Genomic DNA, 71,808 nt, shown 5'->3' with positions numbered 1-71,808 from the left:
GTGGTCATATATATATATATAAAGTATCTCCTAATGAATTAGTAGGTATTTGAAATAATACTGATAAATGGAAAGAAAAAGTACTGTCTTTATTTCTTTCACAAATAACTACAACTCACAGGATGTGTGAGCCAGTTGGGCACTGTGCACCTTCTCAGATCTTGGAATCTGATGGGCCACTACCACTTTCACCGCCCGTTCCACATTGGTTTTCACACTGCACGTGCCTGTTATCCCTGCAAACACCTCAAACTCAGCTTTGCAAGGATATGATGTCCTTGAAAGGGATGCAGCACAATCTAATGCTGAAACGGTGAGCAGCCTGGAGCTCAGAGCTGTAAGTTGCCCTGTGGGTGTTGGGTATGGCTTCTACATTTAAAATACTCTTCAGGTTGGGCATGGTGGCTCATGCCTGTAATCCCAGCACTTTGGGAGTCTGAGGTGAGTGGATCACCTGAGGTCGGGAGTTCAAGACCAGCCTGGCCAACATGGTGAACCCCATCTCTACTAAAAATACAAAATTAGCTGGGCATGGTGGTCCATGCCTGTATCCCAGCTACTTGGGAGGCTGAGGCAGGAGAATCGCTTGAACCCAGGAGGTAGGGGTTGCAGTGGGCTGAGATCGCACCACTGCACTCCAGCCTGGGCAACAAGGGCGAAACTCTGTTTCAACAAAACAAAACAAAATGGAAAAAAACCCAGCTCTTTAGTGCTCTTGTGAGTTTGCTGTGGGCCTCAGGGTACCTCATCACACAGTTTGAGAAGTGTGGGTTTAAACATAGTAGATCCAGAATGAGGGACTATTTAATGTGCCAAAGTGATAGTTTCCTAACACATACCAAACTTCCTAACAAGGTTATTCAGATTTCACATTTCTAGGATATATTGAACTTGGATAATTCAGAGTCGAGGGCAGTGAAGCTGATTTGTCCAAATTGATGAATTTTAAGGAACTGCCTTGGCTTTCACATATAACAGGTAAGAGACAACAATCTCCTCCCCTTATCTCAGGGAAGGTGAGCTATGAGTTATATACTGTCTTTAAGAAATTGACAATTGCCCTGAAAAATGTCACACATAGAGACTGAGGGAAAGATAGGAGGGGAAATGCGAAGCATATATAGGTTGAGAAAATTGCCCAAGCCAGGTAACATGAGTAGAAAAAAACAGAGCAATGTTTCATTCCCAGCTTACCTCAAGAACCTTCCCACTATCGCTGGGCATGGTGGCTCACGCCTGTAATCCCAACACGTAGGGAGGTAGACGCAGGTAGATCACCTGAGGTCAAGAGTTCGAGACCAGCCTGGCCAACATGGTGAAACCCCGTCTCTACTAAAAATACAAAAATTAGCTGGGCATGGTGGTGCACACCTGTAATCCCAGCTACTTGGGAGGCTAAGGCAGGAGAATCACTTGAACCTGGGAGGTGGATGTTGCAGTGAGCCGAGATTGCGCCATTGCACTCCAGCCTGGGTGACAGAGTAAGACTCTGTCTCAAAAAAAAAAAAAAAAAAAAAACCTTCCTAGTATCCTAGAGTGCTACCCAATATAAGATGAAATTTTACATGAACTGGAAACAATTAGGATAAACCCACCCAACCTCCACACCAAAGTAGTTTCTGCAACTCCCAAAGTTAAATGAACCTAGAACATTGACATATTTTCCAAAGCAATTTCTTATTTAGCTCAGAACTTTATATGTGACCTCAATAAGGTCATTTTATGGCTCTTAGTTTCTTTAAATAGAGCACCAAAGTTGTAAAAAGGTGCATTTTTTCTCTAAGGTTACTTAGCAAATTGCAAATGAAAGAGGAAATATACATGCGACTAGAGAGTTCATCACCTTACTGCACTAGAAAATATGGCCCAATTTCTCTCTCTCTTTCTTGTTCATAATTCTCAGACAAGACAATAGGAGTCATGTGATGTGACTGAGAAATTGGGCCAGTTAAAAATAGAAGGTGCACTTCACCAAGTTCATTAGAAAGTGGAAGTTTCATTGTTGATTCCTGTTCATTTATCTCTGCCTGCCACATCTGTGAGGGAGTGGGGCAAGAGACAATTGCAGATTCTGAGGGCTGGAGCCCCCACACCCCCCTCTTTCTATTTCCTGGCCTGGCTAAGCAGCAATGCCCAGGAGCTCACCTGAGCCCCGTGCACTCTCTCTTGGTCCTCAGGGAACTCTCTTCTCTGGTTGGCAGCAGTTTTAGTTGGGAGAAAGCTCTAGCTGGCTCCTCGTTCCTCCCAATGGGAGTGCTCAACGTCAGCTTTTCTAAATGGGAAATGAAGGTCTCCAGCCTCACGTATGCAACATAGTGTCTGTACTTTTGCCCTTGCAGAGTTCTGAAAGTCTTAACAAGCCTTGCCTGCATAGCAGCTGGCAGGTGGGAGAGGAGAGAGGCCACACTGAGACCTGCCAGTTTCATAAATGGAACTGAGTCCTCCCCTCTCCAGCTCAGAGTGAGCACCCGCCATGGGTCCAGCAATGCCTGGGGCCCCAGATCTAGAAAGCATGATGATATACACTTGCAGGCCTTGCAGGGTTCCCAGGACAGAGGGTTCGAGGAAGGCCAGGCCAGGCCCAGAACTCCCAGACCTGATTCCCTCTGATGGTGGTCAATATTCTTCACATTAGGGTTTGCAAATTGTTTCATTTAACCAGGTATTCTCGCCTCCTCCCCACTTTTTTTTTTCCACTTTCAATTTTTATTTTAGAATCAGGTGGTACATGTGCAGATTTGTTGCAAAGGTATATTGTGTGAGGCTGAAGTTTGGAGTACAAATGAATCCGTCACTCTGGTAGTTTTTTTTTTTTTTTGAGATGGAGGCTTGCTCTGTCACCCAGGCTGGAGTGCAGTGGCACGATGTCGGCTCACTGCAAGCTCCGCCTCCCGGGTTCACGCCATTCTCCTGCCTCAGCCTCCCGAGTAGCTGGGACTACAGGGGCCCGCCACCATACCCGGCTAATTTTTTGTATTTTTAGTAGAGATGGGGTTTCACCGCTTTAGCCAGGATGGTCTCGATCTCCTGACCTCGTGATCCTCCCGTCTTGGCCTCCCAAAGTGCTGGGATTACAGGCGTGAGCCACCACACCCGGCCTCTAATAGTTTTTTTTCAACCCTTGCCCTCCTCCCTCCCTCTCACCCCTTGTATCCTCCAGTGTCTACTGTTCCTATTTTTATGTCCATGTGTACTCAATGTTTAGCTCCCACTTATAAGTGAGAATATGGGGTACTTGGTTTTCTGTTCCCGTACTAATTCTCTTAGGATAATGGCCTCCAGCTGTATCCATATTGCTGCAAAGGACATGATTTCATTCCTTTTTACAGATGCATACTATTCCATGGTGTATGTGGAATAGTATTTTTCTTTATCCAATTTACTGTTGATGGGCACCTGGGTTGACTCCATGTCTTTGCTGTTGTCTCATCCTTGTTTTACAGATAAACAAGGCCCTGAGAGGAGAAGTGGTCAGACTGCACTAGGACCCTTTCCTGTCAGGGTGGGTGATCTGTCCTTTGTACCAGATCCCTTCCTTCGATGGTATAGGAAGAGGATGTGTGTCCTAAGCCCGGGCTCCCCCTGCAGAGAGTGCTGAGTTTGGGATGGGCAGGCACATCTGGGCCAGGCTTTTCTCCCTGACATTATCACAGAAGCCATGGTTCTTCTTATACCCTATGATTCCCTCTGAGTTGAGGCCAACTGAACAGCAGACACAGAAGCCAGCAGACGGAGGTTCGGTCTCAGCTTTGCTGCTGATGACGGTGGCGTTGCTGGAGCCTGGCTTCCTCATCCCCCACCTTCCAAGTTTATACTTTGAGACAACCTGCCCGACGAAGTGCCTGGGGTCACCGAGCTGTACTGTTTTCCCTTGGTTTCTGCCTCACCCTGTCTAGCCCATTTGTTGGAAGCATGAGGGATGAAGCTCCCGTTCTATGTGCAGCAGGTGGGCCAGGCCCTGACCTTTGAATGCTCATCCTATAGGTGCGTGGGTAGATAGACCACCCCAGCTGGCCAGGCAGGCCCCCGGAGGGCCGAGCCACTCAGCCTGCCTCACAGTCAGGTAAGCCTGGCTCCTTCCTTAGCATGAGTGGCGAGTGGCAGAGGGCCCCAGTGTCTCACCTCCTCATTTTTCCCTTTTGGGAGAGAATGCACAGGTTCCCCCAACGGCCACCAAGTAGGGGGCAGCCTCTCATTTTGCCTTTAGTTTACCCTAAGCTGAGGGGCCTTATGCCATGTGACCTGTGCACACGGGGTGCCCCAGCAGTGTAGACTGCATGGCCCATGGTGCTGACTTGAGCTGTGGTGGAAGAAGCCCAAACCACAAGTCAACTCACAAAGAACTGATTCTTCACTGCTGTCCAGGGTTGTGGCACTGGGGAGCCCGCCCAGCAGGTGCAGCAGTTTGTCCCGAGAGCAGCTGGCCCCACCTGCTCTCCAGGTGGACTTTCAAGCCTCAACTCTTGCAAAATGGCTTGTCAATGGGACACTCCCACTGGGTCCCCACCTGGTGTTCTTTTGGACAATTAATCTTAGGGCAGCTGGCGAAGGAGCCTTGGAGAGCGGGAGCACGGGGTGGGGTGAGGTGAGGGTGGGAGGAGAGTGTTAGAATCGCTCATTTGAGAGGTTTTTTTGTTTTGTTCTGTTTTGTTTGACATGGAGTTTCGCTCTTGTTGCCCAGGCTGGAGTGCAATGGTGCGATCTTGGCTCACTGCAACCTCTGCCTCCTGGGTTCAAGCGATTCTCCTGCCTCAGTCTCCCTAGTAGCTGGGATTACAGGCAGATGCCAAGATGCCTGGGTAATTTTTGTATTTTTAGTAGAAACAGGGTTTCACCATGTTGGTCAGGCTGGTTTCAAACTCCTCACCTCAGGCAATCTGCCTGCCTTGGCCTTCCAAAATGCTGGGATTACAGGCACGAGCCATGGCGCCCAGCCCATTTGAGGGATTTAAAGATATATATGTCTGCACCAGCCCCTTCCACTGCCTGAAAATGAAGCTAGGCCAGGTTACTATTAGAATATCTAAGAAGGGTGATGTTCTACAGAGTATTTTTTACCTTCTAAGTTAGAAACAGAAAACAGAGTCTTGAGGACATCACTAGGAGACTGGTAGCTTTCTCTTGGTTTTGCTTTTGCTGCTCTTTCTAGGTTCTCCTCATTTGGCCCATTTCTAAAATACAGGATCCTGCTGCTGAATGACTCCCCTGGGAAGCGATGACCTCCATCCTCTTCCTCCTCTTGCTCCCCTTCTTCCCTCCTCCTCTTCCCTAGACCTCAGCTAAAAATTCAACGCTATGCCAGGGTAAGAGAGGATCTTTGTGTTTTATAGTTGAGGAAACTGAGGCCCAGAGTGGGGAAAGAGGCAAGAGGCCTCTTGGGCATTCTAGGTATGTACCGATAGATCCAAAACGAATTTGTAGAAATTGAATTTCGGCATAGAGAGAAATAAGCATTTTCTGAGTCACAGCATCCTTATGCAGGAGGCAATGTCCTTGGTGCTATCCTGGTCCAGTTATGGTACATGGAGCCTGTACCATGTGAGGGATGTGGTGTGTGACTTATCTCCCAGGTTGGTCTTCTGTAAAATGGGGGTATTCACTTGTCTATGTCACAGGACTCTCCCCAGTGGTAAGTGAGCTGGTGTATGGAAAAGGGCTATGATTGGACCTGGTGCATTAAGACACACCATTCATTCATTTCCAAAGGGTAGCAGACATGGTAGTTAGGATGTGGGTTCTGGAGCTACACCATCTGAATTCTGATCCTAGCTCTGCACTTTACTAGCTGTGTGACCTTAGGTGAGTTATTTTACCTCTCTGGTCCTCAAATGTCTTGTCTATAAAATGAGGATAATAATCGTATCACCTCAGAGGGTCAATATGAGGATCAAATAAGTAAACCACCAAGAACAGTGCCTGGCACATAAGTTCTCAATAAATGTTAGCTGCTATGATAAACATTATTATGGACAAACCATGAGTGTTATTATTATAGTTGTTGTTCCATCTTCCAGAGTCTCAGGGGCTCTAAGTGATGATGAAGGCAGATTCCTAAAGAAAGTTAGGATTGATGAAAAATCCCCCCAGCTCACCATTAATGGGGATGTCCAGGGAGATACTGAACAATTATTTTTTCTGAGATGTTAACAAGAGGACTCTTGCATGAAAGGATAACTTAGACCTAATTTCCCCTTCAAAGACTCTATGTTTCAAAAATAACACTGAATTTTTCGGGTACTTAAACAAATGGGTAAGGGGCTGGGCACAGTGGCTCACGCCTATAATCCCAATGCTTGGGGCCAGGAGTTTGAGACCAGCTTGGGCAACATAGCAAGACCCTCATCTCTACAAAAAGTTAAAAAAAAATTAGCTGGGCATGGTGTTATGTGCATGTAGTCCTAGCTACTCAGGAGGCTGGGGTGTGAGGATCACTTGAGCCTAGGAATTTGAGGTTACTGTGAGCTATGATTGTATCACTGCACTCCAGCCTAGGCTATAGAGTGAGACCCTAGCTCTAATATATATATATAATAAAAAGGGCAAGAAGGCATTGCATCTTCTTTTAAAGAAGTTGATCTTTATCTTCTCCCACTTGGTCATTCAATGCTTTCAGAATACCTTCTATGTGACAGACACTATATAGGCACTTGGGACCAGAGTTAGATGAGATGCAACTTTTGCCCTCAAGAGAGACAGACATACAAGCCTATGTTTTTAGGATATGATATATATATAATAAAAAGGGCAAGAAGGCATTGCATCTTCTTTTAAAGAAGTTGATCTTTATCTTCTCCCACTTGGTCATTCAATGCTTTCAGAATACCTTCTATGTGACAGACACTATATAGGCACTTGGGACCAGAGTTAGATGAGATGCAACTTTTGCCCTCAAGAGAGACAGACATACAAGCCTATGTTTTTAGGATATGATATTGGGTACAATGAACCTATCAGGTGCAGTGTGGGCAAAGGGGGTTCTGTGACTACTTCTGGGGAATTCTGACTGAGAAGTCTTCCAAGAAAGAAAACCACTAGTCCTGGATTCCAAAAGAGAAGTGGGAGTGCCTCAGGCAGGTAAGAGGAGAAGGACATTCCCAGAGGAGGAAACACCATCTTCTCTCTTCCTCCCTGATGGCATTGTGAGACTGAGACCATGATGGCAGTTTAAGTGCTTTGCAAAATAGCAGATGAGAAGGGTTATCGACAAGCCAACAAGTGTGCCTCTGACTTTGCAAGAAGCTGCTGGCCCTGGTTTTGGGAGCAACCAGCATGTCTGAGGTCTGCTGTTAATGATCTCAAAGCTGAGGGTTTATGCCTAATATCAGACATCCCCTCCCTGAGGGGATACCAGCCAAGATGATCCCTGTGTTTCTGAAATGTAGAGGAAATAAACCTCATTTCCATCTTTACCTCGTTTTTTATAAATGTCAAGAAAGGCCCAACATTTCTCACATCCCCACCGCCAACTCAGATCCATTCAAATCAAAAGAGGAGATCAAATCCCCCACCTTGAAAAGCTTCTGGAATCCAATAGCCTCTGCCCTCCTTGCATCATTACATCCATCCCCACATCATAGTCAGTCAGGTGTGAGTTTCAGTTAACCTGGGACAAGGTATTGAAGGCTGAGTGCCTGCCAATTACCTCCATAGAGGCAGAGCCCAGGACCAGAGAAAAGAAACAGCCATCATGTCAGGCATGTGTGATTATAGGAGAAAGGAGGAATTCAGGTGGGAGAATTATGGGGAGGGGAGGAGAAAGCAGAGCCTTAGGGATTATGTGTCCCAGTGGCCTTTGTAGGAGGCTGGCTGATCCTGCTTCCTCTGATCTGGTGACCACAGGAGCTGTGCCAGCAAGGCTCAGGACCACAGATGGCTCCAGCCTGGTGCAGTAGAAAAAGCAGAGTATTTGAAATCACCAAGACCTAAGCTACAGTCACAGCAGGGGCTCTAGTCAGCTGCATGACTGTTCACAGATGACTTATATAAATCTTAATTTCTTTACTGGTAAAATGAGGCTAATAAAATTTACCTCCAAAGGTAGTGGGGGTTAAACAATATAATGAAAGTAAAGATGCAGGCACAGTATTAGCTACAGAGACATAGCAGGTGGTAATCAGTAGATGTTCAGGCATCAAGAGACAGACATTTATTGAACACCTAGCAAGTGTCTTACCTGTTGGACTGACTGTCCCTGATCATCATTGTCCAAACTTATGTCATTCACTCACTTGATAAACATTTATTGAGATAAACTATATGTCAAGCACTGAAATATGCTCTGAGGCTGCAGACTTGTAGATAATAGGTGTCTTTGTGGAGCTCACACACTATATCCATGAAGATTCTTTTTGCAGCCTCGTCTATAAAATTGAAATGTTGGAAATAACCTGGAGGCCCAACAATAAGGGAATAGTAAAGTAGATGATGGCTTGTCCACTCAAAGGAGTATTCATGTATGGCAACACTGACAATTGCTTATCATATATTAACTGAAATAAGCAGGAAAATAAATTCTAAGTACAATTAAGCTTCGTTATTCACAATAGTTATGTTTTATAAGTTTATTAGTCTGTTCTTACATTACTAACAAAGACATACCTGAGACTAAGTAACTTATAAAGGAAAGAGGTTTAATTGACTCACAGTTCTGCAGGACTGGGAATGCCTCAGGAAACTTACAATCATGGCAGAAGGAGAAGCAAACACATCCTTCTTCACATGGCAGCAGGAAGGAGAAGAATGAGTGCCCAGCAAAGGGGGAAGCCCCTTATAAAAACATCAGCTTTTGTGAGAACTAACTCACTATCACAAGAACAAGATGGGGGAAACTGCCCCTATGATTTAATTATCTCCACCTGGTCCCTCCCAGGACATGTGGGGATTATGGGAACTGTAATTAAGGTGAGATTGGGTGGGGAAACAGCCAAACCCTATCATTTTGCCCCTGGTCCCTCCCAAATCTCTTGTCCTCATGATTCAAAACACAATTATCCCCTTCCAACCATCCCCCAAAGCTTAACTCATTCCAGCATTAACTCAAAAGTCCAAGCCCAAAGTCTCATCTGGGCCCTTCTTCCTGTGAGCCTGTAAAATCAAAAGCAAGTTAGTTACTTACTAGATACAACGGGAGTACAGGAATTGGATAAATACACCCATTTCAAGTGGGAGAAATTGGCCCAAACAAAGGAGTTACAGGCCCCTTGCAAGTATGAAATCCAATAGTGCAGTCATTAAACTTAAAGTTCCAAAATGATCTCCTGGATGTCTCACATCCAGGTTATTCTGATGCAAGGGGTGAGCTCCCATGGCTTTGGGCAGCTCTGCCCCTTTGGCTTTGCAGGGTACATCCCCCTTCCCAGCTGCTTTCATGGGCTGGTGTTCAGTGCCTGTGGCTTTTTCAGGAGCATAGTGAAAGTTGTTGGTGGATCTACCATTCTGGGGTCTGGAGGACTGTAGCTGTCTTCTCACAGCTCCATTAGGCAGTTGCTCTAGTGGGGACTCTGTGGGGGCTATGACCCCACATTTTCCTTCTGCACTGCCCTACTAGCAGAGGTTCTACATGAGGGCTCCGCCCTTGCAACAAACTTCTGCCCAGACATGAAAGGCAGTTCCATGCATCTTCTGAAATCTAGGTGGAGGTTCTGAAACCTCCATTCTTGACTTCTGTGTACCCACAGGCTCTACACCACATGTAAGCTACCAATGCTTGGGGCCTGCACCCTCTGAGTCAATGGCCTGTGCTGTATGTTGGCTCCTTTTAGCCATGGCTGGAGCTGAAGCAGCTGGGACTTAGGGCATCATGTCCCGAGGCTGCATAGAGCAGTGGGGCCCTGGGCCTAGCCCAGAAAACCATTTTTTCCTCCTAGGCCTCCAGGCTTGTGATGGGAGGGGCTGCAGTGAAGATCTCTGACATGTCCTGGAGACATTTTCCGCATTGTCTTAGTGATTAACATTTGGCTTCTCATTACTTATGCAAATTTCTGCAGCCAGCTTGAATTTATCCCCAGAAAATGGATTTTTCTTTTCTGTCACATCATCAGGCTGCAAATTTTCCAAACTTCTATGCTCTGCTTCTTGAACACTTTTCCACTTAGAAATTTCTTCTGCCACATAGTCTAAATTCAAGTTCAAAGTTCCACAGATCTCTAGGGCAGGGGCAAAATGCAGCCAGTCCCTTTGTATAGCAAAAGTGACCTTTACTCCGCTTCCCAACAAGTTCCTCATCTCCGTCTGAGACCACCTCAGCCTGGACGTCATTGTTCATATCACTATCAGCATTTTGGTCAAAGCCATTCAAGTCTCTAGGAAGTTCTAAACTTTCCCACATCTTCCTGTCTTCTGAGCCCTCCAAGTCTCTAGAGAGTTCCAGACTTTCCCACATTTTCCTGTCTTCTGAGCCCTCCAAATTGTTCCAACTTCAGTCCGTTATCCACATTTTTGAGTATCTTTACAGCAGTGCCCCATTCTGAGTACCAATTTACTGTATTAGTCTGTTTTCATTCTGCTAATAAAGACATACCCTAGACTGGGTAATTTATAAAGAAAAGAGGTTTAATTGACTTACAGTTCTGCAGGGCTGGGGAGGCCTCAAGAAAGGTACAATTATGGCAGAAGGGGAAGCAAACATGTTCTTCTTCACATGGCAGCAGGAAGGAGAAGAATGAGTGCCCAGTGAAGGAGGAAGCTCCTTATTAAACCATCAGATCTCATGAGAACTAACACACTATCACAAGAACAGGATGGGATAAACTGCACCCATGATTCAATTATCTTCACCTTGTCCCTCCCACAACACATGGGGATTATGGGACCTACAATTGAAGATGAGATTCAGTGGGGACACAGCCAAACCATATCACCATGAACACTGAATTAGTGAATGCTGAACCATTGCCTCTAGGAGGAACACAGAGTCCTGAGAGCCTCTGGTTATAATGTTTTGTTAGTTGATTAATTCATGACTTTATTTTATGCAGGCTTCTATCCAAAGACAGAATCTTGTTGATTCACTAAAATGAAACTCATGGCCAATAGCCCTTGAAGTCATGTTGAAATGAAGCTCATCTAACACATATTCTCTCTGTAAGGCACATCCCAGCCTCCTTGCACTCAGAAACACTAGACAACACTTCAGCACTATGCTTAGGAGCCATTTAAAACAGACAGATTTCCAAAAGAAAGCACTAAAATGCAAAAAACGTGGGCACTAAATAGTCTGTGAAAGGGATGCTCATTTACAGTATGTGAGCTGAAACAAGGAGGCAGAACTTGTCCTGTTCAAACTCTGCTGGGAACATGTGTGTGGAACTACTCAAAATTTCCGCCACTTTGTGCATGTCTGTGGACGACCAAGAAGTGCCACAAGTATTGATTTTGGAGTTACAAATACATTTTAGCAAGTAGGTGAATTCACAAGTATGGAATCCACAGATAGTGAGGATGTACATGTGGATAAAGCTTGGAGACATTGTAGAAGAAAATTAAAATGTTGGTCACAGGATTACTATTGATGCTTCTCTGTTTTAAAATTTTCATTAATGTCAAATTTTTTCCTTTGTTTAACAATAAATAACACTTTAGGGAAAACAAACAAAGCCTCCATCTGGCTCTTACACCCTCCTTCTCTGCCACCTTGTTCTTATGACATGGGCAGTGGGCTTAGAAATGGAGGCGATGAAGCTTCAGGGTTAGGGGTTCCCAGCCTGGGCTCCTCCATGCCAAGGCTTCTGGAATGATCATTGACAGTTAAACATTTTGCCCCAAGGTAGCTAAAATCATGCCTTAGGCTGGGCGCAGTGGCTCACACCTATAATCCTAGCACTTTGGGAGGCTGAGATGGGCAGATTGCCTGAGCTCAGGAGTTTGAGACCAGCCTGGGCAACATGTTGAAACCCTGTCTCTACTAAAACACAAAAAATTAGCTGGGTGTGGTGGTGTGCACCTGTAGTCCCAGCTACTCAGGAGGCTGAGGCAGGAGAATTGCTTGAACTTAGGAGGCAGAAGTTGCAGTGAGCCAACATTGTGCCACTGCACTCCAGCCTGGGAGACAGAGAGAGACTTCATCTAAAAAAAAAAAAAAAAAAAAAAAAAAAGCCTTTACTCAGCCTCACCGGGGCACAAAGCACTGACCAGTTTTTCTCTGGTTGTAATCATGTCCTCACCATGTGGCAGCTCCAGTGACCTCAACTCCATCAGAAGCTTTCATGCAATTTCCTGTGTTTTGATGACAGAAAATTTGGAAAACAAGTTAGTGTAGTTTGTTTAATAGAGTCTCCCCAAAACTGGGCTCTTTGGAGAAAAGATTTTTTTTTAAAGGAGTGCTTGTGATGGAAATATTAAGAGTTGTTGCTCTAAATTATGTGAAAGGCACCCCTTTGGGTTCCTTTTCAAAGGTATTTGGCAGGAAACCAGCTCAGCCATTGACGGGACCTAGATGCCCTATTGGATCATTCTACGGGGCTATTTGAAGAAGATATAGAAACTTCTTCATCAATACTTGCCGAAGCTAGGAGTATTGTCCTAATTTCTAACTATGGGGACAGGAAATTCCAGGCCACAAAGGTTGCTCACATTTTTACCTGATTTGCCTCCAGATTTGAAGTTATGTGAATGGCTTGTTTGTCTAACTCAGCTCTGCTCAAATCAATCTTTCATGGGTCCCCCCAGTAAAGATCACCTTGGGTCAAAGGTCATAGGTCATCATGGTTCTTAAATACCTACCCACTTTGTAGGAGTTCCAAAGTGGACAATTACTCAGAAATTAGGAATAAAAGCATATATTTCAAAAGACTAATTGGGAAAAATGGGTATGGCATGTGCAGTAATGTTTCAAATGTTGTCTTTATGGCTATCCCAATTAATTTCCAGTGTTTCTCCAACCTGACTTTTAAAATGATAGAATATAATAGAAAGCAACCTGCTATTGATGTGCAGAGTTGCCTATGTCACATCTGCTGTACAATGACTTGACCATTAGGATATTCATCCTTTTTATGTGCCTGGGTGCGCTCATGCACAGCACATTCTTAAATGTATGTGAGTCCAGACACATACAGGCAAAGTTGTGATCAAAAGATTTCCCTAAAGTAATTAATTCAGGGCTACTGCTGAGAAACAAGGCAAAACTTAGAGGGGCTTTCCAAAAATATAGTTTTGCTGTTCAGTAGTGCTGACTTCTTGTAGTGCAAATCTATTAATTTTGATGTAATAAAAAAAGTGTTCATAGAAACAAGCAAGAAATAAATAGGGACATTAAGATTATATGGAAAGGTGGAAACTGAAAGGTGAGCTAAGGATTGTCCAGATGACAGGCAAAGGCAGTGGAGACAACGTGGATGGAGCAGGTTGGTTAAATTCATGTGTATTTTAAAAGGGTGACTGTCCATTATGCGCACAACTCACAGGCTGTGCTTCCTGGAGAGCCAGGCAGTTGCTTTTTTGATGAAAGAAAATCATTTCAACATGCGGAAGGAGAGGGCTTTTTGACTATAGCTTCTTCGAAGTGTGACCTCCAAATGGTCACATATCAAGGTGCCTCGTATTTACCTTCATGCCGGGCTTTCAAATCAACAGTTGGAGACTTTCAACATTTCTATTGTGCAGTTTTAGCGCACGGATTAAAAAGAAATCCATCTGTTAATATTTGTTTTTCTTGTCCTTTGTTAACCAAAGATTCTTAGGAACTTTCCAATTTAAAGGAACAACTTTTATTCATCATCTTGGTTAGAAGCAGCTTCTGCAACTGGGGCCTTCCTCTTAGAGGGGAGCACATCTTAAATAAGGAAGGACTTGGTGAGTGATACTAGCCCTTCTCTAGTCAGCAAAGCAAGATGCCAAAAGGTACAGGCCTGGTTCTAAGGTGCTGAATGAATTAACTGCAAATGGCTGTTGATTCTGTTTGCTTGTTGGAGCGCCTACTGTGCGCTGGACAGGGAGCTGGACACCTGGTAAATCTTCTATAGTCTTTATAACAATGTTGCAAAGTGAGCATTATCAATATCCCTGCTTAAATGAGACAGCATGGAGAGGTTAAGGAACTTACCTAGAGCCACTCAGCTAAGTAGTTGAGCTGGGATTCAAGCCACATGTGTCTGTCTTTGTGGCCTCTATTGGGTCACACTTCCCAGAAGCCCTGAAATCACCAGGGAAAGGATGGCGTCTCCGAGAGCCCACCGAGGGGGATGGGGGACTTAGGCTCATCTCGCCAGGGTGGGGGAGGTAGAGGGAGCAGCCAGATGCTCCAGCCATCTCAGGTCAAATGAAGCCTGATCCTTTCTCAGCTTGATTTGACCTAGAACTGGGAAACAGATGGGTCCAAGCAGCCCCAGGGTCTGAGGACGGCTGGGCAGACACATGCGTCCTGGCTGCAATCGCTCTCGTTCTGAGGGCCCAGGGCTGGGGGCTGCCCTGGGACCCAAGCTCCAGTGTGAGTCTTTTGACTTATAAAACCTTAGCTAGGAATTCCTCTGTCAGGCTAGAGGGCTCGTCCTTTCTGAGGGCAGTAGACCCAGGGAGGCCCAGAGCAAATCCAGGGAGATAAGGCAGATGTCAACAGATGCATTGTAAACAACGTGGTGTGGATACTGGAAGAGATAGCGGAGGAGATAAACAGGGATCTAGGAAAGGTGCCCCATGGACTTAAGGCTAACTCAACCCCAAAGAGCTGTCCTTTTGCAATGCTGGGCCGTGAAGCTGTTTAGAAACACCCTCTAACTGTATGGGCATGGGACCTGGCTCACAGATTTTTACTACATGTGTGTTAAGTGAATGAACAAATGAATAGAGACCTAGGCATTTATTCATTTACTACTCATTTACTGATATGAGGACAAACAGTTCCAGTTTGTCTAGGACTAAGGGGTGTCCCGGGATATGGGACTTTCAGTGCTAAGACAAGGAATGTCCTGGGCAAACCAGGACTAGTTGGTCTCTGTAGTTACTGAGGATCTATGATGGACTGGACCCTGGGCCCCCACTGGGCATATGGAGGTAAGTCAGACTCAGTTCTCACTCTCAAGAAGTGCACAGCATGGTTGCAACAGGAAGATAGAAGGCAGAGTGGCAAGTGTCACGATAGGGCCATGAACAAGAGTGAGGCTGTGGAGCCTGACACTTTGGCGATGGCTTTTATTTTTTTTTTGAGATGGAGTCTCGCTCTGTCCCCCAGGCTGGAGTGGAGTGGCTCGATCTCAGCTCACTGCAAGCTCCGCCTCCCGGGTTCACGCCATTCTCCTGACTCAGCCTCCTGAGTAGCTGAGACTACAGGCGCTCCCCACCACGCCCAGCTAATTTTTTGTATTTGGCGATGGCTTTTAAGAGGAGGAGTAAACACTGGCTTGAGTCTCATGGGAGAGGAACTCACCAGATCCCTACAAGAAGCTTGGAAAGGGCCTTGAGGTTAAGAGACAGCTGGGACTAAGGCCTAGAGGCTCACACAACAATGGTTTGGTTCAAGAAACAGTAGGCAGCATATGTGCGTGTTGGAGGGGTGGGATTGGGAGCATGTGGAGGTTGTAGGGTTGGAGAGGTATTTGAGGGTCCAGTTACAAGTGGTAAACTATGCTAAGAGAGATTAAATTGATAATATAGGCAACAGGGAGCTGTTGAAGGTTTTCTGAGCATGGAGAGATAGAATCAGATATTACAAAACATTTCATTCATTCAACACATGTTTACTAAGCATCTATTATGTGCCATACATTGTGCTGGAGGAATGAATGCATAAATGCATGCATGCATGGCTATCACTTAATTTTCCAATCACAGTGAGGATCCTTGAAATCCAGGGACCAGCTGATGTGACTTGTGGGCCTATGATCTCTGTCAGAAAATCATTCTGCAATGAGCAAATCTAAGACAGCCAGCATTGGCTCCCGCCACCGCCTCCTTATCTGTTTTTCTTTTTGCAAAAGACCTTGAGGCCTGTAGTCGGTTCCACTACAAAACGGTTACACAATTTCCCTGGGAGAAGGCGAGTTTCCACCTCTGGGGATGAATAAGCCCTTTCTTTTCTGGAGAGCTGGCCAATGAGGCACAGGCTGGGTACTGCAGGAGGGGCGGCTGAAGGAACAGCAGGCCTCGGTCTAATTTGGAGGTAACTATTTGTTTTTTCATTAAACAAAGTCTGCATGGTAGGAATTGTGGTTGCAGGAGCCTCGGGAGGCCGATAAAGCAGGCAGGGCGAGTCTGCCGGGAGCAGCGGGCGAGGGAGCTGCTCTCTGATTCCGCTGCTGCCCAAAGCTTCCACTTTTCTGGGGCTGCAGGTCCTATAAATGGTGCCTTTGAGGAGGCTGCCCTGGGGACAGCAGGACCCTCCCTGCAGCACCCACTTGGCCACTGACTTCTGAAAGCGGGATTGTCCCTCCCCAAGCCCTGCCCTCCTGCGACATTCCTCATGCTGACCATTGTCTGCAGAAAGAGGCCATTGTCTGGGGCTGACATATCTGCTGACCAGGCACACGAAACAAGCAGAGCTTTGGGGAGGAAGAAATCCACCCAAACCAACAAAAAACCTGAGCCTAGCCTGAGGGCAGGGCTTAGACCCAGCTTGCTGAATTTCCTGATTCACTGGTGTTCTTCCCGAGAGGAAGTGCCCACCATTGTGGGAGGATCCGAGTTTTATCTCTGGGCTGGAATGACACCATCCCTGCCTTTGTGTCAACAGCACTGAGAGGCCTTGTTTAGGATGATGTGGCCAGTGCTGAGAAGGGCTTGTTTGAAGAGAAAAAAGAAAAAAACAGAACAATGTTTATCCAGCAGGCAGCTCCTGCCAAGACGGCCTCCTCGCTCTCCGTAGGATGCTGCTCGCCAGGCCTTCTTGGCTGTTCCTCGGCCTTGGGTGCAGGCCGTGGGTGGGGGGACAGCCAGCTGGTAGACACCGGTATTCGATGCCAGCTCTTACAACAGGGAGGTGGGTAAACAGGCTGCTGTCCCCACCTCTCCCAGGCACCCCCTGTGGCCTTGACTGCCCAGCCCTCCCCCTAACATCTTCCCCACCCACAACTAAGTTAACTCACACCAGGGGCAGCAGAGCCTTCAGACCTGTGGCCGCTACATCCATTCTGAGCACTTGGTGCCCCCACACGTACCCTTCCCTTCGGATCTGGAATATCACCACTGCATGCAGGCACATTGCTGAGGCCAGCTGAATTGCCTTTGGGCATTAAGCCTCAGAGAGCCTCGCTACTCAAATGGTGGTCCCAGGACCAGCAGCAGCGGTGTTACCAGGGGCTAGTTAGAAATGAAGATTCTCAGGCCCATCTTGCTGTGTCAGAATCTGCATTTTAACAAGATTGCCTGCATCTATTTGCACATTAAGTTTGAGAAGCACTGGTCTAAATCAGTGGTTCTCAAACAAGGCAGCCTATTGGAATCACCTGGGGAGCTTTTAAGAGTCTCAAAGACCAGGCAGCCTCTCCGGCCAATTATATGAGGATCTCTGGGGTCGGGGCGGTGGGGAGTGACACTGGAACATCAGTGTTTTCTCACACTTTCCAAATGACTTCAGTGTGTCTCCAGGTTTGAGGCAGAGGAGCCCATCCTAGGCCCTCTTTCCCCAGTCCTTGGACTGGGTTTCCGTCAGTCACGATATTCTCACTTAGTGCAACTCAGCAACTTTTCCTGAGCATTTTCTATGTGCCAGGAACCACAACAATTGCTGAGGTTTTATCAATGATGTTGGTACGTGTTCACTTTGCAATGTCTTTCTGGCCCAAAGAACTCCTAGTCATCCTTCAAAGCCCAGTTTAGAAACCTCCTTCTCTGTGATGTGTTTTTCGACCTCCTGAAATGGGGAAAATGCTTCTTCCTTTTAACTCACATTGTCCTCTGCATTTTTCTATTATTGAATTTGTCATGCTGAGTCATAAACATCTATTTACCAATCACTGGACTGGGAGCCTCAAGGACAGGGACAGTATATTATTTATCTGTCGCCACGCTGGAGTGTGGTGGCGCGATCTTGGTTCACTGCAACCTCCGCCTCCTGGCTTCAAGTGATTTTCCTGCCTCAGCCTCCCGAGTAGCTGGGACTACAGGTGCGCACCACCACGCCCAGCTAATTTTTGTATTTTTAGTAGAGATGGATTTCACCATATTGTCCAGGATGGTCTCAATCTCTTGACCTTGTGATCCACCCGCCTCAGCCTCCCAAAGTGCTGGGATTACAGGCATGAGCCTGGGCTATATCTTATTTGTCTTTGCATCCCGGGGTCTAGGGCAGGGCCTGGGCATAAAGCAGGTGCTCAGTAAATGCTGTTGACTGATAACATGAATGCCTGAAGGAATACAAGAATGGGTGAAGATACATTCCCTACCCTTAAAAAACTTAAATTCTAGAAGGAGAGACCATCATGTGCAAAATTAATGTGACATTAATGTCTGATGGGTGTTTGACAGAGGTTTACCCAACTTCTGTGGGAGTGCAGGGCTGGGAGAGGGCCATCGACAGTGAGATCTGGAGTGGTCCACGCTCTGCTTATTATCGCTTTTCCAGTGTATACACCAGGGATGTCTCTCGAGTGGTCCTCTTTGGCTCCTTTCCTTGTTGTAGTTGGAGACAAGAAAATAGTCCAATAAATGGAAGGTAAAGATATTTTTACATTTCTAGAAGGTGCTTGTTCTGCTACATGCAGAACAGATGACTGTGGTTAGACTCTCAGGCCCTGGACACAAGTCTGGAGAGCCTCAGATAGAGGGAGGAGTCTAATGGGCCCAGACAACTGCTAAGCAGCTGCTGCAGTCCACGCTGGCCACTATGTGTCTACAATGGTGTAGGTTGTGGGGTGGCTGGTCACAGCTAAGATCAGGGCCCTGGCAGAGTGAAGGCCTGGCCCATCAGAGGCAGGACGCACTGCCCAGGCAGGTGTGCATCTGGCTCATGTGGGCTCCTTCCCCGCGGAGGCTTCGCAAAGCTAAGCCATCCTGTCCTGCAGGAAGGGCAGAGGCCAGTCAATCAGCTAAATGGGTACAAAAAAGCAATAGAGACAGAGCAAGTATAGGGCAGGTGCTGGAAGCTGGCGAGCACAGCAGAGGTCAGTGGGCACAAAGGTTTGAGCCAAAGGACAGCAGGCTGGAACAGGCAATGGGGAGGGGCTCTGAGACACGCAGAAGGGGATTCTGACTCTTATAGCAGAGATTTTAAGCCCCTAGGGTGGCATGATAAGGAAGAAAAGGGTTCAGTGAAGGGTAGTAGAGATGATGGGTGATTCCTTTACCTGCACAAAAGAAGAGAAAGCTGGGAGGGCTGACACTAATGCTATTATTGGCAGCTTGGCTGGAATCTCTCCCCTAGAGCAGCCCTGAGGGTCTCTCCTAGAGCTCAGTGGAGACACAGGCCGCATGGCTGCTTGGCTGCTAGCAGATACTCAGGGGTCCTGGGATATTTGGGAGGAAGGTTTCCATTTCCCGGTCTTTTCTCATTTTCCTGCACAGGCCAGGGATTCATTTTCTGCGTCAAAGATATCCGTTCTACTCTTTAGCAAGGCATCTCTCTCTTCCCTTTGCACCACACACAGCCAGCTCCTGTGTAAGGAAGTCAAGATTTTCTCAAGGGAAAAATCACCCTAGAAACCATCAACTCATGACAAACGTGATCTCCAACGTTCATTTTGGAAAATAGCCTCAAGGATGAGATGATGAGGATTTTGAAGATGGGTGAGTAGGTCGTCTACTTCCCAGAGGAGAAGGAAGGCCAGGACTCTCTGGGGCATGTCCTAAATGTCCTTCTCTTCAGTTCTGACTTTTCAAATCTTTCTCTTGCTGGGGCCAGCGAGGAGGGCTGGGCAGGATGGGCACCCGAAGAGGCTGGGAGGGAAGATGTTGAATTCCAGGGGGCCCTGCATCATCCTGAAGGTCAAATTGAGTGAGCCTAGTTCAGAAAGGCCCAAGGCAGATCACAGGGCTGGAAAAGGGATGGAGCTGCTAGGTGGACACTCTGTGTAGACTCTGGGATGAACTGGGAATGGGAGCCAACGTCAAGCCCAAGCCAGGGAGCCTGGTGAATGGCCTCCTTCGATAGCTGAGGAAGCCCAAACCATTCTTTTGTTGGCCACTGGGTGAGGGACACACATGGGACTGTCAGACTTGGTTCAGGAAGTTGGCAGGTACATTACCCTCCAGGAAGTCTCTCTGATAACCCCAGAGGGTGATGATCTTGCCCTCCTGGGATTCACTCTGCACTTGTACTTTCCCCTATGAGGACAGGCATGTGTCTCTCTGCCCCACCACACACAGGCCTAGTACGTTCCTCAGGGCTGGCCTGGTCTTGTCCCTTCTGTGGTCCTCTGGGTGTCCAGCTGAGGACCTGACCTGCCCTGGAGCACAGTGGGCATTTCCTAAATCAAATGGACAAATGGATTGACTTGTCTCTTGCTAAGAGCGCCTACTTTCGGGGTGTGGAAGTAGAGACAGGAGAGAAGCTCAGGATGCTGCTCAGAACAACCCATGGCTCAGACTTCCCACCTGCAAGATGGGCAGACGGGCAGAAGAGTCCTCTCCTTGTCTGCCACCCGCATGGCGTGCTGTGAGGAGCCTGTGAGAACCTGCCCAACACCATGAGAAGTGCAACACCAACCTCAGGTGGAAGGTAGGGTCGAGGGATGGTCGGGGCTTTACCCTGTCACCAGGCTGCCAGGAGTGAGGCTGGCTCTGCTGCCGATTGTTGTCCAATCTGAGGCCAGTGACTGAGTCCTCATGCCCCAGACTCCTTATCCGCCACGGGGGCTCTTGTGAGGATTAAACGAATAAACTTACTTACATAAAACCACTCAGGCAGGGAAGTGTGCTGTGCTCCAAAGTTTGGGACCCTTACCCTGATTCCAGATTTCTCACGTTACCAGTCTTCAAAACATAATACTGATGGCCGGGCGCGGTGGCTCACGCCTGTAATCCCAGCACTTTGGGAGGCCGAGGCAGGTGGATCACGAGGTCAGGAGATCGAGACCATCCTGGCTAACATGGTGAAACCCTGTCTCTACTAAAAATACAAAAAATTAGCCGGGCGAGGTGGTGGGCGCCTGTAGTCCCAGCTACTCAGGAGGTTGAGGCAGGAGAGTGGAGTGAACCCCGGGGGGCGGAGCCTGCAGTGAACGGAGAGCACGCCACTGCACTCCAGCCTGGACGACAGCGAGACTCCGTCTCAAAAAACAAAACAAAACAAAGCAAAACATAATATTGACTTCTTAAAAAAAATTAACTTTTATTTTAGATCCAGAGGTTACATGTGCAGGTTCGTTACATGGGTATATTGTATGATGCTGAGGTTGGAGGTACAAATGGCCCCAGCACCCAGGTAGTGAGCACAGTGCCCAATAGGTAATTTTTCAGCCTTTGCCCCCGCCCTTCTCTAGTAGTGCCCATTGTTGATTGTTGCCATCTTTATGTCCATGAGTACCCAATGTTTAGCTCCCACTTATAAGTGAGAATATATGGTATTTGGTTTTTTTTCCTGTGTTAATTCTCTCAGGATTATGACCTTCAGCTGCATCCGTGTTGCTACAAAGGACATGATTTTATTCTTTTTTTGTGACTGTGTAGTATTCCATGGCGTATATAGACCACATTTTCTGCATCCAATCCATTGTTGATGGGTACCTAGGTTGATTCCATGTCTTTGCTATTGGAAACTGTGCTGTGATGAACATATGAAAGCATATGTCTTTTTGGTAGAATGATCTATATTCCTTTGCGAATATATCCAGTAATGGGATTGCTGGGTTAAATGGTAGCTCTTTTTTAAGTTATTTGAGAAATCGTCAGACTGCTTTCCACAGTGGCTGCACTAATTTACATTCCCACCAAGAATGCGTGGCCTTTTCTCCGCAGCCTCTCCAGCATCTGCTATTTTTTGATTCTTCAATTATAGCCATTCTGACTGGTGTGAGATGGTTTTGATTTTCATTTCTCTGATGATTAATGATGTTGAATATTTTTTCATATAAAACGTAATACTGACTTTGAAGGGCAGTCCTGCCCCATCCCACCAATGGCATTCCTTGTGGGACACAGGAATGGGACATGCTGTGGTCTATTTGCAGAAACTTTACAAATAAGTCTGGTTAGTTAGTAGGATTTGCCCATCATCAGAGTAAGGTCACTCAGGAGCTTAAGGCAAAATAAACACACAAACAAACAAAGACAAAACAACACACACAAAAAATCCCAAGCTCTAATTTATTTTTTATTTGTTTGTTTTGTTTTTTTTTCTTTTGAGACGGAGTCTCCCTCTGTCACCCAGGCTGGAGTGCAGTGGTGTGATCTCGGCCCACTGCAAGCTCTGCCTCTTGGGTTCACGCCATTCTCCTGCCTCAGCCTCCCAAGTAGCTGGGACTACAGGCGCCTGCCACCATGCCTGGCTAATTTTTTTGTATTTTTAGTAGACACAGGGTTTCACCGTGTTAGCCAGGATGGTCTTGATCTCCTGACCTAGTGATCCATCCGCCTCGGCCTCCCAAAGTGCTGGGATTACAGGCGTAAGCCACCATGCCAGGCCTAATTTATTTTTTAAAACATTTTATTTAGGTCAAAAATTCCATTTCAGGGCCGGGCACAGTGGCTCATGCCTGTAATCCCAGCACTTTGGGAGGCCAAGGCAGGCAGATCACCTGAGGTCAGGAGTCCGAGACCAGCGTGGACAACATAGTGAAACCCCGTCTCTACTAAAAATACAAAAGTTAGCCAGGCATAAAAGTAGGTGCCTGTAATCCCAGCTACTCGGGAGGCTGAGGCAGGATAATTGCTTGAACCCGGGAGGCAGAGGTTGCAGTGAGCCGAGATCGCACCACTGTACTCCAGCCTGGACGACAAGAGTGAAACCCCATCTCAAAAAAAAAAAAAAAAAAAAAAAAAATGTGCGTTTCAGAATAATGGCACTTTTCCCTCAACATCTTTGCAGATTTCAGACTATGGTACAGTCCTCCAGGTAGGTGGGTTGTTGCTGAGTTGTCGTCATGTAGTTTTATCAGTCAGTCCACAACTGTATGCTGCCCAAGAACCTACTGTGTACTTAGCATTGTGTTCAGGCTATGGAACACCAGGGGGTGGACACGTGCTCACACCCTTCAGAGACACATAGTGTGACTCTCACTCCTGAAATGAAACTGGGCGTGCTTGGTGCCAAGTGTATGACACAGTTGGGCATTTAGGCCAAATGAGAACTGAGGGGGCCCAGAGTTCATCAGGCACCTCTGTAGTAGGAATGCTGCTCACAGGAGGGGTCCTGCAGGCTTTGTCAATAGATGGAGCAGGAGAACGTTCCACAACCGTGAAACATCGTAATCGTGGCTAACAGACATGTAGTGCTTACTTTGTGCTTTGCCCTGTTGGAAGAGCTTCTCATATCTAAGCTCAGTTAAATGTCACTACAGCCCCATGAGAGAGCTACTTTTATGATTCTCACGTTACAGAGGAGGACACTTGAGCGTTTCAATGATTTGCCTAGGTTCACACAGCATGTAAGTAGCAGAGCCAGGATCAAACCAAGACTTTGATAAACTCTTTCTTCTCTTTTGTTCAATTTTTTTCCCCTATTCCTTTTATACTTGCTCTAGACTAGAGAATTTGACAAACTCTTAACCATCCCGCCAGACAGTCCCTCCTTGGATGGGGTCATCTGACTATATTCATGATTAATAAATGTAGATGATTTTAGCAAGAAAAATGTCCAAAACAATGTGAGCTGAGATGCTAAAGTGAGATGTTTGGGTGAATTGGGAAAGAACAAATGTAACACATGATATGACCCTTTGGCATGTAGCTGTGGTTCGTACAGATGGAGTTAATGGAGAATGACCAGGAGCTGGAATATGTGACAGCCAGAGTCCAGGAACAGTGTTCATAATAAACGCCATTTACCAGGTACCCAGGACTGCACTGGGTGCAGGCATGTGTCTTATCTCACTCCATCCTCAGAGGTGCCCCCAAGGGAGAAATAATCCCCTCATTTTGTTGATGAGGAAACTGAGGCTCAGTGAGGTGAGGGGCTAGGATTTGAGCTCCTTTCCATCTGGCCTCCATGCCAAGCCCTTTCCAGCTGTCACGGGCTGATTTGTATCTCCTCTCCCCAGCTCATGTGTTGCAGTCCTAACCACCCCTGGTGCCTCAGAATGTAACTGTATTTGGAGATAGGGTTTTAAAAGAGGTAATTAAGTTAAAGTGAGGTTATTAGAGTGGACCCTAATCCAATAGACTGATATTCTTATAAGAAGAAGAGATTAGGACACAGACACGCACAGAGGAAAGAACAGGTGAAGGCAGGGAGAAGACGGCCATCTATGGGACAAGAAGAGAGGCCTCAAAAGAAACTGATTCTGCAGATACCTTGATCTTGGACTTATTGCTGGCAGAACTGCAAAGAAATAAAGTTTTGCTATTTCAGTCATTCTGTCCGTGGGTCTTTGTGATGGAGGCCCTGGAAAGCCAACATGCCACCCTATTACATTGCCTCCCAGCAATTCCAGGTCTTAGATAGTAAGTGTCACGCTGCACTGGTACTTCAAGGCCTGGATCTACCATCTCAGATTTAAGATGACACAGGGCTCCCCTGCATTGGAAGCTTAGCACATCTGGGCCACGCACCACCTTCTGCCTTGCCTTGGGAATGAAACTTCTAGTACACACAGAATGGGTGAGTGTGTGAGAAAGTCCCATAGAAAGCCTTCCCAGGTGGGCACAGGGACCGAGGGGACTGGAGGCAGTGAGAGGAGCTGCGATGTGAGGGTCAGTGCTCTGTGGGGGTCTTCAGGACTCTGTGATGCCATCTACTCTTACAGCCCACAGCAAAGGGGAAAGGTGCTTGGTTTATTATATGCTCACAAGCCAGAAGGCCATGGGCTCAGAGGACTGCAGAGAATAGAGCCTAAAGACTCCATCTGACACTCCTGTCCTCCAGGACCAGGGAGAAGCTGAACATGCTCTGTCTTGGCAAAGCCAGGGCAGACTCCAGTATGGGGCTCCATTCTGAGCCCTCACTGTGTGTGGAATAGGTCATGCCTGCATCCACCAGAGGATGAATAGAGGTTGGAAGCAAGCAGGTGAGCTGAGGAACCAGGCTGGAAATGGGGCTGCACCATCTCCATGGGGGACTAGGGGATGACCTGGATTCTGACTCCTTCCAGCTCCAAGTCAGTTATTCATGCAGTAGACAGTCTTTGTGTTGGGAAGTCAGGCTTCAGCACATGCCCTTTGGAAGAAAGCATCTACTTCTTGGCGTTTCAGGCCTTTTATCATTTCCCCCAATCTTTCCTAATCTTACTCTTTCCCCTTTCCCTGCATGTCCTCTGCTCCTGCCACATTGTCCTGCTTACCATCCCTGCATCACACCTTTTCATTTACTCATTCTTGAATTCATTGATTTATTTTTAAAAAAATTTTTATTGAGCACCTACTATGTGCTGTGCTAGAGGAGCTGGGAACTCAGAATCGAGCAGGACTTGGTCCATACCCTTGATAGGTTTTGGTCTAGAAAGGAAGGCAGACCTGTGTGTTCACCCTGTTGAGCACACAATACTAGGGTGCTGTGTTTTATCAGAAAGTGCTGAGGCTATGAAAGGGTCTAAATGACTTCCCAGGCTAGGGGCAGGGCACCAGAGAAGGCTCCTGGAAGACATATGGTAGAGTTGGTCAGACGAAGAATTAGAGAGAGAACATTCCACAGAGAAGATCAGCACACACAAAGGCCTAGGGTCAGAGGGCCCTTGGTGCAGTTGAAGAACTGAGTGGCCACCACTTGCAGTCTGAGTCATACCCTAGAGCTGTGGGAAGCCCGTGGGCTGGTTTGTGTTCGGCCACTGTTGATACATCACTATTCATGGAGCTCTCTCTTTTCTCTTTACCTATGGCCCTTACCATCATGGAGCTTTTAGTCTGGAGCAGGGGTTGGCAACCCTTTTTTGTAAAGGGCCAGGTCATAACTGTCTTAAGCTTCGCAGACCATATAGTCTCTGTTGCAACTCCTCAACTCTCCCATTGTCCTGTAAAAACAGCCATAGGCAATATGTGAATGAATGAGTGTGGCTGTGTGCCAGTAAAACTTTATTTACAGAACCTGGTGGTGTGTTGGATTTGGCTCCTGGGCTATGACTTCTGATCTAGAAGAAAAGATAGACCTTGAACAAATCTTGATAACCTGGTGGCAGCTCTCAGTAATGATTTTTCTTCCACTTTCTGGACCACAGTGCAGAGGGTTGAGTTACTCTGCAGTTCATGAAACATTACCTCATTGATTCATGCCAGGCTCCTCTTCTCATTTATCCACTTAGTTTAAATTCCCATCCCATCCCATCCCCCTCTTCTCATAGGCAACTGCTCCAATGCATCTGCTTTGTATCCTTGAAATTACATGCATCTCTCTAAAGCACGTTGCCTTGTGTGATGTATTCTAAACTTATATAAATGATATTGTGCTATCAACTGTTCTGTTTCTTACTTTTTCCCCGTTCAGCATTGTGTTTTTAAAATCTAAGCTGTGTGTACATCTAGTTAATTGTTTCCAAATGCTGCAAAAAATTTCACATCGTACATCACTAAGTTTTCCTTACTCATTCCTCTGGTGATGGCCACTGAGTTTGCTGCTAGTTGCCCCCAACTCCTGCTCACTACAAGCATCCTCCTGAGTTTCCTGTGTGGATGCTGCACACCCCTGGCTTTCCCCCTTGGCATGCCCCCTTGTTGTAACATTTGTCCACTGGATGGGATCTGGTAAGCCTGGTGCTCAGTAGAGCCAATAGTATTGGGTGAATGAATTAGTTTTCCTGGAAAGGACTCTGCCAGCTTCCTTTTTGTCTGTCAAACAGTCTAGTAGAACACTTGGTATGTCCTGGTTGTCCCCAAACAGCAGATTTAGCCCCCACCCTGGCAGCACCTGTTCTGTGGGGCGTCTTTTCCCTGGCAAAGCGCTTTCCCATTATTGCTTCTTATGTAGTGACTGACTGTTAGGTGGGCTGATTCTTTTTCATATTGCAAACTTGGGGAGCATGATGGCTAATTTTATGTGTCAGTGTGGCTAGGCTAAGGTGCCCATTTGTTTGGTCAAATGCCAGTCTAGATGTCACTGTAAAGGCTTTTTTTTTTTTTTTTTTTTTTTTTAGATTAACATTGAAGTCAGTAGATTCTGAATAAACATATTATCCTCCAGGTCTTAAGAGAAAAGACTGAGGTCCCTCGAAGATGAAGAAATCCTCATGAAGATGAATCCAAAGGTGGATTCAATTCCAGCTGTCTTTGGACTCAAGACTGCAACATCAACACTTCCCAGGGTCTCCAGCCTGCCTGCCTCTCCCGCAAATTTCAGATTTGCAAGTATCCACAGTCATGAGCAATTCCTTAAAGTAAATATTTCTCTGTTTCTTTCTGGATATGTATAGGTTGTTTCTTTGGAGAATCCTGATTAATACATGAAGGGTCAAGATAAGTCTACTCCAGGGTAAGATCTTTCACATGATATTTAAGACTTGAAAGGGACTTCAGGAGACTCTGTCTGTGACAGCATCTAGGAGTGACTCCCAGCAGGTGCTACCCTACACAGAAGTGGGAAGTGCCAGCTGATGTTCCTCAAATCTGAGTTGAATCAGCGGGCTTTAAACTCAATGAAGACCCACATCATTTCTTTCCTCCATCTGACTTTAGAATGTAAAATCCCTCAAATGGATTCAGGCACCAAGCCTCACTTAAGCCTTGATCATTATGAACCACTTGTTAGACTAAGCTTAGCCACCCTACAAGGATCACAGCAGCAAGCCACATAGTGCTTTATTGCATGGCCTCTCAGAGCACACAGCACCATACAATGGTTCCAAGGGGAAAGGCAGTCTGCCATCTGATCCCTGTTATTTTTTCAATTTATGCAACACCTATTACCAGGTGCCAGGCACACTCAGTAAACTGCTTTTAATTTTCACAACAACCTTGCAAAGGCAGCCCCCTTAGTTCCATTTTATAGATGAGGAGATGGAGCTGGTGTTGTTAAGTCACTTGTTTGGAGCATTCAGAGGTGGGTAGTGAAGGCGGATTCAAGCCCAGGTTTGGGTTGTGAGGCCTGTGATCAGCCCATTGTGCCTCGACTTTTATTCATTCATCTATCCATCTATCCACCCACCCACCCCACCCACCCCTCCATCCATCCATCCATCCATCCATCCATCCATCCATCCATCCATCCAGCCATCCTCTCTTCAGTGCCAGGGTATGTTCTAGGAGTGGGAGGATCTGGAATAAGGTATTTCCTTTTTCTTCAAGAGGCTCACAGGCACATTGAACAATAATGGGATGGTGAGACAGTCCTGACTTGGGGGTGTGGGCAAAATGAGCGTAGAAGTGAAGACACTATTCTTTCCTGGGGTTGTTGTGGGAGGCTGGTAGTTTCAGCGGGAGAGTGTGGCAGAGCTCCCAGCCCTATATGTATACAGGGGGCCATTGGTGGCATTGGAGGAGGGGCTGCCCAGGTGGAGTGGGGACCCCAGAGGCAGCAAGGACATTGCAAGAAGAGGGAAGAGTATGTGCAGAGGCTGTTTGGAGAGCTGGTCACTGGGCTGGGGTGGGTGTGCAGAGCCTGTGCTCAGGGATGAGGTGGATGAGGCTGGAAATGCAGGCAAAGGAAAGAGCTGGAAGGCTGTGCTGAGTGTCCTGGACTCAGCCATCATCCTGGGGATCACCTGGGGCTTTTGTTGTGGGCCAAGACAAGGGTGAGGCAAGTGAGACACTCATTTGAGGTGCAAATTTTAAGGAGAAGCCAAAAAAACTCAGTTATCAAGATAAATGATAACAAAAATCAGTGCAAAAATGTCCATGATGAGCAATGGAGCGAAGAAACTTTGAAATGAGGACAGGAGTTGACCCTGCACTTGGATGGCTCACCTTGCTCATCTCAACCAAAACCTGGCCCTGCTTTTGTTAAAGACCCAGATTCCTGGTTCTCCCCATGGACCTGCTGGCTCAGGCTCTGCAGAGGAGAGGCCCTGTTATTTCCTAGTGCCCCGGGTGATCCTCACAGTGGTGTTTCTTCTTTCTAAACTGGTTCGTGGTTAACAACACCTATGGACACTCAGTAAAAACAGAGATTCTTGAGTCACTCCCAGACCTTTTGCATCCGAATCTGCCATAAAGCAGCCCAGAAGGCTGGAGATTGAGCACAGGCCTAGAGAGCTTCACACTGTCTGGGCAAGAGGGCAGGCAGTGGGGATGAAGAGGAGGCTTTTAGGCCAATGGGTCTTGCTTTGGTTGGCCCAGATATGGGTGCCATTCTGGCTGAGTTTTCCCACTTTTCAATTTCCAAATGGGAAAATGTCCTTGTTGTTAAAGACTGCACACTACACCCCTACAGTAGTTATTCTAAGAGACTGCTTACACAGAAAGCCCCAACTCCTGGCTCAACTTTCAAGGCCTTGCACGTGTGGCCCCCCTCTCTCTCCAACAGGCTGTCGGCCCAGGAGCCTCATCATTGTCTCCATCAGGGCTTCCTGCTTGAAGCCTCTTCCCAGGCAGGTCCCCCTGCTAAAGCACCTCGCCATCTCCCCTCTACTACTCTCAATGCTGCTCCATCCTTAAGGCTCAGCTGGGCCCTTTCTCCCCAGGAAGCCCCTCCACCCCCCAGAATGCCACTGCCATGGCGACTGTTCTGTCTTCTGAAGTCTCCACCTCTCCCTCTGGCAAGAACGGTTCTGGCTCTGCTTTCACATGTTCTTGTGTCTTTGTCCTACCCTCGAAGCTTCCTCTGGTTCTTCTGCCTTCCAGGGGTGCTCCTCTAGAAGCAGCGGGGCACTCCCCAAGTTTCATGGCTGCAGAGTCTGAAAACTTGGCTCGAAGTCTTGGCTCCACCTCTTCTGGTGACCTTGGACACATCCTCTGCCCTTTGGTTTCTTGGCACAAGATCTAGCTACTTCAGTGGGGGTGTGAGAGCCGGAGGAGATGGTATCACTTGCAGGGGGAAGTGCATGATGCTAATGAGGTCATTACCATTCCTAAGTTAGAAGCCCGCAAGCATTTGCCGAGGGTAGGGCGGGCATCTCAGGACTCCTTCTTCTCCTCCTCGTGGACAGCAGTTCCGGAAGCCCCAACTCACTGACTGGGGACTTGCCTCCCAAACCAGCACCTTGTCCTCTTTAGCAGGAGGTCGAGGGGGTGATTCTAGCCATCCATTCTTTCCACGCATAGGGCAAACTTAGGGTGGAAATGTTTTGAAAGGGCTTGTTGATAGCTTACTTTATTCTACAATAAGAGATTTTACAAAGATTCAAAGGGAGGTAGAGAAAGTTCATTTTAAAATGTCTTTGATTCAGTTTTTAGGATTCCAGGAGCTTCTGGAAAGCAGGCTTTTATGGAAGGCACTTGAAAGGAGGTGTGTGTTTTAAATTGCTCTGCAACATGAACATTTTTCAAAGAGACACAGTTCTCTCTTCAAGTGCCACACTAGGAGAAACAAATGCTGTCTGAGTCAGGTGCTCTGTCCTAGCGGCATGGGAGGTGCTGGGAGGCCCAGGATGGAATCGGGGAGCCGGGACCCAGATCCGATCCTCTTGTGTGTTCCGGTACCGGATGCTGGTGTTGGCTGAACAGACCCTGCTCGTGGTTTCATCTCGGCAAAGACAGAGTAAGGGGGGCTTGTTTCTTTGTGTAGAGAGCCTGCTGGTGAGTACGAATGGAAAACTCAATTATCAGTGAGGTTAGGGGCAGGGTGAGAGGTCAGAGCCGAATGCCCGCGCTTCCTCTGGGTGCTGAGAGAGCTGCTCCTGTCTGCACTGCTTGGGAGGAGGATGCATTGATCAGGGTCAAAGGTTGTGTGTCATCAAAGGCGGTCCAGGAATAAAGGGAGCCCTTCCCAGGGATTCTAGGATGGCCTGTGGAAACCCAAGGCAATTCATGCTCAGATGTGCTTCATACCCAACAAGTCTAGAATTCTTATTACAAAATTCACAAGAGAATGTTGCTTTATCTTAGGATAGCTTTCAAAGACTTAGGACTTGAAGGTGGAGAGTTTGGAAACCCTCTCCACCTATCCTCCTCAGCCAAGAATTCTCCCCCTCTGGGGCAGAGGCTACACATGTCTTCCTTTTTTGAGAAAAAAAACACAAAAAACAAAAACAAAACAGTTCATTAAAAAGTTCTTTGTATAAGTCTGGACACCCCAAAGATAGGACCCTAGCTGCCCTTGTTTCACACTTATCTTTTCCCATGGGAATATTTCCTTTGTAGACAAGAAAAAACCACACACATAGTAACTTGAGAATTGGAAGTTAAATTTGAACAATAACGTGGCTAAAGAATTGTGTAGAGAAACCATAAAGATGGGAAGAAAAAAAGAAAGACGATCTACCAAAAGACAGAGAGGTAAAAAGAAACACAGAAATTTAGAGGGAAGGAAAGGAAGTTTATGTGTGAACCCAGAAGAAAAAAAAAAATGCCACACGGGCAGATGCAGCCAACTATCATCTGCTGATTTAAAATACGACAAACATTCCCAGTTGCAAGATTCTGAACTAGAGGGGAGAAAGGAGTTTTCCAGCAGATATATATATTTTTCAATAATCATTTCTTGTTTTTTACAGTGAAGTGCAAAAAATGAACAAGGAGGCCCAATGATGCATCTGCTTAACTATTCAGTTGTCAATGCAAATTAAGCACAAAGAGGACAGAGTTGATGACATATCAGGAACATTTTTTACTTCCGGAGCAGGTCTGAGTCCCAGCGGAAGACTGAGGCCGACTGAGCCAGAGGCACCACTTCAATAGGTCACTGGTCTCTGCAGGGAAAGGAAAAGGTGTAAGAGTTCTCCCTGCATAGATGTTATTTGTGACTTGGATGTTTTCTTTCTAATACAAATGCATCAAAGTGTTCACAGGAATCTAGCTATATGCAAGAAGTCTGGATTATCTGCCTGAGAGAACTGGCCAGTATCTCACCCATGAGCACCAGAACCCGTTTCTAGATTACTAAGAAAGGAGCACAAGAACACTGTGTATGAGGCTCTGTGTTCCTAGAACTTTCTAAATTTTACTTAATGCAGGTTAACTTCATCAACCCTGGTGAAAATGCCACCTCCTCGTGAGGAAGCCTTCCCCATTTGCTCTGTCTCAGAGACACTTGACTCCATGGACTTCTCTGCAATTCTGTTCTGTGTAGGACTGCCTGGTGCCTAGCCTTCTTGTGATGTTCCTTGCTTATGTCTTGTCTCCCCATTTGATTTGGAGGGTCCTGGGCAGGGACCACTGGGCTGGGCTATAGTAGGCCCCCTGTAAAGACCTGTTGAGTAATTAGAAGAGACAGTGGCCCCATCTGGGTGAATCCTGAATTTAATCAATTTCCTGGATCCTTGTTTATCTTGCAAGTAGGATAAGAATGTCATTGAAATCCTATCATGTAGTCATGGAAGGGCTAATACAGTCAGTGTACTGCTACTCACTAAGCATGCTGTTTAGCTCAGCGGTTTTTTGTTTTGTTTTGATAACAAGACTGTCTTGATGAAAGAAGCAGGGCATTGTTTAATATTCTAATGCAGGCTCCTTATTTCACGACATACTGGTAGTTACACTTGGAGTCGCAGTGAAATAAAACATCTAGGCCAGCGCCGTGGCTCACGTCTGTAATCCCAGCACTTTCGGAGGCTGAGGCAGGTGGATCACTTGAGGTCAGGAGTTTGAACCAGCTTGGCCAACATGGTGAAACCCTGTCTTTACTAAAAATACAAAAATTAGCCTGGCGTGGTGATGCATGCCTGTAGTCCCAGGTACTTGCGAGGCTGAGGCAGGAGAATCGCTTGAACCTGGAAGGTGGAGATTGCAGTGAGCCAAGATGGCACCACTGCACTCCAGCCTGGGTGACAGAGCAAGACTGTGTCTCAAAAAAATTAAAGAAAACAGAAATAAAACATATAGCCTCACCCTCTTCATTTGACAGATGTGGGCTTTGAGGCTGATAGAGAGGTAACTTGTCCATGATTAGACAGCAAGAAATAGAGCTGCAGTTGGTACCAGGGCCTCATAACACTGGGTCTATAATCACAATAAAACACCACCAGTGTCAATACACGTAAATTTCACACCACTTATCACACTGCATCTACAAAGTAGTGCTGAGAACTGGGCATGGCAGGCATTAGTCTCTCCACGAGGAAACAGGCTCAGAGACTCTGAAGATCCGTCCAAATGCATAGAGTGGGGAAGCAGTGAAAAGACGACGTTAGGACATCCCAGCCCTGCCCACGTTCAGAGTTTGTTCCAACACATTAGTCTTCAGATGAGCTCACTATTTTAGTCCTACATGCTCCAGCAATGGCCTGAGAGGTGTGGGTACGTACTGAATGTCCAGGCCTTGTTAAAGATAACTGCAGTATGGGCCAGGCGTGGTGGCTTATGCCTGTAATCCCAGCACTTTGGGAGGCGGAGGAGGATGGATCACGAGGTCAGGAGTTTGAGACCAGCCTGACGAGCATGGTGAAACCCCATCTCTACTAAAAATACACAAATTAGCCAGGTGTGGTGGTGGGCGCCTGTAATCCCAGCTACTCAGGAGGCTGAGGCAGGAGAATCACTTGAACCCGTGAGGTGGAGGTTGCAGCGAGCCAAGATCGTGCCATTGCACTCCAGCCCGGGCAACAGAGTGAGACTCCATCTCAAAAAATAAAATAAAAAATGAAAGATAACTGCAGGATGAATACACAAGTGCTACTTTAGAAATTGAAATGCTCCAAGTTTTTAGCAGTTTTATCTGTAATAGAACTCAGTTTCTAAGAGGTTCTATCCCTGTGTCTTCTGGTAACATACCTACTAGTTATCTTAAATCTGTTTTTGAACAAAGTACGGAAAAGATAATACCTCAAAATGAGCCTTAATTTACACAGCAGCAGGCAAGTTCTCTGATAGAAAATACTTTGTAAATCATGAACCTCATGCAAATGCTAGGTATTACTTACATTTTGAAGCCTGGAACAATGAGATGTTTGACATTTTTCAATTAGAAGTATGGAGCTGAGATACTCGTCCATTGAAAACATAACACAACCCATAAAATCGTATTTTTTTTATAAATTTTCTTTTCTTTTCTTTTCCTTTTTTTTTTTTTTTTTTTGAGACAGAGTCTCACTCTGTCACCCAGGCTGGAGTGTAGTGGCACGATCTCGGCTCACTGCAACCTCTGACTCCCAGGTTCAAGTGATTTTCCTACCTCAGCCCCCCGAGTAGCTGGGATTACAGGTGCCCGCCACCATGCCTGGCTAATTTTTGTACTTTTAGTTGAGACGGGGTTTCACCATGTTGCCCAGGCTGGCCTCAAACTCTTGAACTTAAGTGATCTGCCTGCCTCAGCCTCCCAAAGTGGTGGGATTACAGGCGTGAGCCACCGCATCTGGCCTAAGTTTCATTTTTTAACAACACAAATTAGTTCAATCAAATATCTTAAATCTTAAAATGAAGTCTTTTTGAACAGAAAACCAAATACCACATGTTCTCACTTATAAGTGGGAGCTAAACATTGGATACTCATGGACATAAAGATGGGAACAATAGACATTGGGGACTGCTACAGCAGCGAGAAAAGGAGGGGTGGAGGGGGCAAGGGCTGAAAAACTATTGGAGACTATGCTTAGTACCTGGGTGGCAGGATCAATTGTATCCCAAACCTCAGCATCACACAATATACCCAGGTAAGAAACCTGCATATATACCCTAAGAATCTACAATAAAAGCAGAAATTAGTAAAAATAAAATAAATGTAAAAAAATAAAAAATACTTTAAGCAAAGCAAGCCACATACAGGAACCAAGAGGATCCTTACAAAGATTGCTTCTTCCTCTGGAGCAGACACCCACCAAGCCGACAGCCACAAGTAAGTTTCCTTGCAATTTTAAAAGCCAAGGATTTGCCACACTTTTGTAGACCTCACATAAGCTCTTCATTGCACGTGGGAAACCTATGAACACTTTATTTCTGCTCACAACTTCCTGTCTGGATGTTGGCATTCAGGGGGCCTGGGAAGGGGTTTGTGGCTGCAGGGCCCCCCATGCTCTGTGGCTGCCAAATAAGGCCTCGTTTGTTACAATGAAGTGAATCAAGCTGGCCGATAAGCCTAAGTTCCCTTTAATTTTTCCCCAGGAGAAGTCAGACTCCTCAAGTGTGGGGTCTAGATTTGCTGGAAGGATGCTTAGCTAAACGTAGTCCACAGAGAAGGATGGGGAAGATCTTTGTTTTCTAGACCTGTGACTTTTCTAATTTATGTGACTAACATATGATCTTTTTAAGGAAAGAGGTCTTTACACCAGCTTGGACTGCAGCGGAAAACTGGGAATTCCTTGGCAGAAAATCTCTATTCGATTTATTTTTATTTTTTATTTAGAGACAAGTTCCCAGCCTGACCAACACAGTGAAACCCCGACTCTACTAAAAATACAAAAATTAGCCAGGTGTGGTGGCGCGCGCCTGTAATCCCAGCTACTCAGGAGGCTGAGGCAGGGGAATCGTTTGAACCCAGGAGGCAGAGGTTGCAGTGAGCTGAGATCTTGCCACTACACTCCAGCCTGGGCTACAGAGCAAGACTCCGTCTCAAAAAAAAAAAAAAAAAAAGAGACAAAGTCTTGCCCTGTCACCCAGGCTGGAGTGCTGTGGTGCAATCTCAGCTGACTGCAGCCTCCACCTTGCAGGATCAGGTGATCCTCTTACCTCAGCCTGCAGAGTAGGTGTGCACCACCAGGTCTGGCTATTTTTTTTTTTTTGTATTTTTTGTAGAAATGGGGTTTTGCCATGTTGCCCAGGCTGGTCTTGAACTCCTGACCTCAAGCAATCCACCTGCCTTAGCCTCCCAAAGTGCTGGGATTATAGGTGTTAGTCACTGCGCCCGGCTTCTATTTTAATTTTTTTTTTTTTTTTTTGAGACGGAGTTTCACTTTTGTTGCCCAGGCTGGAGTGCAATGGCGTGATCTTGGCTCACCACAACCTCCACCTCCCAGGTTCAGTTGATCCTCCTGCCTCAGGCTCCTGAGTAGCTGAGATTACAGGCATGCACCACCAAACCTGGCTAATTTTGTGTTTTTAGTGGAGATGGAGTTTCTCCATGTTGGTCAGGCTGGTCTTGAACTACCGACCTCAGGTGATCTGCCCCCCTCGGCCTCCCAAAGTGCTGGTATTACAGGCGTGAGCCACCACGCCCGGCCTTCTATTTTAATTTTAACACACTTTGCAAACTCAACTCACACGTTTTCAGAAAGATTTCAAGGTCTGCTGCCTCTGGGATGAAATGGAAACTCCTAGGCTGGTCTGAATGACAGCAGTGTAGCGTGGCCATAGGCAGAAGAGCCAGGCTGTGGAGGTGGCTGGAATTTGGTCTCAACCTTGACCAGGTACACCCTGGGTCTGGGTGACAGCAGCGTAGCGTGGCCATAGGCAGAAGAGCCAGGCTGTCGAGGTGGCTGGAATTTGGTCCCAACCTTGACCAGGTACACCTTAACAGTGAGCCAGGAAGGCTGCCCTACTTCCTGGAGGCTCAAGGTCTTGCTATCTGAGATGGGGCCAATGCTAACATCTAAACTCTTAAAGTTATTGTGAAGATTAAAAGAGATAATGAATAAAATGTCTTTTACCCCCAAACACTGATGACCTCGTCCCTCACCCCCTTTTCCTCTTTTTAATTATCTTTCCAGCCTTTCTCTTGCTTCTTAATTCATTGAGGTTATACTCAGAGGAAGGCCCTAGACACGAGGGGACCGTGTTGAATTCCATGAGGTTCCAGTCCTCAAGGAGAACATCTCCTGGGGCAAACGCACAAGTGAATGGAAGGATGGGGTACACAGGCTGTCCACAGGCTCAGAGGAGGACCAACTAACCTGGCAGTTCCCACTGTCCTTCTGGGCCTAGGTGACTCCTTTCCTAGCTTTGTGTCTACAGTTTTATTCATACCTATTGTCCGTCTTGCAAGGAATATCCTTCAGGCATTTGGGGGAGATGGGTGTGTGCACAAAGAGAGAGAGAGAGAGAGAGAGAGAGAGAGACACTAATCCTCTGTTCCCTGACCACCCAGGGCTCCAAGGAGAAATGGAATAGGACATGGCAGCCACTGTCCTTCCACTCCTGGAAGCACATGACAGTTGTCCAGAGAGCGGGTCAAGAGCCATTCTTGGGTGACAACAAAGGACTCTAGTGCAGGGAAGAAAGGCAGGCAGGAGAGTTCTTATGATGTGTGGGTCACTTCACGGTCAAGGCATCTGAAGGGAAGAGGATTCAGCTGGGTTTGTATACAGAAAGGAGGTTCCAACAGGCTAATGCTGGTGAACCCTCAACCCCTTCTTTGGGTCTTTAGAGGGACCCGGAAGTGGCTGCCTAGGTATTGGGCAGACAGGGTCCTCAGCCAGTCCTGGCCCCACCAAGGTGAGCCGCAGGGGCTGTGGCCAGGATTCGGGGCCTTCTCTCCACCCAGCCTTTTGGGCCTTCGAGGGCTGAAGCAGCAGCAGGGCAGGCCACGCCCAGTGGATACGGCTTATCAAGTGCCCGGCCCCCATCTCTCTCCTGAGCACAAAAGCCTCTTGTGTGGCTGAGTGCAGAGAGTGGACACAGGCCATCCTCTCTTCTCTTTGTCATTAACGTAATCTATTTGATCTTGAGGGTGGTTTTGTTTCAGTCTTTCAAGGGGTGAGGGGGACAGAGGGTGGCATTTCTTCTGACTTTGAAGAGCAGAATGAAAGGGTTAAGCAGGAAAATTAAGCCCCGGAAAAAGATGCATCTGGGATCCTCTCTACCTTGTCAGAAAAGAATTTATGCTCAGACCTACAGGAAATTCACCTATTCTTTGGAAAGAAAGCGATTTTGTTATCATTATTGCTACTACTAATATGATTATACTTGTTTACATTTATTTATGTACATCTTACCTCTTTTTCAAAAGGATTTTAACATACCAGTAAAACAGGTTTACAATGATTAAATAAAGGAATGATGGTCAAGAGAAAATAAGGATAGAAGAACTAAGATGATAACAGGTAAAAAGTTAGAAGTTAACATTTCCCCTCTGAGGGCCTGGGGAGTGACTAGATGTGGACAAGGACTCAGTTCTGAGCTTCCTAGCAGCCACATTAACCAGGGAAACAGTCACATGGTTCACAGCATCAGCAAGAAGCAAGCTGTGTCAGTAAAAGACAGCACTGTGTGATGTATCAAAAATACGTATTATCAATAAAATCCCTCTATAGATTTGAATATTAGAAGATATGGCCCTTTGGGAACTCCCAGCTACCTCTAGAACAGCATTTTCTGTTTGTTTGGTGTTTTTTTTTTTTTTTTTTTTTTGAGACAGAGTCTTGCTCTGTCTCTGTCGCCCAGGCTGGAGTGCAGTGGTGAGATCTCGGCTTACTGCAACCTCTACCTCCTGGGTTCAAATTATTCTGAGTAGCTGGGATTACAGATGCCTGCCTCCATGCCTGGCCAATTTTTTGTATTTTTAGTAGTGATGGGGTTTCACCATGCTGGCCAGGCTGGTCTCGAACTCCTGACTTCAAGCAATTGCCCACCTTGTCCTCCCAGAGTTCAGGGATTACAGGTGTGAGCCACCATGCCAGACCTAGAACAACATTTTCTTTTCCTTTTTTTTTTTTTTTTAAGATGGAGTTTCACTCTTGTTGCCCAGGCTGGAGTGCAATGGCATGATCTCGGCTCACCGTAACCTCTGCCTCCCGAGTTCAAGCGATTCTCCTGCCTCAGCCTCCCGAGTAGCTGGAATTACAGGCATACACCACCATGCCTGGCTAATTTTTTGTATTTTTAGTAAAGATGGGTTTTCTCCATGTTGGTCAGGCAGATCTCAAACTCCTGACCTCAGGTGATCCGCCCGCGTTGGCCTCCCAAAGTGCTGGGATTACAGGCGTGAGCCACCACGCCCGACCAAACAACATTTTCTAAATTGTGTCTTCTGAAAAATTGATTCTGTGAGACACTAAGAGGTATTTCTTAAAAGCAGACATTGTTGCCAGATACACATGGCAAGTCTGACACTCTAGTCCCCTCTCCTAGATTTGCCATGTAGTCCACTGAGGACTCTGAGAAGTCTGCAGAAAAAAAAATACCTGTTTAATTTTGTTCAAACAATCATTTTCCAAACTCTTTTGATCACAGAGCCAGAATTTGGAGAAATCTCTAAATTCATGTGGCAAAAACTAGTTTTCTCAGGGCGCTATCTGGGAAACGCGGCACGTTCTTTCTGGTTCCAATTTCCACACACACACCAAACAGGTTCTATCTCTTTGGGAGAGTTATGGTGCGCCTATGAGTCCCTTGCCAGTTTTCCACCTCTGCCTCCCTCAGGGGCTGGACTCCACTCAGCCAGAATGCTAGAAGCCAGCTGGGCTCTGATCTGAGGCACCTGCACCCTGGAGAGACAGAGCAAGACCTCGGGGCCTTTGCACAGCCTTCCAAACCGAGCACCCACAAGATGAATGGATCTTTCATTTCTAATATTTATCCCCTCTCATTGCCTAATACCTATGCCAACGAATTTTTGTTCTATTTTACCAAAGACTTCCCAGTGAACCCAAGGGCTCTGGGGTAGGGGTGGGTAGTCCCACCGCACGGGTACCAGGGAATTACATTACAGCATGATAAATACAGATATCTCTGGGCTCTTGGGAGAAACAGAGCCCTGTGTTTCCAGGTAGGTAGGCTTCCTGGAGGAGTTGACACTTTAACAGAGATTTAAAGGATTGGCACAAGCTATACGGAAGAGGAGGTGTGGGGTTGCATTTGAGGCCTGGATGGAACAAATGGTCAGAATTGGCTCTGGGTAGAACAAATGGTGGGGCAGAGGGTGAAGCTGGGGAGCAGGAGGAAGCTAGCCCCGCAGGAGGCAGCATGAGCTTCCTGGCCAGGGTCCTGAGGAAAGGTATCAAGGGACCTCCGGGGAGCATGGCAAGGCTTTCCTGTTAGAACCTCCTGGTGATGATGGACTGTGGTGTAGAAGGATGCATGCCAGCCGTGGACTGAGGCTGTGATCCACAGAGAAGAGAACCCACCCAGGGCAGCAGCTCTGGGGCTCATGGCAGAGCCTCGGCCCTCGGCTCCAGTGGGATAATAGGGTGACATGACAAGCTCTTCGTGCTCCCTGGAGGCTTGGTGCTCCCCCTGGCTGGACGTCAGAACAAATTAAGGGCACTTGTCTCACAAGCCCCACCTGGCCGGCAGCGTCGTGGGGCCGGCTGGCAGGGGAAATGTGTCACCAGCAGCATCTTGGACCTTGGCCACTGGCCTCAGAGCAAGAAAAGCTCTCTCTGCCCTGCCTGTTTAGTGAACAATGTACAGGAGTACAAGAGACTCTATGGCAACCAAAGACCTGTGTCAGGGTCATGGTTCGAGGTTTTCTGTGCTCACTAATGTGGAAAACAGAAGCCTCACGCTACATCAGCATCGCGGCTGGTTTACATAAGCAGTCGGAGGCTGCACAGAGCCAGAGCTGGAGCTGGGGCCGGGGCAGCTCCACATCTTGCATTTGCATGTTGCTAAGTGTGCATGTGTGCATGATCTCCTTTGACTTCACAATACCCTGTAACTCTGGGATTCCTTGTTATCCCCATTTTACAGACAAGGAAACCCTGTAGGTTCCAGGGAGGGGCAAGGACTTACCCAAAGTCTGATTCTAACTTCAGTGCTCTCTTGAATTGACTAGATGTGGAGGCGTCTCAGAGCTTGGTGTAACATGAGCTGGTGGGCAGAGTCCCCTTCCCCACCAGTGTCTCCCTGAGTCCTGATGCCAGGAAGGCAGGGCCCCCTAAGGTAGGGCACCTTGAATGCATCCTGGGCTGATTCTGGGGTCTGAGGACCAAATGGCTGGGAATGAAACAGGGACAATGAGTTGGATGTTTTCATCCAGTGCTTGGAAGCCATCCTGGAGTTACCACTAACAGTGCTGAAGAGTGGAGAGCCTCTGGGTTCTGGAGAAACACCTGGGCCCATGCTGTCCCTTCTTCCTGAAAGCTCCTCTTCTCCTGTCCCTGCATGAGGCTTCGCCCCTTCACGCTTGAGCTAGCATATCCTGTTACCTGCAAAGTGTCTTGAATCTCTCATCTGGGCTGGGTGCCTCCACTCTGTCTGCTCACTGCTCTTGGGACACCCCTACCACAGCGCTTATGCCACTCTCAGGTCACGGCTTCATTTGTGCTTTTCATTGCACAAAGACAGAGACCTCCCATGGGCCCTCAGATGTGTCCCTAGCACCTAGTATTGTGCCTGGCACACAGAAGGCTCAATGAATATTTGATGAATGAGCAAAGGAAGAAATGAACAAATGAAAGATTTCCAATGGTAGAAAAACAGACATTAGGGCTCAGGAAAGCTTGCTCCATGGCTGGGGCAGCTGGGCTGGTGGTTCTAATTATGGGTAAATCTGAGCACTGGATCCCCTGAGCTCAACTGAGGTGTGCAGTGGCTCCTGGCATCTGCCTGCCAGTAGAAGCTTGTCAGGGTTCTAAGGCAAACAGTTATTTTGTTGAATTATGCAAAGAGTCAGGTTGTTGGAATTCCATGTAGATCTCAGCCAAAGCCTGGTGATGCTTTGAGAAGATGGAAATACAAAATGGAATTCAGAAACAACTATTTTTTTAAAGTAATATGTGTTTGCTATAGAAATTTTAGAAATGCGGGTATACACAAAGGATCAAATAAATAGGCTGGGCACAGTGGCTCACACCTGTAATCCCAGCACTTTGGGAGGCTGAGGCAGGCAGATTACTTGAGGCCAAGGAGGTTGAGACCAGCCTGGCTAACATGGTGAAACCCCATCTCTACTAAAAATACAAAAAATTAGCAGGGCATGGTGGCTCCCACCTGTAATCCCAGCTACTCAGGAGGCTGAGGCAGGAGAATCTCTTGAACCTGGGAGGCGGAGGTTGCAGTGAGCTGAGATCACACCACTGCATTCCAGCCTGGGCAACAGACAAAGACTCCATCTCAAAAAAAAAAAAAAAAAAAAAAAAAAAAAAGAATCAGTTAAATAAATAAAATGATTATCTCACCACCTGCTGGTATTGTGCATTAGTAGCTGGGGCCACCTGTGCACTTTTCTTTGATTCCATGTGGCCCCTCCACATGGTCTCTCCTGCACCATGGCTTTAGGATAGCCAGACTCCTTCAGTGGCAGCTCAGGGCTCCAAATATCCAGGTCCCAGTAAACAGACCCAGGTGGAAACGGAAGTCACTCACTCATTTTTGCCAGATTTCATTGCTGGAGGCAGTTAGATAGTTCCACCCAGGTTCAAGGAGAGGGAGCATGAATCCCATGTCTCAATGGAGGCCTACTATCCACCCCAGTATAAGGAGAGTTTACCGGATGGGATATGAAATACGTTGATGTGCTCATCTTTGCGAAAGATTACTTGTTACAATTAAATCTCAGTATTTACTATTACATTGTTAACTGAAGCCAATGTTATTTCAATCAGGATTCCTTTATTTATTTATTTATTTTTTGAGACTGTGTCTCGTTCTGTTGCCCAGGCTAGAGTGCAGTGATGTGATCTCGGCTCACTGCAACCTCTACTTCCCAGGTTCAAGTGATTCTCCTGCCTCAGCCTCTTGAGTAGCTGGGACTACAGGTACACACCACTGTGCCTGGCTAATTTTTGTATTTTTAGTAGAAACGGGGTTTCACCATGTTGGCCACGCTGGTCTTGAACTCTTGACCTCATGATCTGCCTGCCTTGGCCTCCCAAAGTGCTGGGATTACAGGTGTGAGCCACCATGCCTGGCTGGAGTCCTTTATTGTTGCACTAAAGTCAAAAAAGTATTCTTGGCCAGATGATGTATAAGCATCTTACATTGTATGGTGTTTCTCAGGTTCCAAAAATCTTAGCAGAACTCATTTCATTCAGGGCTTACAGTTTCCTGGTGGGGATCATCAACCCCATCTTACAGTGATGGAAACAAGTCTAGAAGGGAATTAACAAAGATTTCTTCAGTGTCAGCAACTGATGGAGCTGGAAGTAGATCTAAATAGCCTGTTTCAAACCCAGAATTCTCTCCTGTACTCCAGGTAACGCCACTTGTTGTGGGCAAAATCCACCTGTGAGCCACAGTCTAGTCTTATGAAATTGTAAAATGGATGCAGGGGGTGAAATTTCCTTTTTAATGTTTTAACTTTAGATTGGCCTTCTGCCTCTGACTCTAGAATGGTTTGTACTGAGTAAATATTAACCCAGGGCTCCATGGCCAGTGTTTTATGAGCTGGTGGAATGCCCTGCAGCAGGGGCTGGGGAGAGGGGAATTGGCTGGCCCCACATTTGAAGATGGCACCTGATGCTTGGGTCAGCAAATGTCTGAAAGGCTTTGCAGCTTGCTGGGTAGCCCAGGTGGGAACTTACCTCTTGGTGAAAGCATCAGGAATCTCCCAATCCCTCAGGTAACCCCGATCCCTCAGAATAGATCAGATGATGGCTGGGACTTGTACTGGTTCATTTTCACACTGCTGATAGAGACATACCCGAGACTGGGTAATTTATAAAGAAAAAGATGTTTAATGAACTCACAGTTCCACGTGGCTGGGGAGGCCTCACAATCATGATGGAAGGCGATAGGCACGTCTTACATGGCGGCAGCAAGAGAGAATGAGAGAACCAAGCGAAAGGGATTTCCCCTTAGAAAACCATCAGATCTTGTGAGACTTATTCAGTACCATAAGAACAGCAGGGAGGAGCCTGCCCCCATGATTCAATTATCTCCCAACCCAGTCCCTCCCAATTATGAGAGCTACAATTCAAGATGAGATTTGGGTGGGGAAACAGCAAAACCATATCAGGATTCTTTAAAGACCTCTGTAGGCCTTCAGCATTCTTTTATCCTTTTTTTTTTTTTTTTTGAGATGGAGTTTTGCTCTTGTTGCCCAGGCAACAAGCATGCACACACATGCAATAGCATGATCTTGGCACACCACAACTTCCACCTCCAGGGTTCAAGTGATTCACCTGCCTCAGCCTTCCAAGTAGCTGGGATTACCTGCATGTGCTACCACACCGGATAATTTTGTATTTTTATTAGAGATGGGGTTTCTCCATGTTGGTCAAGCTGGTCTCAAACTCCCAACATCAGGTGATCCACCTGCCTCAGCCTCCCAAAGTGCTGGAATTACAGGCTTGAGCCACTGTGCCTGGCCTAGCATTCTTATTTTTGGAGACCCTGCCCAACATCACATCAAATATGTTATGATATACTTACATTGCACATCATGTTATTTATTTATTTTTGCTTTAGTAAAAGCTTAAGCCTGGTGTGTTGGCACATACTGTTAGTCCCAGCTACTCAAGAGGCTAAAGTGGGAGGATCGCTTGAGCCCAGAAGTTGGAGGCTGCAGTGAGCTATGATTGTGCCACTGTGCTCCATCCTGGGTGACAAGAGAGAGACATCATCTCTATTTTTTTTTTAAGTTTAAAAGAACTTTTGTAACTTTGGCTTTGAAATTATTTGGCTATAGATACTTTACTTTCACAGAAAGTTTTAAAAATTTTCTCAGCCTATTTGGGTACTCATGCAAAGTAATGAAATATAATCAACAAACTGTTTTTGAATGTAATGAAATTTTCATGAATGATAAATTCATCAATTCAGGAAGTGGCATATGAAAGAACTTTACATTTCTCAGACATTTGACTTACCATCCATCTGCTTTGACCTTGCAGTTTTCATTTTGTATTGTAGGGCCAATCTTTTTTTTTTTTTTTTTGGCAGAGTCTTTCTTTGTCACCCAGGCTGGAGTGCAGTGGTGCCATCTCGGCTCACTACAACCTCCACCTCCCAGGTTCAAATAATTATCCTGCTTCAGCCTCCTGAGTAGCTGGGACTACAGGCACCCACCACCACGTCTAGCTGATTTTTATATTTTTAGTAGAGACGGGGTTTCACCACGTTGGCCAGGCTGGTCTCAAACTCCTGACCTCAAGTGATCCGCCTGCCTAGGCCTCCCAAAGTGCTAGGATTACAAGTGTGAGCCACCGCGCCCAGCCCAGGGCCAATTATTTTTTGTTTTCAGATCTCAAATAATTTTGCAGGACTCTAAAGAGCTGATAGCCCGGTCCTGTAGCTCTAGGGCCTAACAGATAAGATGACTCTGATTGTAATGATGCTGGTATTTCCTTGATATGAAGAGCCCCAAAGTCTCTATAGTTGTGTCTCCAAAGTGGCAAAGTGGAAGCCACATAAAGAAATCACTCCCCATTAACAATTATGTTTTCAAGTTTGTCATGTACAGTGCTCTGCTGCTGCTCCGTACATGGAACATATTGGGCAGGGATGATTACCAAATAATTCTGGAGGCTCATGGCTTTGAAACACCAATGAGACAGAGAACTTGATGGTGGGAAAACTCTTCCCGAAAAGAAAATAGGCTATAGATGGGACTTGCCTAAGTCTTCCTTAGGGAGTGGGAAAGAGAAGGGAGCTCACATTGCCAAAAACCCAACCCAACCCATGGTGTACTGGGGATTTTAGGAATTTCATTTGTCCCTCTCATATCTTTTCAAAGTGAAGATTCACCCCATTCTACAGAATAGACCACTGAGGCTCAGAAAGGCCAATACTTGACCCCAGTGATACAGGGACAAGATCTCGGTTCTGCCTAATTCTAAGGCTCTGCTTTCCCTTCCTGCCATTGTGGATGGACAGAAGTGCGTGACATTTTTAGAGGAAATTAGCACTATGCGGTGTAGTTTGTGCTTGGAATACCAGCAGGATTAAGAAAATTGCAGGACTGATACCTTTTAGAATTTTCCATTTGCAAAAGCCACAATCCTGTAACAAACACCCCTACAACAAAAACTCAAGATGAAAGAGCCAGAGAGAAGCAAATTAAAGGCTTGGAAAGATGCAAATCAAGTCTTTGTCTAGAGTAGTGGAGCCAAGAACCTGGTGGCTTTACTCAACAGGTATTCACTGAGCACCTACTCTGTGTAGGAGACCCTGAGAGATGATAACCTCTCAGTCTTTTTTCTTTTTTCCTTTAAATAGGGATGGGTTCTCGCTATGTTAACCAGGCTAGACTTGCACTCCTGGACTCAAGTGATTCTTGCCAGAACTCCTGGCCTCCCAAAGTGCTGGGATTACAGGTATGAGCCACCATACTTGGCCAACCTCTCAGTCTTAAGTCCTCTGTTACATGTAGACACCAAGGTGCAGTGGAGAGAGAGGCTGCAGGAGAGTTGGCCTATGACACAGAAGATTGGAATTCACAAACTTTCCACTCCCTGGCAGTGTGGCCTTAGACAAATGAGTGCATCTCTGAGCCTTAGTTAACTATTTGGTAAGATACAGGTGATCATTCTTGCTCAGTCTACCTCATGGGCCTGTGATATTCTCAAAGGTCCCTGGTAAACAGGTGTGTGGAGAGTCCTCATTATGACTCCCCCTAGAGTAGGCCCTTTTAGAGGGCAGGAGTGTCTGTGTCTCTGTCTTCAGCACAGGCCTGGCAGACAGCACATGGGCCCTTGTGAGTGTGGGAGTCAATCTCTTAAATCTTAGCTGAAATACAACATTCGTCAGGATCTTCCTGCTCTGTTCACATCTTACACATGAATCCAACCTCATGGTGCACTCACCAGGGCTCTCTTCTTTGAACCTGCAGAAGATGCTTCATTAAAGGTCAACTTTGTTTGCAAAATAACTTTATGGCTCTTTCTGTAAAAGCTGAAGGACTCCAGTGGTCATCTCACTGAAAAGGAAGTTTCTTCCCTAGCAGCTGAGTCTTCACAAACAATATTCTCTTTCAATTCACACCGCAGATTAGGCAAGGATCCTTTGTAACTCCCAGGACCACAGGTCTGATAGGGCCCTTGGAGGTCACATATTCTTATTCCTTTATTTTACAGATGAGTTTGCTGCAGAGTGCAGAGGAACTTGCTGCAGGTCATAGATCAGGGCTGGTCTTAGAGTTATGTGTCCTTCCTTCAACTTGATGAAAACAACTCTCCCGGCACTTCTCTGGAGCAAAGCCGGCGGTCCTCCTTGGATACGGTGAGCCACCAAGCTGGGCTCTAAAGCAGGTGGACAAGTTCAGGGCCCCCTGTTCTGAAGGGTTCACAGTCATTCCGAGGCTTTTGCAAGTGTTTTTCTGGTGCAGGGCTCTGCACTGGCCCTCCAAAGAGAGACACAAAATGGCTATTTTCGCAGATACACTCATGGTGGGAGTGGCCGTCAGCCAAAATGCCCCGATGTGCTTCTCAGAGTGTGTGGATAGACCTCCCTTCCTCCTCCAGCCATGAACTCGCAGGGCCATGGGAGAAGATGGGTGTCCTGCAGGTCAGGGCTGAGAACAGTGGCTGACTGATGGCGACAAGGGCAGTCCTGAGTGGCCTGCACAGCACCTCGATCTGGAACCCAGAGGAGTTGTTGGCTGCAACAGCAGATTAGTCAAACTCCCAGATGACATCTCTGAGCAGGGAGTTGGAGGTAAAAAGGCCTGGACTTCCTTCCTTCTTCACTAAAACAGGACTGGAGAATGAGGTCCTTGCACTGTAATTATACTCTGGCAGGAAACAAATAACTAAGGCATTTCTCTAAGTGAGGAAGGAAGGAAAACATCCAAGGCTCTGGGGATCCTTCAGCTTCTGCTCTTGTGGCATTGGAATAATAAGAACAGCCATCTACTCTTCAATCTTTGCCAAGCCCCATGAAGTAGGTATTTTCCATCTTAGTCTACAGACGCAGGAATGGTGGGTTGCCCACAGCTGCAATGCTGGTCAGTGGTGTCACAGAGCTGGGACTGAATTGTACTTGTGCTCAACTCAGAAGCCCCGCAGGTCTCTCTGCCTTACCTGCTGTTATGTGGAGGGGGCACTTTCTCTTATGAGCTCAGCGTAGTCACAGGTGCACAGCGATGCCCAACCACGAGGCAGAAGTCCACCCCTCACTTTCCCTGACAATTTGAGTGCCTGGGTGCACTCAAGGAAAGGGCTCCTGTTCCTTTATACAAAAGTGCTGTCTGTTCAGAAGCCATGCCTCCTGGGGCTGCACCCACCCCACAGGGGCGCCTTTTTTCTAGTTCACACGGAGGGACCAAGTAGACTAGTGGTGTCCTTATATTAGCTGTTGTCAATTGAACTTCTTTGGGCCTGAGTTTTTTTCTCGTGAGAAGTGAGGCTCTTAGGATGCCTTCTTACTTACAAAGTAAGTGTTGGGGCTTACTTACAAACACCTGCAGGTTGGCAGATGTTTGTAGGCCGGCGTGTGTGTGTACGAAGGAGAAGCATCCCTTCTTAGACTCCTGTTTCCCTGGGCTCACGGTACTTCTACTGGTCATCCCAGTTCCTGGGTTGGGGTTCACCCAACACAGGCTGCCTCAGCCTGAACTTTGCGGTGATGGGTTGGTGACCAGGCCCTCACCACAGGGCTTCCAGGGACCACCAGTCTCTGATGTAGGCATGTACTAGGAGGAAGGGATTGAGCAACCAGCTGCCCTGTGCTCTGTAAGGACCCATGGTGCACCCCCACTGCAGCCACTCTGGGTATGGGCCCTAACCCATCTCTTTCTCACTGTCTGGCTTTTGTAAATGTCCCTGGCCTTTTCTTTGCCCAGCAGATTCCTGTTCTGCTTCATCTGTCCCATGCTGAGCACACAGCATGGAGCGCAGCCCTGGGTGCACAGTAGGTGCTCTGCCCTGCTCCCTGAACTAGTGGTCAGGTGAATGAGCCCTGACTTTGCTCTGCCATTGCTGAGCTGTGTCCCTCGGATTGCTCCCCCCGTTCCCACAGGCCTGGGCCCATTAAGCTTCCATCTCTCACCTCGTTATCGCCTGGGCTTGGGGGTTCTTGGCTGGGAGGTCCGAGGTGTCCCAGCTTCTCCCTAGGCAGAGCCCCTGCAGGTCTTATTTAGGGAAACCCCCACACGCAGAGGGGCATTGTCTCAGTGGGTTGAAAAGGCTACTTTCCTCCAGCTCATTGATCAGATCCCAGAGAACAGTGGGGAGCCTGAGCCCAGGGGCCGAGGCATCTTGAGGGGCTGGGGCTTTCTGAGAGCCTTTATCTCAGCACAGGAGATAAGACCCCAGTGGCTGCAGGAGCCATAAAGCAAGGAGGGGCTGGCAGTTGAGGATCCCGGGGAGCCGGGCTTTGAACTCTGCCCTCATGGGGGTGGGAAGCCTTTATGGCTGGGCTGCTCTGGGGCTGAGGTGGGAGCAGAGCCATTACGGGAGAAAAGAGTCCCCAGAGCCGGCCTCCTGGCACCCAGACTGCACGGTGAGACAACGGAGCCTGGAGTGGTGGGACCAGCAGCGGAAACAGCACTCCATCCGGGCTTTATTGACTTGTAAACGGCACCATTAAAGAGGAAGGCCTCACCTTGGCTGGAAGCAGCTGTGTGTGCCGCCGTAAATCTAGGGCGAGCTCTGAGGCTGCAGCCGGGCCTGGCAAATGCCAAGCATGCCCTGGGCAGAAGGGGGTGCAGGCCAGGGATCCCCACCACACCCAGCTCCTAGCTCCACTGAGGGGCTGAGTATGGGAATTTATAAGAAGGATGTTTACCAGGGGAAATATCAGTGGCTAATTAGACTTTGCAAATAAAAAAACTTTTCAAACTTTTTGTTTTCCACTTTTTTTTTTTTTTTAAAGAGAAGGGATCTCGCTTTATTGCCCAGGCTTGTCTCGAACTCCTAAACTCAAGCAATCCTCCTGTTTTGGCCTCTTGAACGCTAGGATTACAGACATGAGGCACAGCACCCAGCCATCCAAAAAAATATTGTTAAAAAAGAGAAAAATGTCTAGACATCTTTGAGTCTCCATTTGCAAATTTAGCCCAGAAAGAAGGACATTGAGAAGCTGAGGCTTAGAGTGGCCTGCAGAGGAGTGAGCGAAAGTCCATCACGGTTTCTTGCTCACTGTGTATCCGCGGACTAGCTCCGGAGAAGCCCAGGTCTCAAGTTTTTTTTTTTTTTTTTTTAACATAAAGAATAAACATAATACCAGCTCTCAAAGGTTGGCTATGATGATGGAATGGGATGAACATAGAGCACCTCACCAGTGGGAGGGGCTCAACAAGTGATTTTTCTCTCTTCTCGGATTGACAATAAAACAAAACAGAAATTGGAGATATTAGCCCTCTTTTTGTTTTGTTCCCCTGGAATTAGCTAACCTTGCACAACAAAAGGCTAGACTGCTAGCTGCCTGGGGGCAGGGACTGCCCTGCCTGGTTCAGTTTTGCAGGTTAGTTGTTAGGAAGGAAGCTGGTGTAGAATTCTGAGAATGTTTTCTACAAATGTTGGTGAATAAATAAAACGGGACTAAGAAAAAAGAAGGAAAGAAAGAGTGGAAGGAAAGGAGGGTGGAAGAAAGAACACAAGGTCACTTTTCCTCTGGACAAAGTCCAGAGTTTTTGGAAGAGAAGGAAAGGAGAAGCAACATTTGCCACCTCCTGCTGTGAGCCCAAATGTTATAAAACTTAGTTCTCACAACCACCAGGAGGGCCCTGAGGATAATTGCCCAAGCTCTGCTATTTACTTATTAACCAATAAGTAAATCTGTCTTCTGGGCAAGTTATTTGCTGAGTGGGTGAGTAAGTTCTTTGTGCCCCTGACTTCTCCTCTAAAATGGTGAGAATTAAATGAGATAATAGGTTTAAACCCATTATACAGTTATTGGCAAATACTAAGTGCGCGATACACGTTGGATATGGTTATGCTTCACGATGAAGAAACAGAGGTTAAGTAACTTGGCCGATTCACAAACCTGAGAAGCACGTGGCTGGATTCCCACTTTGCTTCTAGAGCTCACACCAGTTCTCCGGGGTCTGCAGCTGTTGAGGCATCACAAGGAGTGGTTTGTGGAATCCCCACGCCGCATGGTCTCAGAATGTATTACCAGACAACTACTAAAAGGAACTCTTTAGGGGACATAACTTTTAGGCTGAGCTGCTGGAAAGGGTTAATTAGGCCACTGGGATTCTTATCTTTGTCTGAGGGATTCCTTCATTCATTAAATAACAAACAGATAAATAAACAAACAAAGCCAAAAGGAGGTAAGACCCTTAATGCTTACAGATCCCTTACCCAGCCCAGCCTGAGCCAGGAGCTGCAGGAAGCTCAAAGCTCTAGGACAGGGCCCCTCACCTCCCTGTCTCCAGGGACTTAGTATTTGCTAATCACTGCTTGTCACAAGTAGGACATCCTCAGTGCTGTGTGTTGATGGGAATCAGTTTCTTATCGTATAACAAGGAGGCTGGATGGCAAGCGGCATTTCCCACCATCTAGAATTCTCTAACGATTCACAGTGAGAGAGATCTCAATCCAGGAACTACCATGGTCCCTCTGCATCTGGGATTTCAGCCTAGCCTTTGTAGGTGCTGGAATACGCTTAGATAGCTCTCAGGGCAAGGCACTGTTCTGTATGTCCACACATACTAACTTATTTAATACTCACCTCAATTCCACTCCTTTACTGTCAAGGAACTGAGACACGAAGAGTTTAAGCCCACACAGCCAGCATGTGGTGAAGAATTTGACTCCGCACAGCCTGGCGGCAACGTCAGTACCATGCTATGCTGTCTCCCTGCAAAACGGATCCCAGTAAAATGGAATTCAGTTTACAAAGTGACTATTCATCTTCCAAGGAGGGATAGAATGAAGGAGCTAAAGACAGAGGGAGAGAAGAAAGAAATGCAGAACAGGGAGGGGAAACGGGGGCTCCTCCCTTGCAGCACCTGAGACACGTGATCTCTCTGCCTGTTCCTTCCTCCGGCACCCAACCCCCTCTGCCAGCAACTTCCAGATAATCCCACTAAGAATTCCAAGCAGGTCTCATTGCTTCTTGGAAAGTAGCCGGCAGAGGCCCACACCCTGAGCGTGCGAGTCCGGTTCCGAGTCCTGAGACTGGCAGAGAACGCTCCTGGGAAGGGTCGGCCTTCCCATTCCTCTGAGTCTGGGCCCAGGCCTGCCACATTCCATTCTTCAGGTCTTAAAAGCCTCCTATTCTTTTACAAATCACTGGTTCAGACCTAAATTATCCAGATAATTGAGCCGCCTGGCCCGTCATTTTGTTGGCATAGACACCATTTATGTGTAATCTGAGAATATTCTATCTGCCGCGGAGTTTCTTCCAAAGGCATTATTTCTAACCTTCTTTAAGAAACAAATTTCCTGTTGCCATGGAGATCATCTTTTGGCTAATTTTATCAGGCTCAGGAGCCAGGCTGGAAGCAGCTCTCTCCTGTCTCCCAGGTTCTCTACTTTGCAGAGTCCCAGGTTGTCTGTCAAACGAGGCTCTCGGATCTCAGCAGCCTGCGCATGAGACAATTCAGATGATGGCTACATTTTGGTTTTGAATTTTAAAAGCCTTGACATCATCTGCACAGGCATTTTTGATTTGTTTTAATGAGAAAACACATACAATAAAGATTCAGAGCTGATAAGTTTCATAAATGCATGCTTTCTGGAACCTGACTGTGAGGAAACTGTTAAAATGAGAAGTTTCTGAGCTAGCAAAGACTGTAGAAAATTCAGAAAGAGGAAAAGGCATTGCTTGGGCACCAGGCCTTGTGCTGCCCTGAGGTGTACTAGGGGAAGTGGGGAATGGAGCGTGCAATTTGCCTCTTTCCAGCTATCTGGGGATAATTAAATTGTGTCAGTGCTTGGAGGGACTGCAAGGGTCATCTCTTTTAAAACTCTCATTTTATAAATTGGGAAATTAATCCAAATTCTCTGGAGTTAGATTTGGTTCTTGGGAGGGTTTGTACCCAATGTCTCTGGACTTGCAGCCACTTGGGATAAAATCCAAACGAAATCCTCCCAGGCTGGACCAGGCACATCTCTCTCCAGACTCTGAGGCACTCACAGCTCCCGTGCAGCCTGCTTTTCTCACCTCCATGTCTTTGCACAGTCTACCTTCTGCTCTTTGGAATGCATTTCCACTTTCATACCCTCTTGGACAGTTTTCGCTATCCTTCAAAGCTCACCTCAAGTGTCACCTTTTCAGGAATGCTCTAGGCTGGATCAAGTTGTCTTACGAAGCCTTCACACTGTGCAATTATTTGCACATGTGCCATTTTGTCTACTGGACAGGGATCTCTTTGGGGATCGTGTTCTAGTCACCTCAGAGTTCTGGCTTGGAGGAGACACTCACTGAATGAAGAAATCAATAATCCCAACAGTTAACATAGGAGAACCTACTAAGCACAGGCATTGTATTAATGTATTGGTTCACTTAATATGAAGTGATATTAATATTAGAAGGTTGATACCTCCTAGGATTAGTGGGAATGTTAAGTGAGCTAATACATTAATAGCTAATACATTGTTTGACTGTTGAGGAAACTGAGGCATAGCAAAGGAACTTGCTAAATGCCACGCGGCTAGACAGTATTGGAACCAGGATTCAAACTTTGGCGATTTGTGTCCAGATTTTTCACTTTTAACAGTTATGGGTTCAGGATATGCTACCCCAAAATATGGCACCTTGGCATTTTAGAAAACACCAGAAGCGGGGACGTCTTTCTGACCCTGTCCTGCCATTCTCCCCTGAGGCAGGCCAGAAAGAATTCTCTGACCTTTCTCTAAAGTGGGTCCAGAGGGTTCCTCTTTATACCCAGAGGAAAGGAATGAAGACACAGAGGCACAGAGAATAATCTGGATAAATGTGTCTTACTAAGATCCCCGCCACCGTAGTTTATTCACATTCTTTTTTATTTTTATTTTTATTTTTTCGAGACAGAGTTTTTGCCCTTGTTGCCCAGGCTGGAGTGCAGTGGTGTGATCTCAGCTCACTACAACCTCCACCTCCCAGATTCAAGCAATTCTCCTGCCTCAGCCTACTGAGAAGCTGGGATTACAGGCATGTACCATCATACCTGGCTAATATTTTTGTATTTTCAGTAGAGACAGGGTTTTACCATGTTGGCCAGGCTGGTCTCAAACTCCTGACCTCAGGTGATCTGCCTGCCTCAGCCTTGCAATGTGTTGGGATTACAGGCGCGCACCACCACACCGGCTAATTTTTATATTTTCAGTAGAGACAGGGTTTCATCTTCTTGACCAGGCTGGTCTCAGACACCTGACCTTAGGTGATCTGCCCACCTCTGCCTCCCAAAGTGCTGGGATTACAGGTGTGAGCCACCCTGCCTGGCCAGGTTGTTCACATTAGATCAGACCATTTTGTCCTTCAGTCACACTTCTGGATGACTGTCCATAAAAATACTGTTCTCCAGCCAGGCACGGTGGCTCACGCCTGTAATCCCAGCACTTTGGGAGGCCGAGGCGGGCGGATCACGAGGTCAGGAGATCGAGACCACAGTGAAACCCCGTCTCTACTAAAAATACAAAAAATTAGCCGGGCGCGGTGGTGGGTGCCTGTAGTCCCAGCTACTCGGGAGGCTGAGGCAGGAGAATGGCACGAACCCAGGAGGTGGAGCTTGCAGTGAGCTGATATCGCGCCACTGCACTCCAGCCTGGGTGACAGAGCGAGACTCCGTCTCAAAAAAAAAAAAAAAAAAAGAAAAAAAAATACAATTCTCCTGATTTCTTTGGGTCTTCATTTCTTTCTTTTGTTTTGTTTTTTGTTTTTGTTTTTTTTTTTTGAGACGGAGTCTCGCTTTGTTGCCCAGGCTGGAGTGCAGTGGCTCGGTTTCGGTTCACTGCAAGCTGCGCCTCCCAGGTTCACGCCATTCTCCTGCCTCAGCCTCCTGAGTAGCTGGGACTACAGGGTCTTCATTTCTGAAGGCTTTGTGTCACATAAAACTTACATAAATTTGTACGTTTTTCTCTTGTCAATCAGTCTTTTGCTATAGATGCCTCAGCTGTGAATCTTGTGATGGGTGAGGAAAGGTATCTTTTTTCCCTCCTATAACAGGTATTCTAGATGCCTCTTGGATCAATGAGCAGGCCTAGAGTGCAGGTATAAACCACACTTTATAGCTGAGGAAATGAACATGATGATAAGATGCCTCTTCCCAGGTCACATGGGCAGTGAGTGATGAAGCCGGATTCAAAGCTGGAATGTCTGACTTCAAAGTTGATTCTCTTGCTGCTTCACTGTACTGTTTCCAAAATTAAGTATGAAATTATGCGGCACTGACCACAAATGTTGTGGAGACCACTTCTCTTGTGAGACTTTCTAATATTCTCTTATGATTTCCATATAAAATACTTCAATTCTGGGATCACCCCTACTCTCTAGCACAGAAAACCCCAAGGCTTATCTCTTCTTCTTACCTCTGAGACGTGTAACAAGTATCAGTGTGACAGGGGGCAGTTCTCTCCGTCACAGGGAACCTTCCCTAGTACCAAGATTGTGAGCAGATGGTTTTTATCTCAGTTCTGTTTCTTCAATTTCGATAATACATGAACGGGTCCTTTAGCTTGAAGTTTTCAATCAAAGGAATAAATGGAAAGGAATCAAACTCTCTTCACTCAAGAGACAAAGATGCTGATGCCTACTTGTATAGATGGTACCTGTAGCAGTAAAATACTTGCAATATGTCCTTGGGATGTGCTCTTCTTCCTCAGTAGGAGGTTGGGAAATTCCTCTAAACTAGAAGCAGAAGGCTGGCCAGAGGCACTGTCAGTCTTGGCCTTGCCATTGGTGCCACCATCTCGTGAGGGCTCTGTGTGTTCAGATCAGGCTCGTTACTGTGTGCAGCAGAGTGGTACCTTTCATGCTGCCACCCTTACTTGTACATGTACAGTTTACTAAGACAAGATTGACATGCTTATGGCCTTGGCCACAAGGTCTTGGAGCTACACTGACCAGAGCATCTTTTTGTAAACCCTTAATTTATCCCAGTGGTCACATTCCTGCCATCTGCTCTAGCCTCTAGTTCTCAATGTTTCCTTGAGTCTTTAATTTCAGCCTAAGAAAGGGGTCCCTGTCAGACTGACTGGCAAGGGGGCAGATTTCAATACATGTGACCCTATGGCTGCCTTTGATTCTCCTGCATCAGACTTCCCCTTTGTTGCATCACTGATGCAGAGGTGCAGCTCTGCATCAGGTGCAAATGCTGAAACCAGCCTTCAATGGCATGCCCCAGCTGCAAAGCCCGATGGGGCTTTTACATCCTCAAAGGTGCAGTGGTCTTGAGTGCGTGGGCACCTACCTGGCCAGTCTTTTATTTTTCTTGCTCTGAATTCCGAGAGCATGTATTTAGGCTCTACTCCACTTGGTATGTTCTGATTTGTCTGCCATTTCTCCAGGTAAGGGTCACGTTCCTCCTGGGCTATGAGACACTCCAGGCAGTGACTTTGTGTTATCCTCTCTGAGTCCTCCGTGCCTAGCAGGGAATCCGGTACAGGATGAGTGCTCAGAATGTACTTGGTGAATGAATGAATAAATGGATGGTAAAACAAGGGAAGATAAGGGCAGGTTCTCTTTTTCATTTTAAAGCTAAACTTGGTCTTTATTCAATAACTTTTAATTCGAAGCGTTTAAAAATTTGGAATGAAGCCCCAAGGTCATGGGTTTGCCTGTTTTGTTTTGCTTATTATTCTTTTTTTTTGGTGGGGGAGAATTATTTATTTTGGCTTTCTTGTATGCATTGGGTGCCTTTCTGCTTGCTTTAGTTCTGCTTCCATTTGAGATGTGAGTCCTTTAGAAACAGCTAACTTCTGAGATACTGGAAGAACTCCACACCAAAAGCCTTGATGTCTGGGTTCGAATTTCACTCTGCTGACATCAAGGTGGCCTTTGAGACAATCACTTCTCCCCTCGGCATGTTATTGATTTATCTATTCATAAATCTCTAAAATGTGGGGGTAAACTAGATGATCTCTAAGTCAGCCTTCCTCTCTCTCAAATGTTCTCTAACTGTACTGCTTATGGTAAAGTTTCATTTTTGATGCCTGATCAGGTAGAGAGGAAACATCTTCACTGTCAATGCCACAGTTATTCAAGCACAGCGGTGGTTAAAGAGTCTGAGGAGGAATTCACCTGGCCAAGCTAGAGGAGTGGGAGGAAGAGCCATTCTCTGGGAGGGTCTTCTCCACCCTCCAGATTTTTCACTTTTAATGAATGATGGGTTCAGGATATGCTACCCCCAAATATGACACCTTGGTATTTGAGAAAACAGCAGAAGCAGGAAAGTGTCTCTGTCTGACCTTCTGCCATTGTGACTTGAAACAAGTTAGAAGAGAATTCTCTCACTTTCCTCTAAAGTAGGTCCAGACAGCAACATGTTCAAAGGTGTGGTGTCCTGAAGCAGCTCAGTGTTGCTGGTGCATGAAGTGTGAGGAAGGGGAGGATGCCGCAAGGTGTGGCTGAAGCTCCAGGCCGGGAAGGTCATGGAGGTCCTTCACACAGCGGCTGGGAGGTTGAGCTTTGTTTCAGAGGCAATGTGGAGCCTCTGAAAGATATTGGGGGTAGGGGGGCGGGGGGGCCTGGGGCGAGGAGTAGCCTATTGTAGGGGATGAACTGTCATGGAAGACCCGGAAGTAGGGTGGCCAGCCTGGAGGGTGTTGCAGAGAGTGCAGGTAAGAGGTGAGAAAGGCTTGAATGGGGCAGTGATGGAAGGAGAGGAGAGGTTGACGAGGCTCCTAGAAATAAGCAGAAAGTGAAATGGCAGGAGTCAGCTCTGGTTTGGATATAGGGATTGGAGGCAATTTGCAGGGGCCTCTTTTGGCTGCTCCACCTCACGCAAAGTACACAGGGGCACAGGAGCCACCATGAGTTCAGTGTTGGGCGTGTGGAGGTGGATGGCGGGTCGGTGGCCTATCCTGCTGGAGCTGTCTTGCAGGCAGCTGGCTATCCAAGTTGGAATTAGGGCAGATCACAGCTGGGAATGGAGGCCTTGCGGCATCCTCCCCTTCCTCACACTTCACACTCCAGCAACGCTGAGCTGCTTCAGGACACCACCCCTTTGAATATGTTGCTGTCTGGACCTACTTTAGAGGAAAGTGAGAGAATTCTCTTCTAGCCTGCTTCAAGTCACAATGGCAGAAGAAGGTCAGACAGAGTCACCCATCTAAATTGTTAATGGAATAACCAAGAGTGAGCTTTTAGGGCAAGAAGACATTGGTCCAGAACAGGGCTGGGGAGACAGTTCTGTTTGAGGGATGGACAGAGGGACTGCTCACTGAGAAAGAAGCAATCCCAGGGGGTTTGACTTCAAGAACTCTAAGAAAAGAGCTTCAAGATAATGTGGTCAACAGAGCCAGACACGGTGGAGGGGTGCCGTGAGATAAGGACTGAAACCATCTCACTGGGTCTCATGAGTGAGTGTAAGTTCGTTGGAACACTAAGAACATCATCAACTTGGGATCTGTGGAACCGAAGTTAGAATGTAGACTACTCTTTTTTGCCTGTTGAAAAATGAGAGAGATACATTAGACAATAGAGATGTGGTCAAGGAAAGAATCTTTCAGGATGGAGGAGATCTGAGCCCACTGCATCCTGGAGGAGCAGGGCTGGAAGAGAGGAAGCAGTTAAAGGCACGGTGTGTGCGCATGTGTCTCTGTGTGGATGTGTCTGTCTCTCTCTCTGTGTTGGTATGTGTATATGCCTGTGTGTCTCTCTCCGTGTCTCCGTGTGTGTGTCTGCGTCTGTGAGTGTGTTTGTGTGTCTCTGTGCGTGCGTATACGTGTCTGTGTTTTGTGTGTCTAAGAGTGTGTCTGTCTCTGTGTTTGTGTCTGTGTTTGTGTGTCTGAATCTGTGTCTGTGTGTATGTCTGTGACTATGTATGTGTTTTTGACTGTATGTGTGTGTGTCTATGTGTCTGTGTGTGTCTATGTGTCTGTGAGTATATGTCTGTGTGTGTGTCTGAGTGCATGTGTCTATGTGTCTCTCTGTGAGTGTGTCTGTGTGTCTCTGTGTCTGTGAATGTATATCTATGTGTCTGTGTGTCTGGCTCTCTGTGTGTGTCTATATATGTTTCTGCCTCTATGTGTATGTGTCTGTGTGTCTGTATCTGAGTGTGTGTGTGTCTGAGTGTATGTCTGTGTGTGTCTGTGTCTGTGTGTATGTCTATGACTGTGTGCCTCTGTGCCTGTGTGTGTGTCTCTGTGTGTCTTTGTGTGCGTCTGTGTGTATGTGTGCATCTGTGTGTATATCTGTGTGTATGTGTATCTGTGTCTGTGGGTGTCCCTGTCTGTGTGTGTCTGAGTCTATGTGTGTGCCTGTGTGTATCTATGTGTGTGTGTCTGTGTGTGTATCTGTGTCTATATGTGTTCCTGTCTGTGTGTGTCTGTGTGTTTGTGTCTGTAGGTGTGTCTTTGTGTGTGTCTGTATGTATCTGTGTCTCTGTGTGTGTCTGTGTGTGTGTCTGTCTGTGTATGTCTACGAGAGTGTGTATCTGTGTCTGTGTGTGTGTCTCTGTGTGTGTCTGTGTGTGTATGTCTATGTGTGTTCCTGTCTGTGTGTGTCTATATGTTTGTGTCTGTGTGTGTCTCTGTGTGTGTGTGTCTGTATCTGTGTGTGTATGTGTGTCTGTGTGTCTATGTGTGTGTGTGTGTTTGTGTGTCTCTATGTGTCTTATGTGAGTGTCTGTGTGTCTATGTGTGTCTGTGTCTATGTGTGTCCCTGTCTGTATGTGTGTGTGTGTGTGTGTGTGTGTGATGGTGAATATTCCAGGGGCGGCAGGAAGAGAGGAAGACCAGGGCACAGGTAGAAGAGTTAGGCAGCACACAGGGACCCTCAGGAGAGAGTTGAAGAAGGGCCTCGTCTGGTAACCCATTCTTCCTGATGTCATAGGAGGCGAGGACATCTGTGAGAGTGGGGTGAGAGTTGAGCTGAGGGCTTGGGGTACAGGCTTAGATTCATCTTTGAGGAATGGGAGGGAGCTGTCCAGAGACAGGTGGAGAAGCTGCTCAGGGATCCCCGAAGTTGGCAACCACAGGTCCGTATTGCAGCAGTTTGCACAGTTGTGAAATTAAATGTTCCCCTGTAGCTTTCGGCCTGCAGCTGTGGGAGTAAAGAGGGTGGGCAGTGACGCTGGCACAGGACGAGGCTTTGCTGGGCCCATTCAGAGGACGTGGGAAAATGCTGGCATTCATCGTTCGGAGGCTCCTCTGCAGTGCTGGTGACAGCTGGAGACATTTGCTCAGGACCCACTGGTTGCCAGGCCCTGTGCGGGGTGTCGCGGTAGTGAGACAGACAGGACTGAAATTGGACTCTGGGGCGATGTGGCCTGGGCACCTGTGGAGACAGCACCATCATTAAAGTCACTGGACCGGGTTCCAACGCTGCCACAAGCACGCTCAGTGGACTCTCCTCTGCCCCAGGGTCCTCCTCTGTGATTGATGTTAATAATATTTGCTTCATTGTAATAGTCATTATTGTCAGGCAGGAATCGATGGAGCTTTCTTTGACCATGTTGGAAGCAAGAGTGAGGGGTGAGTTGAAACTCAACGCTATCCTTGCTGGACTCCTTGAGAGGTCTGCCTGTGCTGTTTCTCATCATCCTGGTCATCATCAGACCTGCCTGTGGTGGGCTCAGGTCCCAAGTCCTTTCTGAGCCATGTGGCCCTGGTGTATGCTATGACGTTGTGCTGTGCAGATGGGCTTGTGGCGCTGGTCGAGGCCCAGCTGAGCCATGAGATGCTACCGGCCTGGATGATGGGTTATCAGAGCCCTGTGCAGACCACACAGACGGCTGCCCAGAACCCCACTGCTGCCAGCTCTACCACCCAAGCAGTCGCTAGGCCCCCCTCCAGCTGCTCTGACATTCCCTTCCCAAGGCCTAAGAAATGCTCTGGCCAAGCTAGATGATCACAGAGTTCAGTGGACTCCTGGTGCACTAAACGAAAACACACACAGTGTTAGGGCTACGGAGGGCATGGTCGGATGTTTGAGGCAAGACTGCTGTTAGTCAAGGAGGAGGGGAAGGGGCGGTGTGGGAGGAGACAGGACGCTCTGAAGGATCCAAAGGTCAAAGGAAACAAATATTGCAAAGCAGCTACTTTAAGCCAGGAATTCTGTAATGGTTATTTCTTTGGTTCTCTCTGAAACCCTGTTAAGCAGGCATTCTCATTTCCAGTTCACAGATAAAGAAACTGAGGCCCAGGGAGATTGTGCCGAGTCTGACTCCAAAGCCTGTGCCCTTTCCACTACACAACCCTTGTCAGAACCAGCCCTTAAACAAGGTTCACATCCAAGTCATTTATTATACATGGAAAGAGCTTCTGAGGCCTGTTGAGGCTGATTTGCATAATTCATTTTTAGAACATTAATTAGCCGGGATGTGTAATAGTTCTTGTGCCAATTTGTGTTTCAATTTCAAATGCAAATACAAATTAGCAAATGTTATTCCTGTGGCACCTTAAGGATGAAACATTTGCTGCTCGTCGTATTAATCTTTACATTTCTGAAACTATCACTGATAGAAGCAATAATATCCTCTAATTTGCAGGATTGAGAAAAAAATGTAGTCTGATAGGGGCTGGGGTGGGTGAGAGGTTAATTCTCTTTCAGCAAAAGAAAACAGCATCCATCCATCGATTAAATAGTGCTGAGAACCTACTAAATGTCAGACATTGTGATAGGAGGCAGAGATAGGGCCAGGGAGCACCCACACTTAGAGTTCTATAAATACACAAGCATAGTATGTTGTGACGTGTATTAGAATAGGCCTGCACTTTAAGCGGTGGAACAGAAAGATTGGAAGGCCTAGAAATGTTTTCCAAAGATGGGGACACGGGGCCAGCCAAGTCTTGGAGGGGAAGCTGGAGGAAGCCTGGTCAGTGTCCTTGGTGGTGAGGGGAGCAATGGTGGCAGTGGGGATATGATGAGAGAAGACAGAGACAAGAAGAGACATGAGAGCTGGTGTATTTGGGGAACTCCAAGCCGTTCTGCACCACTGGAACTCAGGATTATTTGCAGGTGTGACAGCAGGGGCAGGATGACGGACAGATTGCATGCTGGCTGTTCTTTGGAATTCACTCTGCAAACCTGGGGGAGACATTCACAGAAGCAGCTGGTTAGACTGACATTTTAGAAAGCTCACCCTGGAGGCTGTGTGGAGAAATTTTGCAAGGAGGGGATTCAGTTAAGGAGTAGACAAAGCGTTGGGATAACCCACCAGTGGAAGAGGAAGTAGAGATGGGGGGTGGGGGACACTGTCAAGGGATATTTTAGGAATATCACTATAAGGAGGCAATATGGGGCGGTGCTTAGAACTCATCCCACCCTCTTGCCATCTTAGCTCTAACCTTGGGCAAGTCTCTGACCTTGAGCGAGTCTCTGCTTTAGCCTGCTCCTCTGTAAAACAGGCATGATAATAAAAATGAGCCCCATCTCATACAGTTTTTCACAAAGGAAACACTCAAGAATTCATAGAGATGATAGGGAAGATGATGGTGGGATGGTTTCCAACTGGATGTAGGGGCTGAAGGAGAAAAGGTCCGGACAAATGTACAGATTCCTGATTGGGAATGCTGAAATGGATGTGGTTACTCTTCATTCAACAGAGAACCTGTGGAGGCAGAGGTTTGAAAACGAATGAGTCAGTGTAGACAGGGTAGGGGCAAGGATTTGGTAGACAATCTATTCAGGTTCTAGAAGCAGTCTTCTAAAGGCAGCCCTCTCATAATCATCAGCCCCTGTGTCCTTCTCAGCAAGTCCAAGGTTATACCCTTTAGCATCTCTAAATAAATACAATACAATACAATACATTATTGTTGACTGTAGTCACCCTGTTGTGCTAGCAAATACTAGATCTTATTCATTCTAACTATATTTTTGTACCTATAACCCTTCTCACCCACCCTCCCCTGCCCCTACTTTGGCACATTTTGTTGGCTGAAACAATTCACAGAGGCAATCCACATTGAATGTGGAAGGTCTACAGTGGGAGGTGACTACAGTAGGATGTGGTTTATGAAGAGCCATTTCTCGAGCCCCCCCGTGACAGACGCATACACACGTTGTCTGTCTTCGCAATAATAAAGTAATCATTATAATGGGCCATGCAGCTAATAAGTGGCAGCCACTCCAGCAGGCCCTTTGCATACAGTTTCATCTCTGCAAAACCCCTTCAAGGCTGTTGCTACTCGCACTTCACATGTAAGGAAATCGGAAGTTGAGGTTCTATAACTAGACTTTGGTCACAAAGTTAGTAAATGGTCTAAACTGGATCTGAATATGGATTACGCTAACTCTAAAGCTCATGCTTCCTTCTCTTCCTCCATGACAGATGCTGTAACAGATCTTTAGAATCCCACGGATAGCATCTAACCTAGTCTCGTGGTGACGAGGTACACTTCATGGCGGTTGTGATACTTGATTGCCAACCTTCCTCCCCGTCCTAATATTTCCTGTAGGTCAGTTACAGTCTAGTGTAAATAGGGTTTCATTGGGTGTTAACTTTACATAGGATGAGGCCAAATCACTTTGGTACTCTGGGACTCTGGCTAGAACTACAGGCTTTTGTTACTGTCCAGCATCCAGGTAACTTTTTTTTTTTTTTTGGGACAGGAGTCTCACTCTGTCATCCAGTCTGGAGTGCAGTGGTACGATCTAGGCTCACTGCAACCTCTGACTCCTGGGTTCAAGCGATTCTCCTGGCTCAGCCTTCCAAGTAGCTGGGATTCCAGGCATACGCTACCACACCTGGCTAATTTGTATTTTTAGTAGACACAGAGTTTCACCATGCTGGCCAGGCTGGTCTCAAACTCCTGACCTCAAGTAATCTTCCTGCCTGGGCCTCCCAAAGTGCTGGGATTACAGGCGCAAGCCACCGCGCCTGGCCCAAGATAACTTTGTTATACTTAAGTAAATAATATATGTATATATAAATATACCCAGACATCACTACACAACACATGGTGGAAAACGTTCTGTACCAACCTCTATGCTTCTAAGATGGAGACATGAAGCACCAGCAATCATTTGGTAAAGGAGAGTGTTGATAAATTAGTGATATCAAGTTTAGCAGTGACTAAATTACCTCATATTGCCATGGAAAATATACCAAGTATTAGCAAATCTACAAAGTAGTGAAGTTGCAGTGTCATATTGAGGCTGGCATACCAGAAATTTAGTTGAAAGAATATTTGTTTTTAGCAGATGACAGCTACTCAATTACTGGAACATCGTGCTGGGCAAGGCCAACTGTGAAAGTTAAAGCTGAATTTTGTGTTTTTTCCACAGAGAGTGATTGCCCACCTTCTACAGGTATGTATCAGGATTTATAACCTTTGAATAAGTGTTTAGAAACCAAAGCTAGAACACATGTTAAGAAAATAGAGCAGTTTAGTAGTGACAGTTGAAAAGCTACTGTCATACTACTGTGGGATTTTTGGTAACGATTAAACTGAGAAATGAGCAACAGAGAATCTCCCTTGGGTGAGCCTGAAGAAAGTGCCCTCAAGCCTGGGCAACATAGTGAGACCCCGTCTCTACAAAAAAATAAAAAAATTAGTCAGGTATGGTGGTGTGCCTGTGGTCCCAGGTACTCAGGAGGCTGAGGCAGGAATGTCGCTTGAGCTCAGGATATTAAGGCTGCAGTGAGCTGTGTTCCCACCACTGAGTTCCAGCCTGGGTGACAGAGCAAGATTCTGTCTCAAAAACTAAAACAAAACAAAAAACAGTGACCTCAATTTGAACCTGCAAACTTTTAGTTCCCCTTCCATTTGAGGGGCACGATGGGAAGGAACTTGGGTTCTCTGGGACTCAGTTTACCTAACTGTGGACTAAGGAGGATAGATGAGATAATATTTTTTTAGACCTCTGTCTGTTCTTTCTACAATTTCTTTAGGAATCTTTTATTGTGAAAATTCTAAATCCATCAGTCTATAGTTATTTTATGTATTATATCATGATAGTGATTTTGGATTATAGGGATTCCTCAGATATGGAAGGACAGGCTGCTTCTACAAAAAACAAAAACAAAACAAAAAGTCTCAACAGTATTTCATAGGTCTAGATTTTCACATTTATTTAAAGCTATTTGATATAATTTGGCTCTGTGTTCCCACCCAAATCTCATTTGGAATTTTAATCCCCATGTGTCAGGGGAGGGACCTGGTGAGAGGTGATTTTATCATGGAGGTGGTTTCCCTCATGCTGTTGTCATGATAGTGAGTGAGTTCTCATGAGATCTGATGGTTTAAAAGTATGTGGCAGTTCCCCACTCACTCTCTCTCCTGCCACCATGTAAGACGTGCCTTTCTACCTTGTCTGCCCTTCGCCTTCTGCCATAATTGTAAGTTTCCTGGGGCCTCCCCAGCCACGCGGAATTGTGAGTCAATTAAACCTCTTTTCTTTATAAATTACCCAGGCTCAGGTAGTTTTTTGTAGTCGTATGAAAATGGACTAATATACCATCTAAATGTATTTGTTCTAATTTTCTGAATTCCACTCTTTCCCAGTCAATGTCATTTACTAAACTTGGCAAGGCTGTGAATTCAACTTCTATTGTAATAGGTGCAACCTGTAGGATTAAATTTTGGGTTTCACTTTCATCTGTATCAAACCTGAAGATATAAGAAAGTGGAGGTTCTTTTAGGGCTGACACAGAAGTTTTCTGGTTTTCAGATTGTGCTTTAAGCTAGGTGTTCAAAGTCAGATCTTTCAATTCTCTTCATGTAAGCTCCTCAGTGCAATCAGAAACAGCTCCTCTCTACCCATCCAAGTTGTTGTAATTATTATTCTCTACATCATCGGTAACTTGATCTCATAGAACTTTGCTTTCAGTGAGCACATTATCACAGACAACCATAGGTAATAACGTAAGCAACTGCTTTGTCCCTGCGCGATTATAGTTGTGGTCTACTAGTACTTGAAACTTGTCTGCTAGAATGCCATTTTATTTCTCTCTCTCTCGTTTTTTTTTTTTTTTTTGAGATGGAATTTTGCTCTTGTTGCCCAGGCTGGAGTGCAGTGGCACGATCTCGGCTCACTGCAACCTCTGCCTCCTGGGTTCAAGTGATTCTCCTGCCTCGGCCTCCCGAGTAGCTAGCTGGGATTACAGGCATGTGCCACCACACCCAGCTAATTTTTTGTATTTTTAGTAGAGAATCACTGTGTTAGCCAGGATGGTCTCGATCTCCCAACCTCAGATGATCCACCCACCTTGGCCTCCCAAAGTGCTGGGATTACAGGGGTGAGCCACTGCACCTGGCTAGTATGCCATTTTCACTAGACATCTAGATAACTAACCTCAGGTTCGCAATTTTGAAGTTGGTTGCCAGGTTCCAAGACTATTGATGCCACGGAGCTGTTGGAATGACTGCTGCTATTGCTGCAAACACATTGCTTTTCAGGAAATCAGATGCCTGCTGCTGTTAAGAGCACAGGCTCTTGGGAAGCCACAGTGGCTTGCTTCTGTTCTGTTCCTCCAGGGTCAGAACCCTCAGGTACCAGGCCCCTGAGATTGCTGACATGCTGCTGCCACTGCTAGAGTCAGAGTCTGTGAGTGCCATGCTGCTGGCACATCCCTTCTCATAATGTCATTACCAAAGGATCTGTGCTGCCTGAGTAGCAGAAACCCAGGATTCACACTTGCCTGCCACTTTTGTTGCTGCTGCTAGAAGCAAAAGTAGGAAAAACAAAATGGCTTCTCTCTTTCTCCTGCCTCTCAAGAGGAGTGTCTCCAGGCAGTGTCTCCCAATGGCAGAGCCCTATCTAAAGCCAGCTGGCAAGGGAATCTGGGCTGTGCATATATGTGGTTTTCAGGCTTCCAGGCTCCTGCAATTCAGAGCAGAGAGAGAGAAAGAATGAGGGGGAAAAAAAAGGAACTGGGAATAGAGCTGTTAGCAATCTGTAAAATGGTTGGTGTAAAAATATTATACACCAGATAAGTTACTAGGCATAATATAGAATTGAAAAAAATTGAGCCTCATGGCTCAAGTATCCTGCTTATTTTCCTTCCTTTATCCATGCAATCCAACTTTTCAGCTCCTCTCACTAAGAGGTGGGGCCTACTTCTTCATCACTTGAATCTTGGCTTGCCCTGTGACTTATTTTAGCTAATAAAATATAACAGAACTGATAGTGCCAGTTCTGAACCTAGGCCTCAAAAGGACCTCTGTGTTTTCACTTACCTTCTTTGAGTCATGCCTCCACACAATAAAAAGCCCAGGTTAGAATGTTGGAAGTTAAGATACATGGAGCAAAGACAAGTTGTACCAACTGAGGCTTCACTGTAGACCAGTTAGCCCTTAGTCAATCTGCCAGCTAACCATGAACACATGAGTGAGTTCAGCCAAGAACGGCTAATTCCAGCTTCCCAGACAACTCAAAGATTTGTGATTTTAAGCCACTAACTTTTTGACTGATTTGTTATGCAGCAATAGCTAACTGATACATCTACTCTCGAGAGTGCAAAACCCAGCAACAAAGAGATAACACACACATAGAGAGAATGAAAAGACATGGTTATGTAATGTATATTTACTGCTCATTAGATTATACAGTATGTCACGCTCAAAAAATTTCCAAGGAGGGAAGGAAGTTTCTGTGGACTGAATTTTTGTGGAGTCTTTCAGTAAGAGATAAAACATGAGCAGGGCCATGAAAAGTTAGCAGTATTTCAGTTGACCCAGATGCAGCAAAATATTTAGGAAATAGTACAACAACAACCAGTCTTTTTTTGTTTTGTTTTTGTTTTGTTTTGTTTTGTTTTGAGACGGGATCTTCCTCTGTTGCCTAGGCTGGAGTGCAATAGTGCAATCACAGCTCACTGAAGCTTTGACTTCCCAGGCTTGAGCCATACTCCCACCCTCAGCTTTGCAAGTAGTTGGGACCACAGGTGCATGCCTCCGTATCTGGCTAATTTTTTTGATTTCTTTTAGAGACGATGTCTCGCTATATCACCTAGGCTGGTTTCGAATTCCTGAGCTCAAGTGATTTTCCTACCTTAGCCTCCCAAAGTCCTGGGATTACAGATGTGAGATACTGCACCCAACTGACAACCAACAATTTAACACAAAGATCAAATGTATTGAGTGAAAATTTTGAAGAAGTCATCACTATCTCTTTCACCTACATTAATATTCCTTGTTGGGCAATAGCTGAGTCCTGTCAGAGTAATGAAACATGTGAACAAACCCATATATTTTTAAAACAAGTTCAATTACTATAAACATTTTTCAAACTAGCACAAAAGTCCATAGTTATTGAAGAATAGTTGGAAATTACAGAGAAGAAACATTTCTCATCTAATCTATAATCCCACTTACAGAAGCAGTCACTATTACTGTTTTAGTATATTTTTCCAATCTTTTAAAAACACATATTTACATGGTAAGTATCAAATGGTAAATATAATTTGTGTAATTCTTTTGCCCTTTTTGTTTTAGACAGGGTCTGGCTCTGTCACCCAGGCTGGAGTGCAATCTCGGCGCACTGCAACCTCTGCCTCCTGGTTCAAATGATTCTCGTTCCTCAGCCTCCTAAGTAGCTGGGATTACAGGAATGTACCACCATGCCTGGCTAATTTTTGTATTTTTAGTAGAGACAGTTTTAGTAAAGACAGTTTTGCCTTATTGGCCAGGCTGGTCTTGAACTCCTGGCCCCAAGTAATCTACCCACTTCGGCCTCCCAAAATACTGGGATTACAGGCATGAGCCACAGAGCCCAGCCTACCTTTTCTATTTTAATAAACATTTTCACATTTATTAAATTGTCTAAAAAATGTAGTTTTTAATGACATCATAATATTTTACTTTATTGATGTACCATTATTTAATATTTTCCCTGTTTTGGACAATTATGTTGTTTCCTGTTTTGTTTTATTGTAAGTAGCTCTAGGACAGCCACCTTTCTGTATAAAACATATTTAGATTATTTACTTAATATAGCTTAATAGAACAAATTTTGTGCATTTTTAGGGGGTGGTGGTATATATTGTCAAATTTCTTTTCCGGGCACCACTTATTTTATTGCATCTTTCCTGAGTTGAGCACAGGCAAGTATATACATGTATATAGAGTTACTTTAATAAACACAAATCGGAAAACCTGTTGTTGTTTTAATTTGCATTTCCTTAAGTATGAGATAGCCTGAACATTTTTTCATGCACTTATTGACTCTTTGCTTCCCTTTTTTTTTTTTTTTTGCGTGTGAACTGACTGTTCATGGTCTAGAGAATTGATATCGACATCAAAGTTCTTTTGTGGATGACCAGCTGCTCCTTGCCTCCCGTGGGATGTGGGCTGTGCAGCAGGGAAGCTGTCATCTCCGATAAAAACGCCTATAGGATGGGCTGCCTCACATGGCCGTCCCCACAGCTGTCGCCAGGGTGGCATTGCCAGGGCTCTGCTATAGACAGCCCATCTACACAGGAGGACTTGGAATCTCAAACCTGAGGCTCCATTCATGCAGTTGCCTCCAGGGCCCTGAACGCTGCAGCATTTGTGCCCTGGGGGTTGTTTGCTATATATGATAGAAGCATTTTAAGGGCTTTCAATTTTCCAGTGGTATAAGGCCCTGCTGTGACCAAGAGGAAAGTAGGTACCATAAGGCCATGTTGCACTGGGATATTGTGGGCTGCTTGGCCTGCACTTGCCCGTTTCTTCTCTGGCTCCATAGTGTGCAATGCTGAAGTCGCTAGTAGTGAGCTTTTGAGCCTCATTACCTATCTAGGGTACCGTGTGCTTCTGCAGCAAGCCACCTGTTAATGTCAAAAGAAACCCAGATTTGTGCATATTCACTGGAGGCAATATATCCATTTTGGCTCAGATCAAGCTTGGTAATGTGAGTGATGACGATAACTCAGAGATCAGCTTGTTACTGTTCTGTACTCTGTGGCATTCAGAACACCCTTTTATTGCAGCATTTATCTCTCAGTGGTTTAATTATCTACTCACTCAAATGCTTGTGCCTCTGGAGTCTGAGCTCCGAGTGGGAGTGGGAGCAGACAGCCTTTTATCCATTGCTATATGTCCAGTGCTCTGCACAGGAGCTAACACACAGCAATTGCTCAGGAAATATTTTCTGAACCAAAGGAATATCATCATTTGGATTCCGAGGAAAAGAAAACCTCACAAAACCTTGGATGAAGAGGTAATTTGCCAGTGAAGTTTTCAAAAGCAGCTAGCAACAGGATGGCTCTGGTCCCATTGCTGCTGCAGACTCCCTGCCCAGTGCTCTCTCCTGTCCATGCTCTGCAGTCCTGAGCCAGAAGGCCCTGCAACAGAGAGGCAGCCACAGTCCTTGCAGTGGGAGAAGAAGGCCAGGATTCATTGAATCTTGCCCAACTCTCATAACCAAGATTTTTCCATTTGGTGTGTTGTCACAGATTGAATTATGTCCCCCAGGCCAGGAGTGGTGGCTCACACCTGTAATCCTAGAGCTTTGGGAGGCTGATGGGAGCAGATTACTTGAGTTCAGGAGTTTGAGACCAGCCTGGCCAACATGTTGAGACCCCATCTCTACTAAAAACACAAAAATTAGCCTGTGTGGTGGTGCACACCTGTAGTCCCAGCTACTGGGGAGGCTGAGGCAGGAGAATCTCTTGAACCTGGGAGGCAGAGGTTGCAGTGAGCTGAGATAGCCCTACTGCACTCCACCCTAGGCGACAGAGTGAGACTCTGTCTCAAAAAAACAAACAAAAAACTATGTCCCCCAGAATTATTGTCGACATCCTAACCCTCACTACTTCAGAATGTGGCTTTATTTGGAAACAGGGCCATAGAGTCATTGAAGATGTCATTAGCTAAGTTGGGGTTACATTGGAGCACGTGGACCCCTACTGCAATATGACTGGTGTCTTTATTAGAGGAGGGAAATTTGTACATGGTAACAGAAAGGGAAGACAGAGGCAGAGATTGGAGCGGGGCTGTGACAAGCCAAGGAATCCCTGGGGCTGCCAGGAGCTGGCGGAGACCAGGAAGGATCCTCTGCCAGAGGCTTCGAGAGGGAGCATGGCCAGATGACACCTCAAGGACTTTTATCCTTTAGGACTGGGAGAACATTCAAACCCTCATTTATCCTTAGAATTGGGAGAACAGAATAAATCTCTGCTGTTCCAAGCCCCTGGGTTTGTGATGCTTTGTTCCAGCAGTCCTGGGAAATAAGCACACATGGTTTGGTATTGCCTCCTCTCCTGTGCAGCCAGGGTTAATAGAGATAAAGAGGAAACCATGGTTTCTTAGTGAAATCCTTCTGTTTGAAAGACAAATTCAGCATCTGAGGACCTGGTTTGAGGTGTGGTTTGAATGTGGTCAAGAAGTGCAGCCTGTGGCAAATCCCTGAGCTTCTCTGAGCCTCGTTTTCTTCACCTGGAAAATAAAAATGACAATGTACACCCAGTGGGGCAGTTTTGACCTCAGATGAGAATGTGGGCGTGAGCCTGCTTGGCTGGCCTGCAGCTGGGATGGGCCAGAAATGCTGCCCAGCCCAGCCCAGTCCAGAGTCTCCGTGTTTTCTCCCCTTCTATGTCTCCTTCCCCCATCTGTGGCCCTCTAATGGCTTTGGCATCTCTGTGGTCCATTTCCTGGAGGGTGTAAATTATTTATGGGACAGACATACCAGCCTGCAGGCGGAGGCCGCTGCATCAGAGGCAGCATTGTGCCTGCAGGAGGAGGCTGGGGATCAGCCTGACCTGGCCCTGCTCCCCGCTTCCCACCCCCTAAAGGCTGCCTCCAGCCCTGTGCCTCCACCACAGGGACCTCGCACTGCTCCCCGGGGCTGTCCCTGGAGCCCTCCTCCCCTGGCCTCGGCCATGCACTCTGAGCCAGTGGGTTTCTCTCTTGGAAGGAAGCTTGGCCTCTTACTGGCCATGAATAATAGATGAGCGCTTAGGGAAGGGGTCTGGTGAGGACACTCCCCCCATTAGTGACCCTGATATCACCCCTGAGGAGCCCCCTCTCTACGCAGCTTCTGCCCCCAGCACACAGGCTTGGACTGGGTTGGGTGTGGGAAGCAGGGTTTTTCGAACCATTGATAGAATGGCTGAGAAGAGGCTCTGAGCCCACTCAGGCTGCTGCCTCACTAGGGAGAGTCCAGAGTGACTCTGGTTACCCACCTGAC

General features: G+C 46.5%; 1 long non-coding RNA gene across 4 annotated transcripts; it reads left to right on the top strand.

Moving 5' to 3' along the window:
* Positions 1-15,917: 15,917 nt before the first annotated feature.
* LOC129531785 (uncharacterized) lies at positions 15,918-32,903 on the top strand. 4 transcript variants are annotated; one of them, XR_010130052.1, is made up of 5 exons: positions 15,918-16,093; positions 19,515-19,653; positions 20,376-20,584; positions 27,131-27,418; positions 31,536-32,903. It is a non-coding gene; the product is annotated as an uncharacterized lncRNA (long non-coding RNA). The 4 variants fall into 4 exon arrangements; XR_008677193.2 differs by having other exon boundaries at positions 15,924-16,093; positions 20,233-20,584; XR_008677195.2 differs by having other exon boundaries at positions 15,924-16,093; positions 19,515-20,584.
* The last annotated feature ends 38,905 nt before the right edge of the window (positions 32,904-71,808 follow it).

Source organism: Gorilla gorilla, chromosome 12 (assembly GCF_029281585.2).
Source record: "Gorilla gorilla gorilla isolate KB3781 chromosome 12, NHGRI_mGorGor1-v2.1_pri, whole genome shotgun sequence".
Lineage (NCBI taxonomy): Eukaryota > Metazoa > Chordata > Mammalia > Primates > Hominidae > Gorilla > Gorilla gorilla.
Note: the sequence above shows the minus strand (reverse complement) of the source record. Positions and strands in the feature narration are given on the sequence as shown.